General features: G+C 41.7%; 2 protein-coding genes and 1 non-coding gene across 3 annotated transcripts; 2 read left to right on the forward strand and 1 right to left on the reverse strand.

Annotated features, from left to right (window-relative positions):
- The first annotated feature begins 15,705 nt into the window (after window positions 1–15,705).
- On the forward strand, window positions 15,706–41,850 carry LOC126152747 (Down syndrome cell adhesion molecule-like protein Dscam2). The gene is made up of 7 exons (XM_049916026.1): window positions 15,706–15,857; window positions 23,022–23,176; window positions 31,441–31,458; window positions 33,693–33,791; window positions 38,596–38,787; window positions 39,080–39,155; window positions 41,742–41,850. Exons 1-7 carry the CDS (start codon window positions 15,706–15,708, stop codon window positions 41,848–41,850), a joined length of 801 nt encoding a protein of 266 aa, XP_049771983.1.
- Window positions 41,851–43,804: 1,954 nt separating this feature from the next.
- Window positions 43,805–51,767, reverse strand: LOC126152763 (uncharacterized). Its single transcript, XM_049916027.1, has 2 exons — window positions 50,513–51,767; window positions 43,805–43,848 (listed from the first exon to the last, which is right to left on the reverse strand). The coding sequence occupies exons 1-2, from the start codon at window positions 51,765–51,767 to the stop codon at window positions 43,805–43,807; spliced, it is 1,299 nt and encodes a 432-aa protein (XP_049771984.1).
- Window positions 51,768–60,803: 9,036 nt separating this feature from the next.
- Window positions 60,804–60,877, forward strand: Trnar-gcg (transfer RNA arginine (anticodon GCG)). Its single transcript has one exon. It is a non-coding gene; the product is annotated as a tRNA-Arg (tRNA).
- Window positions 60,878–72,089: the final 11,212 nt, after the last annotated feature.

Here is a 72,089-nt window from a genome sequence, read left to right on the forward strand (position 1 = left end):
TAGTGAGGCTTGTGTACATAGTTACAATACACCTGAAAAATTGGGTTTTATTCTTGTAAAGGTCACCCAATATGGACAAAAGCGTTAAACAGACCTTTCTCGTATCATTTTCTTACTGGATACTTAAAAGCCTTCCATATTTCTTTTCATATTTTAGTACATAGAAGCTGGTTTCATCGTATTGTGCGTCTGTACTGCATTTTTGAATCACATTGCAAATATATTGGTTCTAGTCTGCCTCATTTTTTCTTACATTTGCAATATTCCGTGGGGTAAATGAATCCATTTTTGTTCTTGTTTCTTGTGAAACAGAAGTTGGTTTCCTCGCATGATGTTCCGTGGATTCCAGTGTATTTGTTCTTGCTAAAGAATTCGTGCCTTTTATCTGCTGGATTTGAATACGTTTGTAAGTGTATTATGCATAGTCTACTTCATTCTGTTAGCATCCGTTATCCGTACTTTCTCGAATTTAAGAACCCCATGTTGGCAGTTATTGAAAGAATTACTAATCAACTTTTTGTTACGGAACGGGTATGGAATTCTGCTCTGATTGGTGTTACTTCATGCCACATAGTATGCTTTTCTTAGAGACTAGAGAATTCGTTCTAGCAGTTGCTAAAAATGCAACAGTAGCTATGTAAATGTGTTCACGCGTTATTAACAGATACTACCAAATATATATTGTAGAAAAAATCAATGAGGTAGAATAAGCTTTGCATTCCAGTGAAAATTCTAGAGTTTCCATTACGGAAGGGAACAAAAATAAAGTAGAATACCAGTAATATACTTAGATTGCTTTTAAATCGACAGACTAGCCGACGAACTATTAATTAGGAACAAATATACGTGAGTCTACAGAACAACATGCAACTAAACCAGCTTTTATTTTACATGTAATAAAAACAAATGTGGAATCATTTACGTCACTCAATGTAACGGGCATGAGGAAAAATCACACAGAATATGAACAACATACTTACAATTTAATTCAAAGACCGAAAAACACACAAGAACTCGTAGTCATCTGCAATGAAGCCAGCCTCTATGTCATGTCACGTGAGATGACACAGTTTTTGACGTGAACTAAAGCACTATTTTTTCCTCTTAATAAAACCCACAGAGTCGAAATTGCGATACTGGACTATAGAAATATACAGAGGGGTCCAAGAAAATGTATCCATTGTTTAAAAATCCATAACTGGCAAACTAATAGACGGAGTTGCCTCATCGTTGGTAATGTAATAGTTTGTACTTCCGAAAATCGCCACACAAGCGTTGTATTGCGTTGTTTTGTTTTGTCAGATGACAGTCGCCAGATAGTCAGTGTTTTGTTCTTAGTTGCACCTAGTTATTCGAGTAAACATGGCTGGCGCAAGGCTTACATTCGATGAAAGGAAGTCAGTTTTGAAGTGGTATTTTAAGTACGAAAACATTAATGAGGTTCAACGGCAATGGCGGAATGAGTATCAAACAGAGCCACCGACATGTTTAGCGATTCGTCGCATTCGAGACAAATTTGAAGCCGAAGACTGCGTTAAAAATGTACACAAACAACGATCTGGACGACCTGTAACAGTAACAAGTCCAAATAACTCCCGTCGTGAGTTACAACAATTCATTTGCTCACCACAGACGTCTGTGAGACAGTGTGCCCGTGAAACTGGAGTGAGTCGCTCAAGTGTTCGGCGAATTTTAAAGACAGCAAAGTGGAAGTGCTACATCCATCGATTGCTACACGCAATGAACGAGGACGACCCAGATCGTAGAATGGAGTACTGCGAGTGGTTTACTAACATGGTGCGCAACGACGAAGAGTTTGCAGAGATTATTGTGTGGTCTGATGAGGCACAATTCAAACTCAATGGTACAGCAAAACACCACAATTGCATCTACTGGGCCGCCGAAAATCCGAACGTCCATGTAGACAAAGCCGTGAATTTGCCAGGAGTAAATGTGTGTTGTGGGTTGTCTTACCGGGGCTTGATTGGACCATTCTTCTTTGACGGCACAGTTACCGGTGAGGCTTCAGACATCCATTTTACCTGACATCCGAGACTTGTATGGAGACGGAAGAGTTTACATTCAACAAGATGGTGCCCCAGCCCACTACCAAAATCGTGTTATGGCGTATCTCGACGAAAATCTACCAAGAAGATGGATAGGCCGTGGAGGTGCTGTGCAGTATCCACCACGTTCCCCAGACCTAACTCCTCTGGACTTTTCCCTCTGGGGAACACTAATGGAAGTCGTTTATCGACAAAAGCCACGCATATTGGATGAACTTCGAGAATCCATCGTACATTCATGTGCAAATATCCAACTGAACACGTTGCAGTCAGTAGTTCGTGCTGCAGTTCGGCGGCATCGTTTGTGTGTAGATGTTAATGGTGACCATTTAAAACACCAACAGTGGTATCTTTAAGTCCGACTTTAAGCTACACCTTCACCAAAAATGAGACAACTCCGTCAATTAGTTTGCAAGTTATGGACTTTTAAACAGTGGATACATTTTTGTGGACCTCTCTGTTTAATAAGAGAGTTAAAAGGCGACCGCGATTTCATTTACAAAATTTTACATGACTGTAACCGCGATTTCATTTACAAAATTTTACATGACTGTAACCCCCGCTACGAGAAGTTAATCAAAGTTTTTAATTGAGATTTTGGGAATATATTACTTCGCAAGGTAACAAAAACTTTTCCAGACTTGCACTTTACCATAGGACTTTGAGGGACACCGTTAAACCACAATTTGAAACTTTTATCTTGTAATCCTTGTATTTCACTAATCTATAATATAGATTTTCGTGCCGTATATTCCCGTATTCGAAGTGCACTGACAGGACACTAGGAGTCCTACTTCCGTTCACTGCTTCCGTACCGTAACATGGCACTGGGCTATTTGTATCTTGGTGGTCTATGGCTCCGCCGACCCAGCGGACATGTGGGAAGGTGTGGCGCATGATTTGCGGGAGCGGACACAGTAATTAATACCCGGTGCTCTTCTCGAAAAATTACATAGAGCCTGTTAAGACTGAATTCACTCTTTTAATTCAGAAATTTCTATGGATCCCTACTTTTCTGCCTAAAAGTTTCGAAGTCGTCCAGAGTGTGTATGGCACGTTCTTTTGGAGTCCTGTGCAACACTTTCGGGCTTCCAGTTACCTGACATGTGCTTCTGGGTTCAAGGATTTTTCTAATGCGCTACTGCTTGCATCATCGAAATGATAACACAACCGTCTCTCGCACTCCCTCCCGATTGTGCTATGTGAACTACCCCACAATGGTTACAGTTTGTTTTATACTCGTGAATCACTGTATTCGTCAGTTTTTTTCATAGTTTTGTGGCCGAACCTGTTTCCGAAGCTACCTAGTCTTAAGGGGCTCCGGAACGCCCTATACTTGCAATGTTAAAATAACGCTTATAAATTACATCTTTCCTCACAAAGTATTTGAGGTAGGAAGTTGAACTTTTTACAGATTATTTATTGGAATATGGGCTACAACTTAACACAGGGATTTTACAAAATTTTAGTTCAGTTATTAAAGATGATTCTTTTTTCAATTGTAATGAAAATTCACAACATTTTTTTGCAATTTTTTATTTATATATTCAAAAATATACAGTTTTTTGGAAAAAGGCTGTCTTAAATTATGCAGAAGGTACTGTGTAACATTTACTGAAAGTTTGAAACAAATATGTTTGGAAGATCCTTAGAAAACATGTAATTAGTATGAGAAAATAAAAGTTCTGGGAATCGAGCGTCAAAGATTGGATTAACTTTTTAGTGCATTCCAGGTCCATAGGATGGATTATCTTCATCCTCTGCAAACTCCTCCTCCAGCTTCCTCTTGTTCCTCCTCCTGTTTACTCTTGCTTGTATTTCTAGACTCTTTACAGCCCTGTCTGCAGCCCGAAGGCGTTCCTTGTCTAAAGCAAGCATCGCTCGTACCATGTTAGAATGTTATTATTTACAGTAATAACACATACCTTTGGCTTTCCAACATTTCTCCTTTTCTTAAAAGCCTTCAGAGGATTTCTAATAACTTTACTTTTACTCATTATTATACTTCAACAAAACAGAGACTCAAGAAACAGAATTAATTACGAATATTTTCGAGATAACGACAGAGTAAATAATCATGAAACAATCGAAAATCACACCAGCGATATATATTGAACCATCACAGGTTAGCCACAACACATACTTTATCTCACATCACTAAAATGAACCTGATGAACACGGACGTTAATAATAACACTATTTGACAGCAGTTTAACAGCGCCACAGTGGGTCACGCCCATGTAGAACACATTTCAAAAAAAATTTAAAAATAGTTGGAGTATTCGGAATTGAATATATTATATATCTATTAAAAGGTAATAGTCTGCAGATTCAGAAAACGCAAAAAAGTAAAAATTGAACTTTTCATGATTTTGAGCCTTTCCGGAGCCCCTTAAATGGTTTCCGTGGCTGCCGCAGCACCGGGACGAGTTCGAGGCGCCGGCGGGCCAGACGCACTACGGGCTGTCGCACCTGGCGCCGCTGCACCGCTACGAGATGAGGGTGACGGCCGCCACCGCGGCAGGGGAGGGCGCCCCCAGCCGGCCGGTCGTCCAGGCGCCCTCGGACCAGGTGAGCCGCGTCACGGAAAAAGGCTGCAGGGCGCAGCCGCACGGGAAGAATTTCACTGTGTCCTCTGCCCTGTCTTATATCTTCCTGTGTTGACTGTGATGCCAAGTATCAGATTTCATTTTCCACTAGGGTCATTAGGTCCATAATTTCTACTCAGCCACAACAGATATGACTGATGTTATACGAGATGCATTCAAGTTCTAAGGCCTCCAATTTTTTTCTCCGGACTGGAAAAAGATAGAAACATGCGCATTGTTTTAAAATGAGGCCACGTTCATTGTCAATACGTCCCAGAGATGGCAGCACCGTACGGCGATGGAATTTTACCGCCAGCGGCGAGAATGAGAACTGTTTTAAATACTTAAAATGGCGACGTTTTCCTTACTTGAACAGCGTGCAATTATTCGTTTTCTGAATTTGCGTGGTGTGAAACCAATTGAAATTCATCGACAGTTGACGGAGACATGTGGTGATGGAGTTATGGATGTGTCGAAAGTGCGATTGTGGGTGCAACAGTTTAATGAAGGCAGAACATCATGTGACAACAAACCAAAACAACCTTGGGCTTGCACAAGCCGGTCTGACGACATGATCGAGAAAGTGGACAGAATTGTTTTGGGGGATCGCCGAATGACTGTTGAACAGATCGCCTCCAGAGTTGGCATTTCTGTGGGTTCTGTGCACACAATCCTGCATGACGACCTGAAAATGCGAAAAGTGTCATCCAGGTGGGTGCCACGGATGCTGACGGATGACCACGTGGATGCCCGTGTGGCATGTTGCCAAGCAATGTTGACGCGCAATGACAGCATGAATGGGACTTTCTTTTCGTCGGTTGTGACAATGGATGAGACGTGGATGCCATTTTTCAATCCAGTCAGCTCAATGGAAGCACACAGATTCACTGCCACCAAAAAAATTTCGGGTAACCGCCAGTGCTGAAAAAATGATGGTGTCCATGTTCTGGGACAGCGAGGGCGTAATCCTTACCCATTGCGTTCCAAAGGGCACTACGGTAACAGGTGCATCCTACGAAAATGTTTTGAAGAACAAATTCCTTCCTGCACTGCAACAAAAACATCCGGGAAGGGCTGCGCGTGTGCTGTTTCACCAAGACAACGCACCCGCACATCGAGCTAACGTTACGCAACAGTTCCTTCGTGATAACAACTTTGAAGTGATTCCTCATGCTCCCTACTCATCTGACCTGGCTCCTAGTGACTTTTGGCTTTTTCCAACAATGAAAGACACTCTCCGTGGCCGCACATTCACCAGCCGTGCTGCTATTGCCTCAGCGATTTTCCAGTGGTCAAAACAGACTCCTAAAGAAGCCTTCGCCGCTGCCATGGAATCATGGCGTCAGCGTTGTGAAAAATGTGTACGTCTGCAGGGCGATTACGTCGAGAAGTAACGCCAGTTTCATCGATTGCGGGTGAGTAGTTAATTAGAAAAAATATCGGAGGCCTTAGAACTTGAATGCACCTCGTATATACAGTCGGGGATCTGCAGTGGAGTTTGCGGCTCTACCCTAAGTTGTCGTATGCCGAGTCGATTGAAATGGTATATCAACGACTTTGACCATTTTATCTCGATTACGTGTGACTAAGGCTATCTATAAACAGTGTGGTCCATTGATCGTGACCGGGCCAAATATCTCACGAAATAAGCGTGAAACGAAAAATCTAAGAACGAAACTTTTCTAGCTTGAAGGGGGAAACCAAATGGCTCTATGGTTGGCCCGCTAGACGACGGTGCCATAGGTCATACGGATATCAACTGCGTTTTTTAAAAATAGGAACCCCAATTTTTTGTTACATATTCGTGTAGTTCGTATGGAAATATGAATGTTTTAGTTGGACTTCGCTTTGTGATAGATGGCGCCGTAATAGTCACAAACATATGGCTCGCAAATTTAGACGAACAGTTGGTAACAGGCAGGCTTTCTAAATTAAAATACAGAGCGAATGTACGTTTGAACATTTTATTTTTGTTGTTCCAATGCAATACATGTACCTTTATGAACTTATCATTTCTGAGAACGCATGCTGTTACAGTGTGATTACTTGTAAATACCACATTAATGCAATAAATGCTCAAAATGATGTCCGGCAACCCCAATGCATTTGGCAGTACGTGTAACGACATTCCTCTCAACAGCGCGTAGTTCGCCTTCCGTAATGTTCGCACATGCATTGACAATGCGCTGTCGCATGTTGTCAGGCGTTGTCGGTGGATCACGATAGCAAATATCCTTCAACTTTCCCCACAGAAAGAAATCCGAGGACGTCAGATCCGGTAAACGTGCGGGCCGTGGTATGGTGCTTCTAAGACCAATCCACCTGTCATGAAATATGCTATTCAATAAGGCTTCAACCTCACGCGAGCTATATGACGGACATCCATCATGTTGGCAGTACATCGCCATTCTGTCTCGCAGTGAAACATCTTGTAGTCACATCGGTAGAACATTGCGTAGGATATCAGCATACATTGCACCATTTAGATTGCCATCGATAAAATGGGGGCCAATTATCCTTCCGTCCATAATGTCGCACCATACATTACCCCGCCAAGTTCGCTGATGTTCCACTTGTCGCAGCCATCGTGGATTTTTCGTTGTCCAGTTGTGCATATTTCGCCCGTTTACGTTACCACTGTTGGTGAACGACGCTTCTTCGCTAAATAGAACGCGTGCAAAAAATCTGTCATCGTACCGTAACTTCTCTTGTGCCCAGTGGCAGAAACTGTACATGACGTTACAAGTCGTCGCCATGCAATTCGTGTTGCATGGAAATATGGTACGGGTGCAATCAATGTTCATGTAGCATTCTCAATACCGACGTTTTTGAGATTCACGATTCTTGCGCAGTTTGTCTGCTACTGATGTGCGGATTACCCGCGACAGCAACTAAAACACCTACTTGGGCATCATCATTTGTTGCAGGTCGTGGTTGACGTTTCACATGTGGCTGAACACTTCCTGTTTGCTTAAATAACGTAACTATCCGGCGAACGGTCCGGACACTTGGATGATGTCGTCCAGGATACCGAGCAGAATTCATAGCACACGCCCGTTGGGCATTTTGATCACAAAAGCCATACATCAACACGATATCTACCTTTTCCGCAATTGCTAAACGGTCCATTTTAACACGGGTAATGTATCACGAAGCAAATACCGTCCGCACTGGCGGAATGTTACGCGATACCACGTACTTATACGTTTGTGTCTATTACAGCGCCATGTATCACAAAGTGAAAAAAGTGGTCCAACTGAAACATTCATATTTCTTTACGTACTACACGAATAGGTAATTAAAAATGGGGATTCCTATTTTAAAAAACGCAGTTGATATATGCTTGACCTATGGTAGTGCCATCTAGCGGGCCAACGATAGCGCCATCTGGTATCCCCCTTCAAGCTAGACAAGTTTCGTTCTCTGTAGTTTTTTCGTTTGACGCTTATTTCATGAGATATTTGGCCCGTCACGATCAATGGACCACCCTCTATATAAATTCAGCCAAACGCAAGTTAACATTGTGTTATGTTTTCATAACCGTGCCACTAACGACTCCCCATACGGAAATGTTTAGAATTCCACCGATATAGTTGAACTCCGTACAAAGATAAACATACAATATCGATATAAAGTAGACTTCTTGCAAAGGGATACATATATATTTAACATTTCATTACGAAATCACCTTTTTATTCAGTTTTTCTTTTTGGATGTTTATAGGAAACAATAAGTGTTATATTAATTACTTTAATGTTCTGTTGTATAGAGTTCTTCCATACTTCACGAAAGACGAGGTGTGTTAAGCATTCTGTTAAAGTATGAAAGAGTGTCGTAACCAGTACATATGTTTTTGAAATCTTTTGGGATAGGTCGCCCATCTAAATGAGCTCCAGTTTCGCGTAAGGCCCCCAGGTGGGGAATACATATTGGGACACAGGCACATTTTTCCACCGATATAAGACGACTTATAAGGCGTGAATATGGCCAAGGATAGACAGGTGGAGCAAATCACCTGAGCTACATACTCTGGAATATTTTGCCTGGGGTTTTTCGTGTGTAGCACAGCCATTGACACGATTCGAGCTCCTGAGTAGCGAACTGCCGTGTTATCAAGATTTACGAGATGATTGAGAGGTGTAAGAAGAAATTGAAAGCAGAGACGTTCATGGTATTTTATCGAATGTCAACCGCGACACGTGGAACATGCCATAAACCGATTCCTTAGAAACTTTGATCAGTGGAAAAGGGATCAAAATAAGCGAAAACTTTTCTCGGCTTATCCACAGATATTCGACCGTTTCTAAGAAAACGACTGTCAAAGTTTTTGAGATACTTCAAATGTCTTTTAGAGCTTGACTGTTTATATGAATCGCAGGCACAGAGTCTGGCGTTACGGCCTCTCACTCCTACGTCCTGTGTTCTAAACCCGATTATTGCTTTTTTCTTCATTTATCTATCCATGTTCGTAGAATGTTACTACAAGACTGATTCGTATCTAGTAACGGGATAAAAGGCCATTATATTAGTTGCAAAGCTACAGCTAGGTTTCACAGTAACTATCATTCATTTATTATATGCTATACGTGTGCCTTTTTAAATTCTCATATTCATTGTTAAATCAATTCTTGTATTAATTCTTCTTTTTTTTATTCTTCAGGAAGATCTGGCGGATTCCCTCGAATTGTACCGATCATAGAAACTTCCAAAATATAGAAGTTCCGAACACCACGAGCATCGTGTGAAGGCAGGTTTTCCACATGAAAATTTCTTCGTATGAAATTCACTTGGTTAAGAAACGTCATTAAACTTGCTGAAGATTTCACGTATTGCCAGTAACCACGCGGCAAACCATACACAACGGATGACTTAACCGAAAACTTTCACTTGCAATTGATTAGGAATCAAGATACTCTACTGGGATTTCACCTGAAACAATTTCAAACTATTTTTTAATTCATTTATTTATTTTTCTCTTTTCCAGTTTTAATATATTCGCCAAACATGTAACTAGTATACGAATGAGGAAAAACATTATTTCAGTATACATAGAAAACATTTGTGTAGTAAATTTCTGCAGACATGGGTAAATAAATGAAATATTAAAATAAAATAATAATTAGCTTTCGAACACAGGCTGCAAAATTGTAAGGTCACCGTGCCACCGCCCCAGTTGAGCTGCGTACTTGCTAAGAGGCATATTAAGTTGTTCGAAAATTTCGACCGTCTTTTTCTCAGAAAAAGGCCGAGTATCTACGGACAGGCTGACACACGTGTTCACTTATTTTGACCCCTTTTCCATTGAGCGAAGTTTTTGGGAAATTTGTTTACGGCACTTGCCGTGTTCTCCTTGTAAGCTAGGACATAGTGAACCAGTGGGCATTAAGTACCGTTTGAAAGGTTTTTGGAATAAAAACCCTCACCGATGGTAGCTGAAGATTTCCGGCATAAGAACTCGATCTTGTTCTGCCAACGGTCTTGTGAAACAGGTAGGAGTCGACGGAGGATCTGGAGACTTGCTTGCCATTGGGGTGGTAAACTGCCCCTCAAGTCCACAAGAATCAGCTATGATCAACGACATGAGGATGCAGAAGGCAAAGCAAACTACTGCAGTAAAGATACAGCAGGTCTATCCACAGGATATGTGGTCTATAGCTGAAGAGGTGAACTGATAATAATCTCTCCTCTAGCAAAATATTCATGATGACTCCCTAGTTCGGATCTCCCGGAGGAGGTTGCCAATGAGGTGGTGACCAAAAGGAAAAAATGGTTGAACTAATGAAAGGGTAACATTCCACTCGACATACCGTGGAATATAAGATGTCTGAATGTCATAGAAAAAATAGAAATAGGAAAAGAGGAATGCAAATGCTCAATCTAGATACACTTAAGGTCATAAACTGAAATAGAAAGAAGGCAAGGATTTCTGGTCAGACGAATATAGCATCTTATCAACAGCAGCGGATAATATCACATGAGTAGGATTCATTATGAATAGGAAAGTACGACAGAGGCTTAATTACTGACAACTGTTCAGTGATAGGGCTGTTCTCATCGGAATACCAGACGAACGCTGACAACAATAGCAAAGGCATTAAGAGATACATAAAGTATGTGGAGACAATGAACGGTTAATTCAGTATAAAAAAGAAGTGAGAATCTAATAACCACGGGGGATTGGAATGCGGAAGCGGGGGAAGGAGCTAAGAAAGAGTGGTAGTACGAATGAGAGAGCAGAAAGACTAACTGACTTCTGCAATAAACGTCAGCTAGTAATGGCGAATACTCTGTTCAAGAATCACAAGTAGAGGATGTACACTTGTGATAAGCCCAGAGACATGTGAAGATTCCAACAGGATTGCACTAAGCTTAGGTACCTCTTCCAAAGTCAGATATTAGATTGTAAGGCGTGCCCAGCAGCAGATGAAAGGGTAACATTCCACTAGACGTACCATGCAATATAAGATGTCTGAATGTTATAGAAAAAATAGAAAACAGGAAAAGAAGAATGCAAAGGCTCAATCTAGATACACTTAAGGTCATAAACTGAAATAGTGTGAAAGTAAGTGAAATACCGAAGTTCTTAGGAATGACAAGACGTTTTTGGAGTTTACGAAATATGTGGATACTGCGATAAGAAATACCACAGGACGGAGTTCAGTTGAAGAATATTGGACATCTATAAAAAGGGCACTCACAGATATTAGACGGACAGACGCAGGTAAAGGTAAGGTAATAATTCAATACATCGAAGAAAGAAGGAAGCACTAAAATGTTCAGGGAAAGACAGGAATGCAGGAATATAAATCACTTAGGAACGACATAAACCGGAATTTCAGGGAAGCCGAATGAAATGTTAGCTGGAGAAATATGAAGAAATCGTCGGAAAGCCTAACTGAGCATACAGAAAAGTTGAAACCATCTTCAGTGTAATTAAAAGAAAGGAACGGAAGCTCCACACCATTCCGATTACAGCAAGAGCAGATAAGCGGGAGAACTGAAACACAGTCAGTATAGTAGCTTATGCATGTAAGTTGCTGACAAGTATAATATACGGAAGAGTGAACAGTATACTTGAAGATTTGGTAGATTACGAACTGTTGGCTTTAGAAAGGTAAGGACACCAAAGAGGTATTTGGGACTTTGCGCTTGATAATGGTAGCAAGACTGAAGCAAAATAAAGGCATGTTCATAGGATTTATCGGTATGGAAAAAGAGTTCGACAATGTAAAAAATTGCAAGATGTTGGAAATTGTGACAGAAATAGTGGTAAGCAGTAGGGAAAGACGAAAATAAAAGAACTGTTCAACAGTGGATTTAAAACCCCGGCGTGAAAGCATGTCAGCGATAAGATTTGCTGATGACATTGCTATCCTCAAATGAGGGGAAGAAGAATTACAAGAGCTATGGAATAGGGTAAACAGTCTAATGAGTACAGAATATGGACTGACATTAAAAAGAAGTACAACTAAAGTGATGAGAAGTAGTAGGAATGTGAAAATCGAGAAACTTATCAAAACGAAGCAACGACATTAAAAATCGGACTAGCACAGGCAATTAGGGCATCCCAGCCAAAATTAGGCTAATAGTATGGAACATAGGCAATAATTTGGTGAAGAAATTGCGAGAATATGCATCTGGAGCAAACCGTGGTGAAGTAGCTAATCATGGGTTGTGGGAAAAGCGGAACAGAAGAAATTCGAAGTTTTTGAAATGTCGTTCTACTGAAAATGATGAGGAGGTTCTTTAGAAAAGCAGCGAAGAAACAAAATGTATGACAAACACTGACAAGGAGATGGGATAGCAATATAGGGCGTGAGTCAAGACGTCAGGGCAGAACTTCCTTGGTAATGAGGGAGCTTTAGGGGGTACAAACTGTGTGGGAAGACAGAGATTGGGATACATATAACAGATGATTGAGGATGTACGGTGTAAGCTCTGCTCTGACATGGAGAGATCGGCACAGGAGAGTAAATTGCTGCGGGTCGCTACAAATCGGTAGGAGGACTAACACATGACGAAAAAAGAGTGCATACTACACACGGAAATTTTCAGTTTTAAGTCAGTGGCAATTAAATCGCAAACGACGCGTTTGCAGGGATATGTTTACTGGGACTTTTTTCGTATCTGTTATCGTATATTTTCGCCATACTAAATAATTGCTAATTGTAATATCCTGTGTAGATATTTTAGAAAATAATTTAAGTTATTCTGTAATTTGCTGCCGCACTTGTCCCAGCGTTTTGGCATGGAAGGCGAAGACGAACACTAATAGCAGGCTAGATATTGTACCAGTAACCTGACAACCCCAGTTCTTTAAGGAATTGACGTTAAGTATGTAAAATCGTAATGGTTAAAGACGCAAAACTCTGATTAAGCTGGTTTTATTAATTGCGGTTTATTCAGCCTACCCAATTCAAAAAGTCAAAGCTTAGTCACATATGTTACCATATCTTCGTATTTTCTTTAGTTATTCTTTTAATTTTAGTAACATTTACAGGAAGAAAGCTTACAGACACTGATAAAGAAAAGTTAATTCATCATTTTCCTCAACGGTTATAACGTCATATTTCGAGAAATTTGTGTCATGTAATGACATAATTTAGGAGTATAGTTAGTACGTAGTAAAGAAGTAACAAATTAAAACGTCTTGTCTGATGCTGAAGTTTTATTCCATGAACGCCGAAATTGTAGGTAGTGATAACCTCTTTCTCCTTCTTCTTCTTATGCCAATGCAGGGCTCGGCCATGTAGTCTATTCCGGCCTCACCATCTCTTCCTCGACATTTCTACACTCCTTCTTCAAAAATGGTTCAAATGGCTCTGAGCACTATGGGACTTAACATCTGAGGTCATCAGTCCCCGAGAACATAGAACTACTTAAACCTAACCAACCTAAGGACATCACAGACATCCATCCCCGAGGCAGGATTGGAACCTGCGACCGTGGAAGCAGCGTGGTTCCGAACTGAAGCGCCTAGAACCGCTCGGCCACAACGGCCGGCACTCCTTCTTCCAACTGGATTGTATGCCTGACGAGATACACGCAATAGGGGCTCTTTGTAAGCCAACTTTCGTTGGATTAGTTTATCCGTTATTGGCTGTATCCCCACTTGTTTTCCTGTACCTTCGTTTCTTAATTTGTCTTCTCCTGTGCAGCTTTTTACTGGTCAATGAACTTAATTTATGATATTACAAATTAACTTAGATATTTTGATCTCATTTCCAACTATCTGCTCCATATGTCACAGCCTGGATACTGAAAATGGAACATCTATCTGTTCTGTTATGTTATTGATGATAATCTTGGGCCGGCCGGAGTGGCCGAGCGGTTCTAGACGCTATAGTCTGGAACCGCGCGACCGCTACGGTCGCCGGTTCGAATCCTGCCTCGTGAATGAATGTGAGTGATGTCCTCATGTTAGTTAGGTTTAAGTAGTCCTAAGTTCAAGGGGACTGATGACCTCAGCAGTTAAGTCCCATAGTGCTCAGAGCCATTTGAACCATTTGATAATCTTGGTCTTTATAGGTGTTTTCGTAAGAAGGCAATTGTTTTTGTTTCAGTTGTTAATAACTTTAGGTTTTAATTTAGGCTCATATTGTTTAATACACGTACCGTTAATTGTAGTTCGACTTCACTGCCCATCACGTCTACCTGGTCGTCGGGCACAAAAGCATTTTATTTATAGATTTGCCTGTTCCAACTGTTATACCTTGAGGTATTCTGTCACCCATCCACTCACCGACCAGATCGTCAATGTACACGTTGAACAGTGTTGGTAACATACTACATCCTTGCCTTACTCCCTGGTTTATCACTGTATATGGTGTCAGCTTCTTGCAGGACTTATTTTTATTGCATGTTTTTATATAAGTCTTGGCAGACTTTTGTCAGATGTCTGGTGTAACCTCTTTTCTCCATTACTGACCACAGATTTTTATGAATAATAAATGCTGGAGATGTTTCCTAACTAAATTTTTGTCCTGTTTGTACAATTAGTTTCAGTGTGATAACATCGTTGGCAGAGGATTTTCCTTCACGGAAGTCTGCTCACTGTTCTAACAAAATTGAATCAGAAAAGTGTTTCATCATTTTGCGAAAGGTTTCAGCAAACTAAAGTTTACAAACGGTTTGAAATTATGTGTGAAGTTTACTGGATGTCGCTAAGTGTTCTCATTCACAGATACAGGCTGAATATAACCTGGGTAATTTGCGCGCCATGAGTTACATTGTCTCGAAACGTCTACACACTTTGTAACTGTAATATGTGATCCACTGTATTCAACTTTTAACCCAGGAGTGTATCTGTTAATGAGTACACAATGACAGCATTTTAATTTTTGTTAAACTGGGTCTGTAAGTATATGAAGAAGTGACATAAAGACTTGTTGCATGTAGAAGAAAGAGGTAGGCAGCCTTCATCTGCGTCAGGATGACTAACCGTTCAGTTATACGGATAATTGTTCACAAAGTGTAAATGGGATTATGCGCTCACTTAGTGCCGAGATGCCCGCACGGTTGGCCGTGCGGTCTGACGCACGGCTTTCCGGGCGGGAAGGAGCGCCTGGTGCCCGGCACGAATCCGCCCGGCGGATTTGTGTCGAGGTCCGGTGAGCCGGCCAGTCTGTGGATGTTTTTAGGCGGTTTTCCATCTGCCTCGGCAAATGCGGGCTTGTTCCTCTTATACCGCCTCAGCTACACTATGTCAGTGATTGCTGCGCAAGCAAGTTCTCCATGTACGCGTACAGCACCATTACTCTACCACGCAAACATAGGGGTTACACTCGTCTGGTGTGAGACGTTCCCTGGGGGGGTCCACCGGGGGCCGATCCGCACAATAACCCTGGGTTCGGTGTTGGGCGGCGGAGAGGTGGACTGCGGTAGTCGTCGTGGGGTTGCGGACCACTGCGGCTGCGGACCACTGCGGAGCCTTTCCATCGTTTCTAGGTCCCCGGTTAACATGAGATAACATAACAACCTAGTGCCGAGATGTGATGTTACTATTGGTATCAGTTTGTGGTTAACAGCACTGTGACTAGCCTTTCCTCTCGATGTTCACTGTGTTGCGTGGCTGCTGTATTACGCAGGTGCCGGCGCGTGTCGCGTCCTTTGGTGGGGTGGTGCACGCGGCGCGCGGCTCCCGCCTCAGCCTGCCGTGCCTCACCGTCGGCAGACCTCGGCCCGCCATCGTCTGGACACACGGGTAAGACCGCTGGCACTCACTGACGAACGGTTGCCTAGATACTGTAACACTGGTGGCATATCTATTTCTGTAACTCGGCAGAACAAAGTACTAGTACTCAGTTTAGTGACGTACAGTCTGATCACGTAATACCATACTGGATACCCGACCACGGTAACAGGCCGCTTCCGGGATTCGGAGTGGCCTGGCGGCTCCGGGTCGAATTCAACCGGCGGATTAATAGGGGCCGGCATACCGCACAGCCTGGATACAGCCTTTAGGCGGTTACCCACACTGAACTAGGTAAATACTGGACTGGTTCCCATGACCCGCGTAAGGTACACTACTGGCCATTAAAATTGCTACTCCACGAAGATGACGTGCTACAGACGCGAAATTTAACCGTCTGGACACACGGGTAAGACCGCTGGCACTCACTGACGACCAGTTGCCTAGATACTGTAACACTGCTGGCATATCTGTTTCTGTAACTGAAGGGCTCGGCAGAAAAAAAGTACTAACACTCAGTTTAGTGATGTACAGTCTGATCACGTAATACCATACTGGATACCCGACCACGGTAATAGGCCGCTTCCGGGATTCGGAGTGGCCTGGCGGCCCCGGGTCGAATTCTACCGGCGGATTAATAGGGGCCGGCATACCGCACAGCCTGGATACAGCCCTTAGGCAGTTACCCACACTGAACTAGGTAAATACTGGACTGGTTCCCATGACCCGCGTAAGGTACACTACTGGCCATTAAAATTGCTACTCCACGAAGATGACGTGTTACAGACGCGAAATTTAACCGACAGGGAGAAGATGCTGTGATATGCAAATTATTAGCTTTTCACAGCATTCCACAACGTTGGCGCCCGTGGCGATACCTGCAACGTGCTGACGTGAGGAAAGTTTCCAACCGATTTCTCATACACAAACAGCAGTTGACCGGCGTTGCCTGGTGAAACTTTGTTGTGATGCCTCGTGTAAGGAGGAAAAATGCGTACCATCACGTTTTCGACTTTGATAAAGGTCGGATTGTAGCATATCGCGATTGCGGTTTATCGTATCGTGACATTGCTGTTCACGTTGGTCGAGACCAAATGACTGTTGGCAGAATATGGAATCGGTGGGTTCAGGAGGGTAATACGAAACGCCGTGATGGATCCCAACGGCCTCGTATCACTAGCAGTCGACATGACAGGCATCTTATCCACATGGCTGTAACGGATCGTGCAGCCACGTCTCGATCCCTGAGTTAACAGATGGGGACGTTTGCAAGACACAACCATCTGCACGAACAGTTCGACGACGTTTGCAGCAGCATGGGCTATCAGCTCGGAGACCATGGCTGCCGTTACCCTTGATGTTGCATCACAGACAGGAGCGCCAGCGATGGTGTACTCAACGACGGACCTGGGTGCACGAATGGCAAAACATTTTTTGGGATGAATCCAGGTTCTGTTTACAGCATCATGATGGTCGCATCCATGTTTGCCGACATCACGGTGAACGCAAATTGGAAGCGTGTATTCGTCATCGCCATACTGGTGTGTCAACCGGCGTGATGGGGTGCCATTGGTTACTCGTCTCGGTCACCTCTTGTTCACATTGACGGCACTTTGAACCGTGGACGTTACATTTCAGATGTGTTACGACCCGTGGCTCTACCCTTCTTTTCGGTGCCAGCGAAACCCTACATTTCAGCAGGATAATGCACGATCGCATGTTTCAGGTCCTCTATCGGCCTTTCTGGATACAGAAAATGTTCGACTGCTGCCCTGGCCAGCACATTCTCCAGATCTCTCACCAACTGAAAACGTCTAGTCAATTGTGGCCGAGCAACTGGCTCGTCACAATACGCCAGTCAATACTCTTGATGAACTGTGGTATCGTATTGAAGCTGCATGGGCAGGTGTACCTGTACACGCCATCCAAGCTCTGTTGGACTCAATGCCCAGGCGTATGAAGGCCGTTACTACGGCCAGAGGTGGTTGTTCTGGGTACTGATTTCTCAGGATCTATACTCCCAAATTGCATGAAAATGTAATCACGTGTCAGTTCTAGTATAATATATTTGTCCAATGAATACCCGTTTGTCATCTGCATTTCTTTTTGGTGTACCAATTTTAATGGCCAGTAGTGTATATGATACGTAAATTTTAATATCACCTGTTTGTGAAGTATGTTAGCGGCAAGAAACAATCAATGCCCTCTCTGCGCGATAACAATTGAGATACTATCGAAAACAGTGCTGCCAAAGCAGATTTACTATACACAGCCTTCCGAAATGCCTTCACAAGAGAAGACGAAGTAAATATTGCAGAATTCTAATCGAGAACAGGTGCCAACATAAGTAACGTAGAAGTAAATATTCTCGGAGTAGTGAAGCAACTCAAATCACTTAATAAAAGCAAGTCTTCTCGTTCAGACTGTCTACCAGTTAGGTTCCTTTCGGAGTATGCTGATGCATTAGCTCCATACTTGACAAACATATACAACCGTTCGCTCGACGAAAGTTTCGTCCTCAACGACTGGAAAGTTGCACAGGTCACACCAATATTCAAGAAATGTAGTAGGAGTAATCCACTAAATTACAGGCCCATATCATTAACGTCGATATGCAGCAGGATTTTAGAACATATGACGGGATTAAAGCCGAAGTGGTGTAAGTCACGTTTTAAAAAAAATTGACTTAAGTGCTGCAATACAATTTTGAAATATAGATCTGTTAAATGGAAGAATGGTGTAACTCACAGTTTAGTTCTTACCCCCATAGATGGCGTTAGCAGTTTCACTTGTGAATGAAACGACCGCTTTGTTTACAGGCATTGCGGTGCAAGTCTGGCTTAAGCCATTATACCTCTAAGTGCTTCTAAGGCGTGCTTTCGTACTGTGTAGTTTACGTGTTTTGGTGAAGATGGTTCCTCAATTTGATGAAGACACAAGTAGTGAACCCAGTATATTGCAAAATGCAGGATCTAGTGATGATTATGATCCTTCAGAGAATGAAATGTTTGGTCCTTCAGGTAAGTTTAACTTACGTAGTCTATCATTTGGCCAGTTACGTTAGTAACACATTATCATGCCTTTGAAGTTTAACAATGACTGGCCTATAAACGTAATTTCACTGAAAGTAATAGCAAACGTGGTGCGCGAGCTAAACGATGTACCATAATTTCTGCAAAAGAATTCGTAAAAATAATAACTGTCTTGATATACAACCTCAAAACGTCGTACCATAACATTCGAAAAATAATTATGCGTGTTTGTTTGGTTGCAGAGGAAGAAGTGGAAATAACACAACATGAATTACTAAATCGAAGTAGAAAGTGGACAAAAAGGGGGATTACGAAGCAGGAAAGAAAGAAAAAGAGAAATTTGGATCAGGCATATGAAACTAAGGAAGGGAGAAAGGTTCCTGAAACGACGTTCTCAAACATAAATTGTAACAGCTGATTAAAATGTATAGATCAGATATCAGAAGTGGCACGCAGAAGTTTATTCGAAACATTTTGGACTTTAGGTTCTTTGTCCTGTCAGAACTGAACGAGGAAGTGGGATACCCGTGAACAAAATCTCTGATGAAAGAATGGATATTGTCCGGAAGCATATTTCATCATTCCCCTCATACCAGTCTCATTATACAAGAGCTCAAAATCCAAACAGAAAATATTTATCCCCTGGCCTTAATATACGTCTTGTGTGTAACTTATACAGAGAATACTGCAAAGAGAAAAAATCTTACCTGTTAAAGAGCCCATTTATCGCAGATGTTTCAGTCATGATTTCAACTTGCACTTTCATGCTCCACGTAAAGATACCTGTGTGAAGTGTGACAAGTACAAAATACAGATGTCCACCTTAGAAGATGCAACAAAAAGAAATAACGTGGAAGTACAACACGAACTTCATCTTCGAAAGGCCGAGGCTGGTAGAACATCCATGAAATTAGATAAAGAAAAGTCACAGAAAGACAAATTGTATTATGCCTTCACTTTTGACTTGCAGAAAGCTCTACTATTCCCCAAACTAACCACTTCTGTGGCCTATTATAAAAGAAACATGTACTTATACAATCTTGGCTGTCGTGAGCTGTCAACTGATATTGGTTTAATGTACACATGGGATGAGACAATGGCCTCACGTGGGTCACAAGAAATAGGTTCTTGTGTTACAAAACATATTACTACAAGAGCTTCAGCTTCAAAACATGTTGTCATGTATAGTGACACTTGTACAGGACAAAATAGGAATTTGACATTTGCATTGTGTCTCATGAAATTGCTTCACACCAGTGTTAACATCGACATTATGGACCATAAATTTATGGTTAGTGGCCACTCCTATCTCCCTAATGATTCAGATTTTGGATCTACAGAATCCTATGCAAGAGGTAAAACAGTTTGTGACAAGTACAAAATACAGATGTCCACCTTAGAAGATGCAACAAAAAGAAATAACGTGGAAGTACAACACGAACTTCATCTTCGAAAGGCCGAGGCTGGTAGAACATCCATGAAATTAGATAAAGAAAAGTCACAGAAAGACAAATTGTATTATGCCTTCACTTTTGACTTGCAGAAAGCTCTACTATTCCCCAAACTAACCACTTCTGTGGCCTATTATAAAAGAAACATGTACTTATACAATCTTGGCTGTCGTGAGCTGTCAACTGATATTGGTTTAATGTACACATGGGATGAGACAATGGCCTCACGTGGGTCACAAGAAATAGGTTCTTGTGTTACAAAACATATTACTACAAGAGCTTCAGCTTCAAAACATGTTGTCATGTATAGTGACACTTGTACAGGACAAAATAGGAATTTGACATTTGCATTGTGTCTCATGAAATTGCTTCACACCAGTGTTAACATCGACATTATGGACCATAAATTTATGGTTAGTGGCCACTCCTATCTCCCTAATGATTCAGATTTTGGATCTACAGAATCCTATGCAAGAGGTAAAACAGTTTGTGTTCCTGCTGATGGGTGCCCCATAATCGCAAAATCAAGAAGAAAGAAAGCTTTTATTGTTACGCAAATGTCACGTGAAGACTTCAAGTCTATGAAGAATCTTGAACAAGCTATTACAAGGAGAAAACAAAATGTCGCTAAAAAACCAGTGTCGTGGCTTAATATGCAGTGGATTCGTTTACTGAAGAACGAAGCTTTTATGCTCTATTAAAAGGTGACTCTTAATGAGGATTTTCCATTCTCCGCTCTATGTCTAAAGCCAGCCAAACCAGGAAGGCCAGTTTCACTTGAAAGTATTGCTATGGAAAAACTGTACCACGGACCAAGACCTGTAACCAAGGAAAAGAAAAGGGACATGCTAGATCTTCTACCATACATTCCACCCATCAACCATGCTTACTTCCAGGGACTTACAACAGCTGAAGCAACAGTAGATGATGCAGGCCTGCTGGATGTTGTTGATACTGAACGTGACTGAACAATGTCATAGCTAAGAAAGGATATTTCGTTGTACTGCTCTTAGTTATTTCTGAAATATATCATTTGTCATTAAAATACCTTTCGGATTTATTTAAATTTACTGCAAATACAAGATTGGTTAAAGACAAAATGGGGTAAGTCATTTGGGCGCTTCAAAAGACACATAACTTTGTATTAAACCGTTTTCAATTATGAACACATTGAAACAATGACACCTTCCTGTGATGTAAAAGACAAAAAAGTGGTATTGATTTCTTGTGGAATTTATTATAATTCTTCACACAAAACCTTCTGTTTCTGAAAATGCATGAAACATGACTTACACCACTTTGGCTTTAACCCCCTCATATATTGTTTTCGAACATTATGGATTACCTCGAAGGAATCGGTCTATTGACAAACAGTCAACATGGGTTTAGAAAACATCGCTCCTGTGAAAGACAACTAGCTCTTTATTCACATGAAGTGCTGAGTGCTCTTGACAAGGGATTTCAGATCGATTCCGTATTCCTGCATTTCCGGAAGGCTTTTGACACTGTACCACACAAGCGGCTCGTAGTGAAATTGCGTGCTTATGGAATATCATCTCAGTTATGTGACTGGATTTGCGATTTACTGTCAAAGCGCCCACAGTTCGTAGTAATTGACGAAAAGTCATCGAGGAAAACAGAAGTGATTTCAGGCGTTCCCCAAGGTAGTGTTACAGGCCCCTTTGCTGTTCCTTATCTATGTAAACGATTTAGGAGACAATCTGAGCAGCCGTCTTCGGTTGTTTGCAGATGACGCTGTCGTTTATCGACTAATAAAGTCATCAGAAGATCGAAACAAAATGCAAAATGATTTAGAAAAAATACCTGAATAGTGCGAAAAGTGGCAGTTGAGCATAAATAACGAAATGTGTGAGGCCATCCACATGATTGCTAAAAGGAATCCGCTAAACTTCGGTTACGCGATAAATCAGTCAAATCTAAAGGCCTTATATTCAGCTATATACCTAGGAATTACAATTACGAACATGTTAAACTGGAAGGAACAGATATGTTGTGGGGAAGGCTAACGAAAGCCTGCGTTTTATTGGCAGGACACTTACAAAATTTAACAGACCTACTAAGGAGACTGCCTACACTATGCTTGTCCGCCCTCTTTTAGAATACTGCTGCGCGGTGTGGAATCCTTACCAGGTAGGACTAACGGAGTACATCTAAAAAGTTCAAAGAAGAGCAGGACGACTTGTATTATCGCGAAATATGGCAGAGAGTGTCACAGAAGTGATACAGGATTTGGGCTGGAAATCGTTAAAAGAAAGGCATTTTTCGTTGCGACGGAATCTTCTCACGAAATACCAATCACCAACTTTCTCCTCCGAATGCGAAAATATTTTGTTGACACCGACTTACGTAGGGCGGAACTATCACCACGATAAAATAAGGGAAATCAGAGCTCGTACGGAAAGATATAGGTGTTCATTCCTTCCGCGCGTTATACGAGATTGGAATAATACATAATTGTGAAGGTGGTTCGATGAACCCTCTGCCAGGCACTTAAATGCGATTTGTAGAGTATCCATGTAGATGTAGATGTAGATGTACTGTGGCAAAATAGACGCAACCTTGCAAAATTTCCGATTGTTGCTTTAATTTTGGACACCAGTGCATTTGTGCATGAGTTCAGCTCTTAAAAGACGAGAAGATGGGGAGGATACGCTGCTGTGTGTTCCCTGCAGGGAGCGGCCGGTGCAGGCGTCGCAGCGGCTCCACGTGGACGACGAGTGGACGCTGCGCATAGAGGGGGCGCAGCCGGCGGACGCCGGCAACTACTCGTGCCGCGCCGAGAACCGCCTGGGCAGCGACTCGCTGCTCTACACGGTCACCGTCCACGGTACGTGGCACGACCGCGCAGCTGGCCGTACGGCCCAAGCCGCTTGCAGTATTGGGACACTATACTCGTCACTTTCATTTTACTGTGAAGCCCGGGAGAACGACACGGCATTGCAACTTGCCGTTATCGTTACCTCTACATAAAATACACTCATGCTCATAAATTAAGGACAACTGCAGAAAGTGGTGCCACAAAACGTGGCACTACACAAAACTGGGACTAATAGCATAGGCAGGCAGGGAACACACACGACACAGATCTGTAAGTCCACGGTAGTGGTGATAAGTTGAGAAAACCGTCCCGAAACACATGTGCTACAAAATGCCACTGTTTCCTGCGCATGTACCCAACCACCAATATGGGATATGATCACCATGCACACGTACACAGGCCGCGCAACGGGTTGGCATATTCTGGATCAGGTGGTCGTAAACTGCTGGGGAATAGCCTCCAGTTCTTGCACCAGTGCCTGTCGGAGCTCCTGAAGTGACGTAGGGGTTTGAAGGCGTGCAGCGATACGTCGACCGAGAGGATCCCAGTCGTCCTCGATGGGGCTGGAAAACAAGCAGACCACTCCATTCGCCTGATATCTTCTGTTTCAAGGTACTCCATCTAACAACCCTACCACAACAATTGTTAAAAATTAATTATGATTGTAGTGTTGCTCACGCTGCTAAATATTGCATTTTCGGGCAGTAACAAAGTTATATTATGTGGCAGGTGTCATTAGAGCACAGTTCATAAAGTCATTTCTTGAAATAATGGATAAACTAGGCAGTCATCTTTTCGTGTTTCCCGCGCTGGTCTCGTTGTGAACTCATGGCTCAATCGTCGAAAATCTAGGTAGCGATGATTCCAAGCTCGGATGCAAAGAGGCCTAGGTGTTATTCAGCGATATTCAAAAGTTTTATAGATATGTTTCATAAACCATTCATGAAGATTAAACTTTTGCAAGTTAGGACAATGGTGATGTAAAAAGTAATCAGCACTCACAATTTAAGTTCGACTTATTTTTTATTATTTTTGTTGCAATATCACGTAACTCGTTCCAAAACATCACTTCACAATATAAAACATACTTGAAAATATCTTCCTCACTGTCAAAGATCACATTTCATAAACTGACTACAATTTGCGTCTTTCTAACATTACGACCAAAGCTTGACTCTCTAATAACCGCTTACGCGCACAAAAATCAGAGTTACAAGTACTTCAAAGATCATAGTGACAAAAGAAAGAATACACATAATATCATTGCAGTGTATACATATCGCTGTATCGACGTACCTCTACATCAATGAAATCAAATCTGAATGTTGTCACAGAAATATGTTAACTATTTTACAGAAACACTGTAGAATATTGGTGGTATCGAGAGGTTGAGGTGAGGTTACGTAATCCAAGTACCATTGCATCCTCCACGATGGCAGCTCGGTGGAACCGTGTGTTATCATCCGTCAGGAGGACGGTGGGACCCACAGCATCCCTGAAAAGGCGGACATACTGGTGCAAAATGATGGCCCGATACACCTGACCTGTTACAGTTCCTCTGTCGAAGACATGCAGGGGTGTACGTGCACCGATCATAATCCCACCCCATACCATCAAACCACGACCTCCATACAGGTCCCTTTCAAGGACATTAAGTGGTTGGCATCTGGTTCCTGGTTCACGACAGATGAAAACCTGGTGAGAATCACTGTTCAGACAATACCTGGACACTTCCGTGAACATAACCTGTGACCACTGTTCCAATGACCATGTACTGTGTTCTTGACACCAGGCTTTACGGACTCTCCTGTGACCAGGGGTCAGTGGAATGCACCTTGCAGGTGTCCGGGCGAGTAACCATGTCTGTTCAGTCGTCAGTAGACTGTGTGTCTGGAGACAACTGTTCCAGTGGCTGCGGTAAGGTGTTGAACAAGGCTACCTGCAGTACTCCGTGGCCGTCTCCGGGCACTGATGGTGAGATATCGGTCTTCTTGCGGTGTTGTACACTGTGGACGTTCCGTACTGTAGCGCTTTGACACGTTTCCTGTCTGCTGGAATCGTTGTCATATTCTTGAGATCACACTTTGTGGCACACGGGGGGCCCCGTGCTACGACTTGCTGTGTTTGACCAGCCTCCAGTCGTCCTAGTATTCTACCCCTCATAACGTCATCAGTATGTGTTCTTTGAGCCATTTTCAACACACACTCACCATTAGCACGTCTGGAAACGTCTGCACACTTACTCGCTGCACCGTACTCTGACATGCACCAACACACCTCTGTGTATGTGGACTGCTGCCAGCGCCACCGTGCGACGACCGCAGGTCAAATTCACCGCATGGTCATACACCAAGATGATTTAAACCCGCAAACCGCCCACCGGAGCGTTGTTTCACCATGTATCATCATTATCCTTAATTTATGAGCATGAGTGTATGTAGGGTGCATATAAATACAAGTATTCTTCTGCAGAAGTAGTAAAAGTAGTGTGTAAAATAGATAAGCCTATTAAGGTCAATGGATTCCTTACACTTACATTCTAATACATTTACTCCTTAATGGTTTCAGCTGACGATGAAAAGGCGGTTCCAGGTGATCTGTGCTCCACAGAATCACAATATAGTACTCAGAATTAATTTTCATGAGGGCTTTGTCTCCTTATCTAAGCTCAAGAATAGGAATATGTTCTCTTGTACGGCTTATTCAACAACCTCTCATCTGATATCAAGCAAGTGCTTAGCAATCCCAATCACTTCGAAGGAAAATTGAAAACCTACCTTATGAGGCAATCTTTCTGCAAACAATATCTGAATATCCACAGTAAAGAACTGAAACATTTTGTTACTTTAATTCTAGTTAGCAGTGTTCCTTGTAAATCTGTATTACATGTAGTTATGTACTGGAAACAGGAATCAGTATTTAAATACTCTGAATATCAATATAACCGAATAAATATAAAGTTACCGATAAGAGGCAAACACCAAGTATTGAGTATAGCTCCTTGGCAAGCACCTCTTTTCAGAATTGTAGATTCCTTCCTGATTTACTTAATTAAATGTACCGGGTACAGGTCTCAACAGCATTAAGTATTCATAAATAATGGTTTACACATACCACAAGGTTCTAAGATCTGATGGCACTCTTTTACATCTTGGCTCAGATCCCTATCCTTGATGGGATCGAGGGAATACGATGAATCAATGAATTAATGGTTAGCGTGTAAGTCTTGTCCTGGCCTTGTTTGTGACTTATAAACAACTAACATGATTGAGAATTATTGCCTGAAAAACACTTTAAGATTAACATTAGAGAAACTGAAACTTGCTTGCAGACTAAAACTGTATGTCGATATGGCACACAGGTTTAATCTGCCAGGATGTTTCATATCAGCGCAGACCCCATTGCAAGGCAAAAATTCATTCTGTAAATAGAGAAATTGCACTCCTTTTGCAGTTCATTAGGGCAAAGTATATCCAAATTAAGTACGTATATTTTCATCGCACAGATAGGTAGAGGTCATATCCTCTCCTCAGGGTTTCTAAAACATTACATCAACCGTATTTGGTTAGTATCATGGAAATGCGTCTCTGGGATATGGAAGGAATTGAAAAATTAGTTTTTATGAAATGATACAACTTTATTAAATATTGTGATATTACACTATTAATACACATTATATTGCAAACAAATACATCTATGTTAAGCAATTTTGTGAACGTACTCGTTATTGGAATAGAAGCTTAATTCAACATTAAATTCCCCTATGCTGCCCAGAAGACATTTACTTTTCTCTGACCCATATATTCGACACCTTGCTGTACATATCTTAAGCCCCTTTACTATTATTTCAGGTAGATTTGTGTTTTGTGTTGTATTTCGTGAAAAGAGATGACGACGAAGGCAAAAATAAATATATGAATTGTTAATAAGTAATCGTTAAAATTCCAAATTTTTTGTTATATGTCTCTGCATGATGTTACTTACACCTGATATAATTATTACGACACACTTTCCTGTTCTGAATATATTATACTTGTACATGGATGTTATCGCCTCCCTCTACAAAAGAAAATGAGTCTCAGCTCTTTACTGAATGAAGAGAAGCGGAGGAAACTAATTTATTCTGCCCTTCCGTCAGGAGTTACTCACCCCACCAAATTCGAAAAGTAACTTACTAGGCGATGTCGTAAAAGTGTCATACCAGGCGGAAGCCATTGAGTCCCTCTTGCCTGAAAAATTCGTCTGCGTTGCGGTGCTTACATTTCTTCAGTAAAGATAAAACTGCTCGTACTTTGCCCTACGACGAATGCATGTAATTAGTAAAAGAGGACGGGAGAGAGGCTAACTACTTGTCTTTCGCTATTGTTTGTATTGTTCTTTGAAGTTCATCAGAAACTGGAAATTAGTATCTCATAAAATGAGTCATGCAGACAACGGGCGAACGCATTTCAATGTGGTTATGAGACCTACAGTTGTTTAATGTTACAGGGAAATAGTTATTATGCCCGCCACTAGGCAGAACGGCATGGTGAGCCATAAAGTACAACGTAGCGCTGGTGTTCGTTGACGGAGACTGTACCGTGCGGATACACCCACAACGTTTTCCATACCGTACTGATTACATTTACCCATCAGGATGATATTACCTTTCAGCATGGAAGGAATCGGTCTGCCGGTGTTCCCCTTGTGAATAAACATACGTAACGTATTTGCAGTTTACAGTGCGAGTCAGAATTGATGAATGTGGCTAGAACATTTGAGTTGTCATTTTTCATTTACTTTATTGTAGTTTACAGGAATACATAACGCTATCTCTTATTCCTGAGTAATGCACAGGTAACCTGTTTTCCGTTTTCCTGTAATTGCCTGTCCTCGACAATCACACAGAGTTCCTTACATTGAAACTGAACTTATTCACCGATTCTACAGACATTGCACCTTGCTGACTAGTGCACAAGAGAAATTATTATTAAGACAGTGCGTTTGTTTCCCACATTTACAGTGAACGGAGATCACGGCCATCAGCTGCGGCGGGACATTAAGCGCAATCAGCGTCGACGAGCGCGAATGTGTACAGGACAGGGATTCGAACCAGGGACCTCCTGCTTATTAGGCAGGGACGCCAATCACTACGCCAACCAGGACACATCGGTAGCGCAACTGCACGGACTATATCGGTACGCCTCAAGGCCGATCCACGCTGCCATCGAGCGACAACTATCCGCCATCCCTGTCAATTATACCCCTGTTCGCTACTTAGAGGTTCCAACAGGAGGTCGGACGTATTTGTACATTTCCAAGGAAGAAAGTGGATCGGCCGTGGGGCATATAGATATTGTCCGTGCAGTGACGATAACGCTGTGTTCCGGATGGTGCAGTGATTACCGCATTTACCTAATAAGCAGGAGATACCTGGTTCGAATCCCCGTATGGTACACATTTTCGCTTGTCGCCGCTGATTCCGCTTAATGTCCCGCCGCAGTGACCCCACTTAGATTTACATAAAATACTTCACAGTTGCTGCATCTGCTTGGTATCTGTCCTTTCGAAGGAACAGACACCGTACATTAAGAAAAATAGTTTTCCAAATTATAGCTACTTTCATCTTCAGCTGAGAGGCAAAAAGTCTTAATCTTATACAACACGGAGTTGTGGAAAGAAAACACCTATGTTCAAGGTTGATATCCTACTTTATTCTCATTATGAAACCGGATGATGCTCGTGAAAGAACACTGCCACCACATCGAAAACTAGATTTGCTCGGCATAGTACTGGAGAGGTTGAGTATATGGTCCACATGCGGGAATAAGCTAATGTACTTTTCATATATTGTTCACATTTCATTAGCAGGTGAGATTATCTTTGCACATTTCCCGCAGCCTGCCTCAACATAGTACAGTAACACTGAAAAAGTTTGTACATTTAGGTTTCTTGAAGATAATATATTCGCGTTCACGTGAAGCATGTGGAAGTTTGCCACATTTCTTCTTCGGGAATGAACTAACGTATCCATACAGTCCTTGAACAACCTTAATAACCGTAGAATGCGAGGCACCCGCAGCGCTTATTGGTCCCAGTTGGACAGTCACCTACACCTCTAAGAGTTGTCGTCACATACTACTACGTTCTTATAAGGTAGGTCGCACCGAAAGAACGAAGCGTTAACTTCTTGTATTGTGGCCAGTAGTGAGCTAGATAACTGCCGTAATTATTCTTAAATCAAATTTATTCCTACTCAATAATTTATTCCTATTCAATACATTATGACGCTTCCGAGTTGACTCCCTCTCTTCCTTAACATTTCAACTTTGGTGTCCTAAGATACTGGTTTAATGCCTAGAGAAATGACTGCATGAATCAAAATTATAGTTTTTCAGCAACTGGTTACTGTCTCTAAACTTTCTACGTAACGTAGAATTTCTAATAATATTGTTGTAGAGGAACAAAACCTGCTTCAGTAAATTACAATACGCCATGTTCCAATCTGGTCGGTTCTGTCTTGTTGGAGATTTTCAAAAGAATTCTGGACTGCACAGTAACTGTGCTATAAAATTTGCGTGGCACTGAAATAACCTACACTAGTTTTTAATAGCTTCTGATGTCTACCTCGCGGGACTGAAAGCGAAAGCAATTTTCCAATCTCTACACATCCAAAAACATTATGCTAATTTGAAAGTGCCGTGCATAAGAATAATAGGTTATCTGCATTACAAATTAGTACCTCCTTCCTACCACTTAGGCTATTAGTTTCTCTTCAGCTGAAGTGTTCATTCTCTTGACGTCACTGTTTCATCTCTTCACAGTTAGACACGTTAGGCCAGTAGCCAGCATTCATGCATCATTTTATTAAAACTGCTTTTTTCTATTCTCTATTGGCATTTGCAGACTGCTAATTCACAGTTCTGTCACTTAAAAGACAAATTAGTAACCTTCTAACCCTTCACATCTCCCCTCAATTTTCATTCATAACATTAAATCCATTAAATACCATTTTCTCATTGTTAGTACTTTCACTAATTGTAGTATTTGTTTCTCTTCAGTATATTTCGAAGTTCTTTCTTTTGTAGCTTCTACATTATTTTACAGCTTTCTGCGTACTGTAACAAACAGATTTATGATAAACATATATCACACTTTCATTCTAGATATTGGAAAGTATCTGAAACAAAACATTTTTATGTGTATGTTTTGACTGCACCTTGTGATATCTCTAACTCAAGCTAAAACCATTCTACGGTAACGGTGTTGTCTCTTAAATGAATGAAATGTCATAACAATGCACCATTTTACTATTCATATTGTTGTTGTGCTGAATCATTTTCATCCTATTGGATTTACAGGTTTTAATAAATGTTGTTGAAGAAATACTCCTGCAAAACCATTCAACAGTTCAATATATGTGTTTCATGTGCAGCTGAATAAGAATGCTTCGTAGAATTGATATACTAAAAGCTAACTCATTTTCAGGTTCTGTTATTCTCAGATAATTCCTATTAAAGGGACTTAACCACCCTTACTTTCCATAATCTAAGTGGACGATTTACCTTCTTCCATTTTGTCATTTCGTATCATTTGCGATCTATTTTCAGCGAGATCTTATGAACTATAATGAGAAAGTGGTTCAACCACTTCTTAATCTGAATTCCAATTCTTAATCTGAATGGCAACTGAATTACAATTCCTTTAAATAAACTAGTAAACTTTGGTTAATTTCAGCTGCAAGCTCACATAAATGCCTACCAATAAATTTATCGTTAACACTTAGTGCTTCATTTTGGCATAAAATCCCTCCCGCATTCCTTTGCTGCAGTCTTTGGATAATTATGCAGTTCTTTATTTTCTAAATTGTTCCTTCATTCATCTCAGTCTCGATGTTTGCTTGGGTACTTCCATCTATATATTTTCGTTTTTAACTTTACCAGTGGCCTGCAAAGACGTTACCAATTGGTAACACAGTTATTGATTTTTCAGTACATCCTCACTAGCTCAAGTATACAGTAAATTAAATTTTTGGATAGTAGTCCATATTCCAGTTTATGCTGGTTTTACAAAATACTCATTTTATGCTGGAATATAAAAAAAATTAATTGCTTATATTTATCTCATTCACTCATTTATACGTCCATTTCATCGTCTGCTCAAGCATATGTCGTGGTACTGGTATTAGTTTTCGATAGTGCATATAATTACTGTTCGGCGTTCAAGAAACATGTAAAAATACGTAACTAAACGTTTTTATGAGAAACTTCTGTTTCTTTTCTTGCTTGCAACAGAGGTCAGGAACAAGGACAGTAAGTATACAGAGTTTTATGAAGGCGTGTCATCATATGTTTCCCTTATAGCTGTGTTTTTACACTATAGTCGCTTGTAAGAAATAGAGAACTAATTGGCTTCTGTAGTAGAAGAACGTCCGCATGCTGCATATTGGTAGAATTGTTGCAAATCGTTATACTACGGGAACCTGAGCTAAAGGGACAGCTTGCAGGTGCCTATTAGCTCGTAAATAGTATTTCATAAGTGCGCCTCGCTAAGAATCACAGACCGTAATAAGTGCGGTGTATTTACGTCTCCCTCCGGGAAAGGCATCGACGGGATATATGAAAACGCGGGAGGATTACTATCGACGTAATGTTGTAACTTTGATATGATATGAAATTTAAGTGTTGCTGGAGGTTGTTCCTTCTTAGAAGAACGATCATTTGTTATACTTAAGTATCTGAGGAAAAAGTCACAAGTATAGAAGTTGTAATCTCTTTACCTTCTAAGTATTGATGTGGATATTGATCGTAAAATAATTATTTTTGAAGACACTGCTTCCGGCTTCGATCTTTCGTGTAGAAGAAGAAGGTATAGCAGTATAATAGAGCATAGCATGCATTGTAGTGTAGCCTTCTAGAATGCGTGTTCCTGGCAAAAGAACTGCCGATACACTTCCAGGGCTGCATCAATTTGTTGGCCTTAAGTAGCGAAATATTTTAATCACAAAATCTCTGTGCTTCACTATAGATTAATTGAATACAGATGCACGAACCATACGTTGCATATCCTCGAACTCGATAGTTGTGTTCTGGAACGGTAGAAAGAAGTTTTAAGCGACAACTGTCTTGTAACGTTTTTAACGTAATATCACTAATAAACGTAAATCGGGGCACAGTTCACGATTCTGAAACAACGTCAGGATAAAATATTAACTTAGTTTTGTAATATCGCTACTTCTTCAAGGTCGAAAGAGCACATAATATGTGCACCACTGACCACATTGTCCGAAAAGAATCTGTAACGTTTTGGGTAATCAGCGGGTACACAAACAAGTTTTCTGGAGTGTCGGCTACAATAGCACAAATAATGCTCCTCCCACGTCATCGCTAGAGGAATTCCATCAGTGATTCACTGATCAAGCAGACCGCTCAAAAAGAAAATCACGGCCGGTATATCTACGTAACATCCTCTGAAACTAATTGGAAGCGATGAGATAAGTAAGAAGGCCTTTTGAAACTTACAGCTACACTCTCAAGTCTTAAAACAATTTCAGGAGAGAGAAAGAAACAAAGAGACAGACTATAATTCCACCCATCATCCACGAGTCATCTACACTTGTATTTCATGAATAAAAACAGTCTACAAAAATGAGAAAGTCTCAAAATTTGAAAAGGTTCATCTTCTGAATCTTTTCAGTCACGTCTTTTTTCCAATTGTTAATAATACCGTACTGTATATTTCAAGTAAATCTGCAACTTACACCATATACCAGCGACAACACTATCCTCTTTACTGTACATTCTTCTGAACTTCACACTGCTTGTGAGTTTCGTTTAAGCTTAGGCGGCAACACGGCTTTAGAAAAATTGGACACGGCTGCCTGTGATTGTTTTCACCGTAAGGATTCGCAGAGCTAGATTCTAAAGGCATTCCATACATGGAAACATGTTTCATTAGACTTTTACTTTGCGTAGCTGTTGTCATTTGGCTTTCGATGTATCAGTTTTCATTACCTTTCCTTGAAAATACGTCCACTTTTTCTGCTATAGACATCAATGTTTCCGCTTTTAAAATCAGATTCACGTAATTGTTATTTCTATCTTAAGTCAGAAAGTGAAAGATATCTGATACCAGGTCCTTACAAAAAGCCTGAGTTGAATAGTTACGAGTATTAGAGGGAGATCTTCATGATAACTGCAGTTGTACGAACCTCCACACATGTCATGTACATTTTTATTTGCTATTCATTCATGCTTTGCCACCCCCACCCGTCATATTCTCCGTGTACGCCGAATGTATCTTGCTTTGCCATAGGCTGTAAGTTACGTCACTATCTGTTCTAATATTTCAACTAATTTCTGTTTTCGCTTTTAATAATTGTTGTAGAATATACGACCATCTGCTTACGTCATAGTAGTTTTCTAGTGTGTACAGTAACACAGTTTTACACAAACGCAGCTAAGATTTGTATTCCTAGCTTTCGTATGTACTTAACTTGTAATTTGTGTAATTCACCTCTTTTTTAAGCTGTATCTCTCTGTAACAGTTCCCAGCACACCTGAAGATTTTCACGTGTCCTCCACGACTATATCTTCCATAACTCTTGCTTGGAGGCTACCAGAAGGGGGCAAGAAGCTCGCAGCAAGTAAGCAATATTTGTATTTTCCTCCAATCCTTTAAAATTACATCTGAAAGTACTAAATGCGGCGAACATTATTATTCTGTTATATTTATATTTTCCTTCATTATCAATCTGTTAATGGTAATGAATTATTTTTGTACAAAAAAACTATTCCATAAAGTGCTTAATATTTCTAAGAGAACTCCGTTGTCAAAAGGAAGGAAACGCAATGTTGTACAAAGCTGTTCAAAAGTACCCTCGGGGTGTGAGAAGATGACAGTGCAAAAGCTAGGAGACATATTAAGAGTGTACATTCATCAGTGGGTAGGGCACCTCTCCAATTTTGAAACTCACATTGCTGCTGGTCATGCGGCAGACGATAAGAAGTGCATACAATTCATTGTAGCCACCGACAGTAATTGCCTGTGATGGCGCTACAGTAGCCAACTTTGTAAAGCAATTCATTGGGATGCCGGTCTGCAGGGCGAATGAATTCGATGTGACAAGAGGCCGCGGATGCTTTGTCTGCATGTTCTGCCCCGCCTGCCCCATAGTGCAAATGCGCTACTGTGTGTGTTACAAGAGGAGACTCGGTGAGATGGTCTGTCGTGTGATAGGTGGTATTTTTCTGTATACCTCGTTATCTTTTACGCAGTTGTCCTTGGAGATACTTGTGAATAAACCTATATACTCTCTGTATTTAAAAATACAATAGAAGAAATAATTGATTAAATGAAAAACCTTTTTAACCTAAAGCTGTGACAATACATGTAAAATTTAAATCCAAAAATGTTGGAAGCATACAACAAAAATTTATACGTGAGTGCTTCACTAAACACTGACAATTTTAATACATTGCAAATAATATGAACTGTTGTGCTATTTTTTTTCAACGACAGCCACTCTCTACACTCCATACCGTTATCTATTGCATACACCCAACGTTCTTTGTTTTAAATTTTACAACAATTGTCGTGTCTATGAAACATTCACAGGCTCAAATTTCAGGATTATCTGCATGGGATTAGGAGTCTCAAAGGGTCTATAAGAAATTATTTCATTCTGTTTAGTCTATTTTAAGAATGTGCTACTCTAAACATTTTTATTTAAATAATTATTATATGCGGTTTAGTTTTGTGAGTGTGGAATTTTTCAACGGATTTCAAAGATTCCTCTGAGTTCACAACAGAGGCATGTGTAATTTCAGGTTTATTTCAGTTTATCTTCACCCGAGTCAACCAATACATTGCTTCCGTCTACGTATTCTCACGAAGAGGCTGTGAAGGTAAAAGCGGGAAAGAACTGAGCTCACTCTGAGTCTTACCAGCAGTTGTTTTTACTGAGAATCATTCGTGACTCGAACAGGAACAACAATGGTACACTAGTACCCTCCGCCACTCACATCAGACAAAAAAGCGAGTTAATATAGCATTGCCATCCAGTTATGAGCTACGTTGAAAGTTTCAAGTCTCTAATTAATTGAGATGTTCGTTGAGAATCAGCTGCAAAATTTGTACCAAGCAGAGAAACTTACCGAAATCAAAGTACCCTGCGCTACACATCAGACACAAAAGCAAGTTAATATTCTATTGTCATCCTGTTCTGAGCTATGCTGAAAGTTTCAAGGCTGTAGTACTTCATTAAGTTAGTTCAAAACCAGTTGCAAAATTTGTATCGAACACAAACAAGAAAGCGACTTAATAGAAACGTGTTTAAGTGAGATTCAATTGGAGTTATATTCAATTGGAGCTGATACAAGTACCTGCAAGTAACAGGTTGGCTATACTTTCACATATGAGATACAAAAAGCTCAGCCAAAAGAGTAGCAAGTAGTCCATCTCAGTTCCAGCATGCTGAACAGTGTCATATCTTAAATATCGTAAAATATATTTAGCAAAGAGTTTGGACAGTACAGGAGGTGATTACATGTTTCATCAAAACTGGGAAGAGAGCTACGAATCAGAATAGTGAAGATCTGGACCCTCAGGAAACAATACGTTTACGAAATTTCTACATTGTTTTCTTGAGATACATTAGGTACAGAGTGGAAACAGGAGACAGAATTACTTTGCTCACACCACATACAATGACATACAGTTAAAAACTCTTGGCGTGTTCCCGTAGTTAATCCAGTTTTAAAAAAAAAAAAAAGAATATCCATACCATTGAGAGAATACAGAATACGATTTGTAATCCATATCGCATTAATTTGTGATGGCACAAAACCAAACGGATGATGATGCCATTCTGAAGCTGAGTTCCCTTGCTTCTTATTCGCAGGGAAATGAAGGAAATATAAAATTCTCTTCAATCAGTCTGTATCAGAAATAGCAGGCTAGTAAAATCAAAAGAGAATAGTTTCCTTTAAAGTGGTATCCACAGCCACATCAGACTATGTTGCTGTGTTACTTTTCGAAGTAGTGCTATGAGCACATGCGCAGTTAAGATTGTGATAGCCGATATTACAACCGAAATTAAAAAAGATTATCGTTCTTATCTGTTAGAGAACCTCGACATTCGAGACGTAGATAGTTTACAGATTGTAGAAGTATAACTACCACAGTTAGGTAATTTCACGAAGCAACAACATGAAGCAGCAGTCATACGTCTTTCCATAAGTTTCTTGAAATAAAAGTTTTCACCCATCACACATTTCGTAGTCCGTCCATTTAGCCTTTCATTTTAAAACTCTTCTCGGTGTAATTGCTGCATTACTATTCTATGATACAGTTAACAAAGTGCATTTCATTGAACTTTGTGGGTATATTAGCAGTTCATATGTTTCACCTTCTTCCACAGTGAAAGTTCTTTGTCACACTCAGTTTGGCTGGAGAAGATGAAGTTTAAAGGAAGTTATGACGTGGATCAAGTAGTGATCATTCACATAAGCTGTTACGAGACGAAACATCAGGTTTCATTACATCAGGAAAGTTTAGTTCCTAAATGATAATTATGGAAAAATAATGTAATTATTGTACTTCAGTACAGAAGAAACGAACAAAAGATAAAAAATGGTAGTGTCGTAATGGCCTATCTGTATTATGCAAGATGTTCGCTAATCACAAATTTCATACAAAAAAAGTTGGAGTATTATCAGAGAAAGGAAGAAGGAGAGTTCAGAACCGCATATAGCAAAATGTGAGCCATGGTTACCTTCTTTTCTGAGAAGGATTTTAACTCATATTGAACAAAATCTGTACTTGATCTCTCGACTATCTCTCATACTGTGCTATTATAATGGGTCGTGAATATGTACTTTCTATTAATTCCTTCTATCAGCAGAGTGAGAAGTTCAGAAGTGGAAGAGAAATCAGGTAACGATGTTAGGTATCAACATCATTAAAGGAAGTTTTCAGATCTGCAAACTGGGAATGGAAGATAAAATACAAAATAATGGGAGATGTACGCACCACATACATATTTGTGATGACACACTACTTGCCTCTGATGCATGAAAACTTCAGCTACAAATCTAGGAACCGAACAGAGTACTTTTGAATATAAGGACATAAAACCAATCGTAATAGTAAGAAAATAATCCATACCTATTGTATTGAAAAGAAAATAGCACAAATTAATAATGAAGTTGTGCAACTTGTTGTAAAAGGTTTTGTTTCTTCAGCAGCTTTATACAACTATTAGATGGGGACCAAAAAGAAGTAAAGAGCAAATATGCTCTGCATAAATTTTTGTAACGTAAGAAAAGTTTTCAGAACCAAGCATACAATGTGTATGATATGGAAGGTTTAAAATATGTATTTCTTTCCATCTGTTAAGAAAGCCATTGAAGTTTTGAGAGATATACTGTCAAAAGCTTAGCTTTGGAAATTTACATTTTGTTAATTCCTAGGAGAGGAAGTATGACAAATAAGTGGCTCAGGATACAAATTTGACCTGAAGACGCAGTTACAATTGTAATGAAAAGGAAATGGAATTGGCTGACGCATGTAACAAAAGTTATACTGCTTTCTTAGATGTCTGAAACAGTCAAGTCCACGTTATAATAAGAGGGTGTGTTTGTGTGCACAATGATCTATTGAATCCAACACCTATTATTCTACACAGGACTGAAATGGTCATCAGCATTGAAAACCCAGTTCTAACAGAAAACAACACGCAAATAAGAGAGTTAAACAATACTCCTCCGCACTGTACAATTTGCTGTTATGACGGCAGAGGAAGTGAAAGAGTTAAAAACATACTGCCGAAACCTTTTTTTTTTGTAGTAGTCTCATTTTGTTCGTTTTCGTTCGTTGTATCTGCTCGGTGCGGACGTCGCAAGACACCCGTTTCAGTTCGTAGTTGATCCATTATTTCAGTTGGGATCGAACCAGGCACCTTTAGATCTTCAGTCTAACGCTCTCCCAACTGAGCTTTCAGTTCGTAGTTGATCCATTATTTCAGTTGGGATCGAACCAGGCACCTTTAGATCTTCAGTCTAACGCTCTCCCAACTGAGCTATTTAACACAGTGTTAGCTATCAGTTGCTAGCAGATACTATGGGTGAATGTTTTTTTTATGTATACCGATCTGAAAGTAGTACCCATTTGATAATTACAACAAGACGAAACAGCACATCTTAGAACCTGTATATTCTGAAGACTTTTATCCCTTTCCGTATTCTGTGTGTTTCTGTTTTATATTTCAACAAGTCCCGCGTATCTTTAACTGTTTAGTCTTTTCCTTCACTATATTACCAACTACCGTTTTTAATGATAGGCGAATGCATTATAGCAGATTGTAACTAGCTGTAAAACAATTTCAGTTGACTCTTCATGATTTACTAGTGTCACCATTATTCCGCCATAGCGTGATGGTAACATTTAAGTTACAGACTACTGCCTGCATTACAAAAGAGAGTTCGGCGAGTGGGAGAAGATAAAGATTCCTGGAACGGAGACGAGCTTCACGCTGGGGGGCCTGCAGTGCGGCGCCAAGTACCTGCTCTACCTGCAGGCAGAGGGCCGCCGCGGCGACAGCCACCCCACAGACACCATAGTGGCGCGCACCCAGGGCGCAGGTAAGCCACCACACAGACACCATAGGAGTCTACACCCACGGGGCAGGTAAGCCACCCCACAGACACAATAGGAATCTACACCTGGGGTGCAGGTAGGCCACCCCACAAACACCATAGGAGTCTACACCCAGGGTGCAGGTAAGGCACCCCACAGACACCATAGGAGTCTACACCCAGGGTGCAGGTAGGCCACCCCATAGGCACCATAGGAGTCTGCACACAGGGTGCAGGTAGGCTATCCCACAGACACCATAGGAGTCTGCTCCCAGTGTGCAGGTAATCCACCCCACAGGCACCATAGGAGTCTACACCAAGGGTGCAGGTGGGCCACCCCACAGACACCATAGGAGTCTGCACCCAGGGTGCAGGTAAGCCACCCCACAGACACCATAGGACACTACACCCTGGGTGCAGGTGGGCCACCCCACAGACACCATAGGAGTCTACACCCAGGGTGCAGGTAAGCCACCCCACAGACACAATAGGAATCTACACCTGGGGTGCAGGTAGGCCACCCCACAAACACCATAGGAGTCTACACCCAGGGTGCAGGTAAGCCACCCCACAGACACCATAGGAGTCTACACCCAGGGTGCAGGTAGGCTACCCCACAGAAACCATTGTGATGCACACCCAAGGCGCAGGCAAGCCTTGTGTATTACCTCAGTCTGTCTGGTGTGTGAGAAATTAGGCTGGTGCTTGGTATATTCTACGAAGACAGTGGCAGAGAATCTTTCACATCTTCTGTCTATGTCCAGTGCCAAATAATCCGGCTGTTGTCTACCCTACTACCAGCAACACTGAAGTGAGCACCACAATGGGTCACTGTTTCTACCTCTGACACTCGCTAGAAAAATGTATATAATCAGAAATCTGTCACTGTCACTTGTTAACTTCATAGTTGTAGTGTTTGCTTCATCCCATCCCTTAGAGTAGCTAAGTACATTCGCAATACCTAAACTAATGTGAAAATCGATGCTAAAAGTTTCACCAGCAGCGCATTGTGAACGCTACAGAGAGCTGCGGCAAAATGAAACTGTTGGGTATAATGTCATGTGGTGCACTTTCCCTTCACTGTAAGCTCAGCTACCACTCACATTCTTGTGTGCAGCCCAGAAAATCAACCATAAGGAAAAAAATATTCAGAAAAACCAAATTAAAACACTTTACCAGAGTCGTAAAACAATCTATTTACGTAAAAAATGTTTTCTTACTAATCTGCCTTGTGCAAAACACTTTTTCTTTTTATTCATCCAGACACGTTTCGTCATCTATATGTCATCTTATGCGAGTCACATTTATTCCTTTAAAGTACAATAGAAAATTACTAATCATATATTTATATGCCAAAGCAATGTAAAGTAATCATATAAGTATATGCCAAAGCAATGTAACATCTGCATTTCGTTTGGTTTATGTCGATTGCTCACCTGGAAGTTACATTGCCAGTAAAAATGCATTTTTACAGTGGGGTTTTCTTGCCCTTTTTTCCTCGTTTTGGCAGCATGTCATGTGCAAGACAGTCATAAAGAAAATTTCTACATTTTTGATGTACTTTTTTGTGGGTAGTGATCATGTATGTTAATATAGTTACATTTTCCGTCTTATTATGTATTTCTGGTGGACATCTCTTTCTACTGCTACTTAGAACACTGCTTTCATGCCGTTTTTCATTTAATTACACATTTTGCAGTGTCCTTCGCACGTATTTTCCAGAAAACGTGATTTGGGCAGATATTTAATAATATTTATACGCATGTAAGAAGTTAACAGAGAACCATTACCTTTACAGAATGGAAATACTTGAAAATCAGATTACTGGAGAAATAATGTACTCGAGATGAGCAATAGAGAGTGGTAAAATAAGATCTAATGTTTAGATCTGAAAAATATAAGCAAAATACGTGAAGTAGGGTTAAGTGTAAATTAATCTTGTTCAGAAGCATCTACAAATAAATGAGAGTAACCTATAAATTTACTGTGTTACAGAAATAAAAAAGAAGTAGAAGGGAAAGTTATATATAAGATTTGAAAATATCAGATAGGAACTATTTTCAGAATAAAATGGTAAATACTGTATGCTCTCGAGGCATAAAAAATAATAAATCGGGAACAACATGGACGGAAGAAAGGCAAAGACAAAATGGAGAGAAGGTAGAAGGTCCAAGGAACAAGTAAGAGTGAAGAAAGGATAGGAATGGAAGTTGTTAGGGAGATAAATAACAGTAATGGCAGGAATGATAATTAACAGGGCAATAATTACAATAAACACAGCACATAATAATAATAACAGAACAATCGAAGAAGCTATGGAACTACGAAATAACAAACAACTTTAACAGCCAAGAAAATCGAAGGACACGAAGTCCGGATCATACAGTAAGGGCTAAATTAAGCTTCCCATTCCAAACAGTGGCAGTTCTGCGAGCGTCTGAATCAACAAACACACTCAGAATTGTAAACTCAAGGATAAAATGGCTCTAAGCACTATGGGACTTAACATCTGAGGTCATCAGTCCCCAAAGCAAGGATACATGGAACAGTTCAGTTCTGGGAAGATCTCTACAAACAAAAACAAAAAACTGCAACACAAGTGCTGGGCGTTTCAACGACTTTGAGAAGAAATTGTCTTAGAACAGAATGCAAAAACTGGAGACAACTACTGCAACGATCAAAAAAAGAGTGAAGGAAGTCAAGAAGTGGCAACGATCAACTGTACGGCTTCCAGCTGAGATTGGGAAACAACTTGGAAAACATATTTAATAATGATTCAGCTTAACTAGCAAAATCTAAGATTACTGGCCACCACGTCCAAGCTGTTATAAGGCATTATGAACGACAGAAGCCAGGACATTGTAAAAGACGACGAGATAATAACATTATAACAATAAGGAAACAAGTGAAGAAGCAGGAGTACACAGGACCCGATCTCTTTCGACAAAATTTTTTTGCAGAACTGAAGATACCGGAAGTGCCAAGCAACCACCGGCACCAGTAGAAACACCAACAAATTCATTGAAATGTGATGGAGCGCTGAAAGACAGGACTATCTTTAAGAAATAAAGGATACGTACCAGTCAGCATCAAAGGAGACATTTTTAAGATGTCCTCATTGCGCCAACTACTGTTCATCATCGCCTAGATCGCACTGACAAGTATCTCACACAAAATAAACGTACGCAATCAAACAGAAAGAAATGCACATAACATATTACACCTACTGTGCATGGATGACGAGAAGCTGTACAGAATACTTAAAACTTAATTCCAGACTTTGACGAATGCAGTCCGAATCGTCAACAATGATATCAGCGTGAGGTTCAGCTGGGACAATTGTGCAATAATGGCAGTAAGGAAGAGCAAGATCTTAGAAAGTGAAGGCATCGAAAGTACAAATGTACTAGCCAGCAAAAAGTGCACGGACATAGCCAGATAATTTGAAAAATGAAACTGAGTTGGGTTAGTATCGTCAGATCAATCAATGCCTACGTTATACCTGCACTGCAGGCATCGTGAACCGGACCCAAGCAGCGCTGGACAGTAATAACAAGAAAACTCACGACAGTTCACGAAGCAATTCACCCTCGCAGCGACAATAGGCTGTACTTTCCCAGAAAAACATGCGATAGAGTACTCCTGCAAGTGAGAGAGAGGATGGAAGATCAGAAGCAAACATTGGCAGACTATATGAAAGATATCAAAGAATCTGTTCTCAGAGCTTCTCAACATATAGCATATCAGGAGTCAGTACTAGAAAGATGTTGCCGGCCGTTGTGCCCTAGCGATTCTAGCCGCTTCAGTTCGGAACCGCGCTGCTGTTGGGGTCGCAAGTTCTAATCTTGCCTCAAGCATGTGTATGTGTGATGTCCTTAGGTTAGTTAGGTTTAAGTAGTTCTAAGTCTAGGGGTCTGGTGACCTCAGATGTTAAGTCCCATAGTACCTAGAACCATTTTTTTTGTTGTTTTTTTTTTTGTTTTTGAAAGATGTCCTATGTTGGCCTGAAGCGCAGGCAATGGACATATCAAAGGTCTTGGCTTATCACGTAACCCTGCAGGATGGAACTGAAGTTGTGACTTTTACTGCACAGAAAGAAGCCACCAGTACTAAGGCCATGAAAGCGAGATATCAGCAGAAGATACAAATTGTAGACTTTGTAAATAAGGCGAAGAAACAATCGATCACATACTAAGCTGTTGCAAAAAAATCACTTGGACTGATTACAAGCAAAACAAAATGGTGTGAAACATCTGCTCCAATGCAACGGCTGACATCATTACCATTTGCCCGAGGTAAAGTTCTGATGGGAGGACAAGCTACAAAAAATTGTGATGAACGAACGTGGCACTTCAGACAAATTTGGAATACCATACACCAGATAACACAATTTTGCCGAAAAGTATAGTGTGGATCATTGATGTACAATTCCTGCCGATAGTATAATCAATGAGAAACATCTTACTATATAGGAGGACTTGAAACTCGAATTGTAGAGGCCCAGTGGTTATCAGTAATTTGGGAGCAGTGCCAAAAGTTATTATTAGCCATTTCGAAACCATTGAATTTAAGAATAAATCCAACCTACGAAAATCCATTTTACCGAAATCTGCATGAACTATCCAAAAAAAAACCTCTTTGTTCGCTTGCCATACACTTTCTGTTCCGAAATATTAGTACCAATTCAGAACATGCGCATAACTAGTTCCATTATATAGGTTAGCGCATGAGTTGTAGAGGATCTACACTCCTTCCTCTTCACTTAATCACAGAAATATTTTATTCCGTTATAGTCAACTATAATTGTGCAGCACACATAACAATACATCTACAATAAGTTACGCAGAATCTGAATTTTGAATGGCGACAACTAGCACAGGAATTCGTAATCACAGATTCTGCCAGTGTCAGCAAAAAACGCTACCAAAGGTATTAATACTTGGTTTGGTAAGAGATTATTCTAAACGCTGCATAAGCTGTAGTTTGCTGTGCAGGAAACTAAAAATGACTTTAATGCTGACTGTTAACTAACAACACAGACGACTACTTGGTAGTGGAAATACACTCCTGGAAATTGAAATAAGAACACCATGAATTCATTGTCCCAGGAAGGGGAAACTTTATTGACACATTCCTGGGGTCAGATACATCACATGATCACACTGACAGAACCACAGGCACATAGACACAGGCAACAGAGCATGCACAATGTCGGCACTAGTACAGTGTATATCCACCTTTCGCAGCAATGCAGGCTGCTATTCTCCCACGGAGACGATCGTAGAGATGCTGGATGTAGTCCTGTGGAACGGCTTGCCATGCCATTTCCACCTGGCGCCTCAGTTGGACCAGCGTTCGTGCTGGACGTGCAGACCGCGTGAGACGACGCTTCATCCAGTCCCAAACATGCTCAATGGGGGACAGATCCGGAGATCTTGCTGGCCAGGGTAATTGACTTACACATTCTAGAGCACGTTGGGTGGCACGGGATACATGCGGACGTGCATTGTCCTGTTGGAACAGCAAGTTCCCTTGCCGGTCTAGGAATGGTAGAACGATGGGTTCGATGACGGTTTGGATGTACCGTGCACTATTCAGTGTCCCCTCTACGATCACCAGTGGTGTACAGCCAGTGTAGGAGATCGCTCCCCACACCATGATGCCGGGTGTTGGCCCTGTGTGCCTCGGTCGTATGCAGTCCTGATTGTGGCGCTCACCTGCACGGCGCCAAACACGCATACGACCATCATTGGCACCAAGGCAGAAGCGACTCTCATCGCTGAAGACGACACGTCTCCATTCGTCCCTCCATTCACGCCTGTCGCGACACCACTGGAGGCGGGCTGCACGATGTTGGCGCGTGAGCGGAAGACGGCCTAACGGTGTGCGGGACCGTAGCCCAGCTTCATGGAGACGGTTGCGAATGGTCCTCGCCGATACCCCAGGAGCAACAGTGTCCCTAATTTGCTGGGAAGTGGCGGTGCAGTCCCCTACGGCACTGCGTAGGATCTTACGGTCTTGGCGTGCATCCGTGCGTCGCTGCGGTCCGGTCCCAGGTCGACGGGCACGTGCACCTTCCGCCGACCACTGGCGACAACATCGATGTACTGTGGAGACCTCACGCCCCAAGTGTTGAGCAATTCGGCGGTACGTCCATCCGGCCTCCCGCATGCCCACTATACGCCCTCGCTCAAAGTCCGTCAACTGCACATACGGTTCACGTGCACGCTGTCGCGGCATGCTACCAGCGTTAAAGACTGCGATGGAGCTCCGTATGCCACGGCAAACTGGCTGACACTGACGGCGGCGGTGCACAAATGCTGCGCAGCTAGCGCCATTCGACGGCCAACACCGCGGTTCCTGGTGTGTCCGCTGTGCCGTGCGTGTGATCATTGCTTGTACAGCCCTCTCGCAGTGTCCGGAGCAAGTATGATGGGTCTGACACACTAGTGTCAATGTGTTCTTTTTTCCATTTCCAGGAGTGTATATTCCGTTAGGAAGCTGTAATTTGTGTCGTCCAACAGTTATAAGCTGTAGTTTGCTGTGCAGGAAACTAAAAATGACTTTAATGCTGACTGTTAACTAACAACACAAACGACTACTTGGTAGTGGAAATATATTCCGTTAGGAAGCTGTAATTTGTGTCGTCCAACAGTTACAGGTCTACAGAGAACAGTTGACACTGAAATTTTATTGTCTGGATGTCGCTAATGATATATCATAGCACAGAGAACCAGCTTTGCACAGAAATGAATTGCTTGTGAGTTTCACAAGATCTCTTGCCGATTCTCGTATTTGTTTTAAGTTGCTAATGACCAATATTCCCGTACTTATTTTTTAAACCGGTAATACAGAAAGTATCTGTAGTTTTCCTAAGGTGGTTTCACAACTCTTCTCTTTTTCCTGAACTGATTTTTTTCTATGTTTCAAATTTTCGTTTTAACTGAGAATGTAATATCAAAAATCAATCCAATTTGCATTATTTGTATCAAGAGGTGGGAAACTTGTCTTTTCCGTGGCAGGCATTCATAATTATAAAATCTAAAGTGGAAATTTAATTCGAAAACTATCGCCGCAGATTCTTCTCAGATTGCGATCTATTATCTATGTTAGGTTGGTTACAACGAACTGATGAACGTCATGGAGTACTGTGTCTAGCACTGCACGTCCATATACAAATAACATGCTTGGGAAACGGTGCTCACAGCTTTGAAAACCATCCGAAACTTGTAGACACAATACGTGGTGGCCTATCTCCGAGGCAGTCAGGGACAACATCATCAGTGGCGGTGTACTTTCAGTGACGTATTTCGAAGGCATCTTGCATACGGGCGCGGAAAGGGATTGGAAGGCTAAACCAGTTTGGCAGTGTTCATAACGCAAGTTGCAGAAACGCTATCAAATAATTTACCTCCAATAACTAGAGACGTTAAAAGCCCAGTGCGGTTTCCCGTACTCGTTGAGACAAATGCTGGGCTGGTCCCCAATTTTCGCCGTAGAAAATACGGTACGCGAAGACTTAAAATACGTTCACATACGGAATAAAGAGGCATACACAACTTCCCTCCCATAGCTAAGCTCTATCTGCGGGCAACAGGAGTGGCAGACAACCGCAAAGTTAAATAAAACAAAGTTGGAGATCTTTAGAACAGGGAGACCAGTACTAAACTTTTTTTTTTTTTTTGAGTCATCAGGCTTGTGACTGGTCTGATGCGGCCAGCCTCGAATTCCTCTCCTGTGGCAACTTCTTCATCTCCGAGTAGCTCTTCGACGTACATCCTCAATTATCCAAGTGTCCAAGGAATAGAAAAGCAACTGGAATCACTCAACAGAGGAAAGTCCCCTGGACCTGGCGGGTTACCAATTCGATTCTACACAGAGTACGCGAAAGAGCTTGTCCCCCTTCTAGCAGCCGTGTACTGCGACGGAAAGTTCCAAATGATTGGAAAAGAGCACAGGTAGTTGCAGTTTTCAATAAGGGTCGTCGAGCAGATGCGCAAAACTATAGGCCTATATCTCTAACATCGATCTGATGTAGAATTTTAGAACATGTTTTTGGCTCGCGTATCATGTCATTTGTGGAAACCCAGAATCTACTCTGTAGGAATCAACATGGATTCCGGAAACAGCGATCGTGTGTGACCCAACTCGCTTTATTTGTTCATGAGACCCAGACAATATTAGATACAGGCTCCCAGGTAGATGCCATTTCCCTTGCCTTCCGGATGGCGTTCGATACAGTTCCGCACTGTCGCCTGATAAACAAAGTAAGAGCCTACGGAATATTAGACCAGCTGTGTGGCTGGATTGAAGACTTTTTGGCAAACAGAACACAGCATGTTGTTCTCAATGGAGAGACGTCTACAGACGTTAAAGTAACCTCTGGCATGCCACAGGGGAGTGTTATGGGACCATTGCTTTTCACAATATACGTATAAATGACCTAGTAGATAGTGTCGGGAGTTCCATGCGGCTTTTCACGGATGATGCTGTAGTGTACAGAGAAGTTGCAGCATTAGAAAATTGTAGCGAAATGCAGATAGATCTGCAGCGGATAGGCACCTGGTGCAGGGAGTGGCAATTGACCCTTAACATAGACAAATGTATTGTATTGCGAATACATAGAAATAAGGATCCTTTATTGTATGATTATATGATAGTGGAACAAACACTGGTAGCAGTTAATTCTGTAAAATATCTGGGAGTATGCGTGCGAAACTATTTGAAGAGGAATGATCATATAAAATTAATTGTTGGTAAGGCGGGTGCCATGTTGAGATTCATTGGGAGAGTCCTTAGAAAATGTAGGCCACTAACAAAGGAGGTGGCTTACAAAACATTCGTTCGTCCTATACTTGAGTATTGCTCATCAGTATGGGATCCGTACTAGGTAGGGTTGACAGAGGAGATAGAGAAGATCCAAAGAAGAGCGGCTCGTTTCGTCACAGGGTTATTTGGTAAGCGTGATAGCGTTACGGAGATGTTTAGCAAACTCAAGTGGCAGACTCTGCAAGAGAGGCGCTCTGCATCGCGGTGTAGCTTGCTGTCCAGGTTTCGAGAGGGTGCGTTTCTGGATGAGGTATTGAATACATTGCTTCCCCCTACTTATACCTCCCGAGGAGATCACGAATGTAAAATTAGAGAGATTCGAGCGTCCATGGAGGCTTTCCGGCAGTCGTTCTTCCCGCAAACCGTACGCGCGTGGAACAGGAAAGGGAGGTAATGACAGTGGCACGTAAAGTGCCCTCCGCCACACACCATTGGGTGGCTTGTCGAGTATAAATGTAGATGTAGATGTATTTGTTGCTGGATGTACCCCAATCTCGTTCCCTCTACAGTTTTTATTTTCTACAGCTCCCTTTAGTACCATGGTAGTCTGGCCTGAAGTCTTAACAGATATTCTACCATCGCGTCCTTTCCGTATTTCCCATATATTCTTTCCCTCGCCGGAAGTGCGGAGAGCATCCTCGTTCCTTACCGTATCAGTCACTCAATTTTCAACGTTCTTCTGTAGCACCCCATGTTAAATGCTTCTGTTCTCACCTGTTCCGGTTTTCCGACTGCCTTCGTCTCACTTTCATATAATGCTGTGTGCCAAAGGTACATTCTGAGACATTTCTTCTTCAAATTAAGACCTATGTTTGATACTAGTAGACTTCTCTTGGCCAGGAACGCATTTTTCGCCAGTACTAGTCTGCTTTTTTATATCCTCCCTGATCCGTCCGTTATGGATTATTTTGTTGCCTAGAGAGCAGAATTCCTTAACTTCATCTACATCGTGATCACCAATCCTGATCTTAAGTTTCTCGCTGTTCTCATTTCTACGACTTCTCATTACTATCCTCCTTCTTAAATTTACTCCCAATCCATGTGCTATAGCGATTAGACTGTTCATTCTATGCAGCAGATCCTGTAGGTCTTCTTCACTTTCTCTGACGGTAGCATTGCCACCAGCGAATTTTTACATTGATGTCCTTTCACCTTGAATTTTAATGCCAATCTTGAAACTTTATTTTTATTTCCTTAATTGCCTCTTCGACATATAGATTGAACAGCAGGGACGTAAGACTACATCCCTCTCTAACACTCTTTTTTATCTGTGCACCCCATTCTTTGTCCTCCACTCTTATTGTTTTTATTCTTGTGCTTATTGTTCATTGCCTGTCCTCACGTAGCTTACTTCTATTTTTCTCAGGATTTCTAACAGCTTGCACCAAATGACATCGTCGAAAGCTTTTCTCAGGTCAACAAATCCTATGAACGTGTCCTAACGCTAGTAAAGAGAAAGGTGAAGCACTGCTGCAGATGTTAGGACATAAATATCAGTTTCAGAAACGTATTACGTTAAGCAGGACTTTTAATTTAGTCGTCTTGCCAATAGTGAAACAGCTGTTCTTCAGCATAAACGAAGACAAAAACTAAAGGGCAAGAAATTTGAATAACCTGTTAGAATTTTCATTGACTTTGTTGCTGTAGAACTGAAACGTCCTCTTTGAAAAATTATACAAGACTATGCTTATAAACCTCTTACACTATTTGCTTTTCAAACAGCTGAGCAAAACTGAACGTACTCACACATTCACTAAAGTGACACACAATATTTTTAGCGCAACGCAATCTGACTATCAAAAATCCCTACATAAGAATGGCTCTGACAAACATTAAACTATACCTTTCACAAATCACTTACCTCACAAAAATCTTCGTTACTCAAGCTACTGCAATACAGCGAGCGCCACTACTGCCAGCTAAATAAAAGATTCAAACTACTGAAGGCACTAACTACTGATAGTCTTAGCAAATGAAAGATTCTAATAGAGAACAAACAATGTATTTACCTCAATATTCGTAATATATACAGCAGTTCATGACATTTTTCAAAACTCCGCCATCTCTCTCCCCACAACCACCACTGCTTGCGGCTCACCTCCAACTGCGCAACGCTACGCGCTGTTCACATCCAGCTCCCCAACAATGCAATGGCAGACAACAATGCAAACTAGCCACAGACTGCACACAGCACAGCCAGTGATTTTCATACAGAGCGCTACGTGGCATTACCAATATAAAAATCTAAACAGCCTTCTTACATAGCCCCCATGCTCCCCACAAAAATTTTTACAAATTGTTTTGGCCAGTGGCCAATAATGATTTGATAAAATTTTTCATAAATACAATAACACAGATATCAAATGCACACACTTATTGATACAATGTTGGTCAAAAGCTAAAAATTTCTCACAGTCCATAAAGACAGTCCTGATCATTCATCATAATAGTAATTACAGTTTTTTTCACAAAGTCTCATTAGTAAAAAAATTGCACACAGAAGTAGTGGATTTCCATGCAGTCTTGAAGAAGTAGTGGTGTCCTTCCAACGGAAAGACAGTGCTGACTCTTGACATGCTGACAGGTAATGGGCCACAACAGAGCAAACCCACAGCAGAGTCATTCGAAGTTCTGAAGAATATTGGTAGGTAGGTCATCACAGAGCAGACCCACTGGAGTCCTGGTAGAGATTGTGGTATTGGTGGGCAACCAGAGGTGTATACCCACTGCAGTCCTTGTAGAAATTGTGGACAGGCCCACTGTAGTCCTGGTAGAGATTGTGGTATTGGTGAGCCAGCAAAGGTGTAGACCCACTGTAGTCCTTGTAGAGACGGCCAGCAGCCATCTGCAGTTTCCTGGTTCATTTCAATCGTTTTTGTGGCACTATGTGCAGAATTCTTACGTCTTTTCCGCTCTTCAAACTGAGACTTAACTGTGGTGAAAAATTTATCAAAGTACTGTTTGACTGCCAAAAAAAGACATTCAGTTCTTTTCCTAGCATTTACTTCAAACTTTTTCCTTAACTCAGTAATTTCTTCTTCATATTTTTGCTTAAGAATATCAATTTCTTCTTGGAATTTGTCAGCATTGTTCATTAAAACAGTTTCATATCTGGCACTCGTATTATGTATTTCTGTTTCATATCTGGATTTTAAATTTTGTAATTCATCCTTGTATTTCAGGTCCAAATGTTGTATTTCTGTCTGTTGAGATGCACTTAGGTCCCTCACTAAGGTTTCAACCTTAGCCTCATAGTCCTTTTTTAATGTCTCCCGCTCATTAGAGTACTTTTTTCTTAATTCTTCTTTGATTGTTTGCAGTTGATTCTGATAGTCTGTGATATGCTTCTTTGCTACATCCAGCTCTAAATCTTCTTCTAGCTCCCTATAGTCTGGTTCGGCTACATAAGGATCACAAATATGGGTAAGTGTTGTAAGGTGAGATGCATGGTCTCCCCCACCGTTATAATACATGTCAGACACTAAGTCATTTTCTGATTCACAGCTACTATCAGACATTTTCCGACTGTGCTGGCTGACAATTTCTTCAGAGTAGTGCTTTTCAACTTCTGCAACTTTCTGCTCAAAGTACCGACGAAGTTCTTCAACTTCTTTAGTGTACTTTGCTTCAAGTTCCTGTCTCACATCATCTAAGGCTGAAATGTCTCCACACTTAATTCCAGCAATTAAGTCACGCAGTTTTGAGATTTCAACATCTCGTTCATGTGATAATAAGTCAACAGCAAGCCTGTGTGTATTTTGAAGTTCCAGCTTTTCTTTCTGTAAATTATCCAGTTCTTCTTTAAGTCGTCTGACTGTTTCACCATCTTCTGTCCATTTCTCTATATTTTTAAGCTCATTAACAATTTTACCACATGAGTTGCTGAGAGAAGAGCATAATTTGGTGATTCTTTCAACAGAAGTGGCCGAAATTTGGTCATAAAAATGTTTAAGTTCCTCCAGGATGAGCACTTTAGATTTTAATGAATTCTGAAGTGACTCTTGTATCGATGACAGATCAAAATTATCAGAGGTACCCATCTGAAAGAATTGTAAGGCACATTCTTCCTGCTTTTGTATCGCTTCAATTTCTTGAGAAATGTTGTTCATTTTTTCTTTATCATTCTCTCTCCAGCTATCTATTAACTTCTTAAGCATAACTGTATGACAGGCACATAAAATGTATTCCAACTGTTTCACAGCTTGTACTATGATGGATGATGGTTCAGAATTAAGTGTGAAAAAACTATTTGGAAGACTCAAACCAGGAGAAGGAAAATATTGAAGCATATCCACCATTTGAGATTCTAAATTTTTTTCATTCTGGCACTTATTTTTGAGCTCCTCTTCAGAACAGAACTGTTCTTGGAGAAAATGTTTTAGTTTCAATAATACATCTGCAAGAGCATCTCTGAATTTTCCACAGAGCAAATCAAGCTTTTCGGTCTTGTGTGGCTTGAGACCAATATGCTGAGAGGAAGGCATGGTAAAATTCTCCTTCACTGTGGCAATCGTGAATGACCGATCGCATTCTTACAGCTGGATCATTCTCTAAGTAGCCTCACATAAATTCTAACCTGTGCTCCAATGACCAGTTGGGAGGGAAACAATGAGAGAATTGATGGAGCCACGCTTGTGGATGAATGTCGTTGGCAGAATTCTTAAACGTTTTGAATTTACGTGTAGTAATGAACAGCTTATAATCAAAATCATCATGTCGGCGAGTCGCATGTCGGTCATTGTTACGTCGTTTCGGCGGTTCCATCTCAAAATTCGGTGTACCTTGCCAATTTCTTTCATAATTTCCGAAGTGCCCTGTGTTATTAATTTGTGGCTGTTGCGTATTTCTATGTCCCTCTTCCCGTATTGGAGCGCGAGTGTCCTCTGAAATACGTAATTCTTGCATTACCTGTGTCAGCTGATCTTGTACTTCCCGGATTTCTCTTTGATGTTGCGTATCAATTTGATTCAGATTTTGTTTCAGTTTCCTAATTTGTTCGCTATCTTCTGTGTCATTAAAGACTACCGGTTTTGCGTCATTCAGATTATCATCTACCTTCGTAGATAAATTATTTAGCTGATCCGAAAGTTCAACTACTATCTCTGATAATGTACTTATTTCCTCCATGTGTCTTCCTGAACCAATTTTCAGGGTATCTACTGTGTCCTTTAAATTTTCCTGAGTTTTTGCAAGTTGCATAACCGAATCGATAGATGCAACTGAGTCAATTTTAGCTTGCAAGGTCTCATGATTTTCATGAACAATAGTTTGCAGTTCTTTTATGGCTGCTTCGTGATTCTGTAATGCATTTTCATGACGCGAAAAAATAGGTTGGAAATGCTCACAAATTTGTGTTTTTACGTCATTACAGACTTTTTGACATTTCGATTCGATGTTATGTAACTCAGTAGTTAAATCTTCACGTGTTTGTTCAAGTGTGGTGTCTAACTTTTGAAGATTTTGTTCCATTGTGTCTAACTTTTTAAGATTTTGTTCCACTGTGTCTAACTTTTTAAGATTTTGTTCCACTGTGTCTAACTGTTGCTGTGTTTGTGTCTGGTATTGTTCCATTGTGTCTAACTTTTGAAGCTATTGCTGTGTTTGTCTCTGATGTTGTTCCATTGTGTCTAACTTTAGAAGAGTCTGTCCCATTTGTCTCTGATTTTGTTCCATTTGTTGCATTAATTCCAATAACAATGTATTAGTGTCTGGAATCTGTTTCTCTATGCTTTTTGGCAGTGCATTTTCACCGGCAACATTAACATTTTGACAAGCAGAAAATGTGTCTTGACTCATTTGAGAAAACGGCGAGGACCCAAAACCGAAGTCTACAGTATTTGCAGTATTGTGTTCTGTCATTTCGGATTCCTGAGGCGAGCTGTTGCCGACCGATCGATCGATAATGCTTCCCTGTTCACTACCTGTTTCACTGTCTACACCATTATTTGCCGCCCGCTCCATTTCCCTATGCACAGTTACCAAATTACTACTTCTAATGTCTGTTAATTCACTACCCAGTGGTGCTGATAAGCTACGCTCGTCGTCACTATTATTTCTCAGTTTACTTTGGAGCCGAGTGTTACGTTTTTCACGCGCCATTATCGTCACAATATTTCACACGATAACACAGAAAAGCACAATTTGAATAGCAAAAATAAGAGAACACATTAACATAGCACTGAAAATACTATGTATTTAATTGAAAGCGCAGCTGTGAAATACTTGGTGCAAATCTACATGCATGCCACAACTGTTTTACAGTACAACAATGAAAAACTACAACTACAAAGGAAATTCTCTCTATAATTACGCGCTAGCAATAAACAAAAGCTACACTAATTACACAAACTACAAGAAAAAATCAGAAGATTCCAGTGAGGTATCCTAGGCTAAGGGTCGACATATGAAACGTCCCCTTTGGAAAATTATACAAGACTGTGCTTATAAACCTCTTACACTATTTGCTTTTCAAACAGCTGAGCAAAACTGAACGTACTCACACATTCACTAAAGTGACACACAATATTTTTAGCGCAACGCAATCTGACTATCAAAAATCCCTACAAATGAATGGCTCTGACAAACATTAAACTATACCTTTCACAAATCACTTACCTCACAAAAATCTTCGTTACTCAAGCTACTGCAATACAGCGAGCGCCACTACTGCCAGCTAAATAAAAGATTCAAACTACTGAAGGCACTAACTACTGATAGTCTTAGCAAATGAAAGATTCTAATAGAGAACAAACAATGTATTTACCTCAATATTCATAATATATACAGCAGTTCATGACATTTTTCAAAACTCCGCCAGCAGTGGTGGATGTCTCTCCCCACATCCACCACTGCTGGCGGCTCACCTCCAACTGCGCAACGCTACGCGCTGTTCACATCCAGCTGCCCAACAATACAATGGCAGACAATAATGCAAACTAGCCACAGACTGCACACGGCACAGCCAGTGATTTTCATACAGAGCGCTACGTGGCATTACCAATATAAAAATCTAAACAGCCTTCTTACAGAACTACATAAAAGGAAACCATACGAGAACCAATGGCAGTGCTGTCATCTTGTATTATCTGTACATCACAGAGAGAAAAATTCTTAGAGATGTACTGGCGGTAACCAGTTTCGAAAGGCAGAGAAAACAGGCTTAGTTAGATGATGTCGAGACGGCATTCGTCGAACGAACTGAGATGCACTATCACTGGCACAGTGGAGATGAGTTAAGTCCCTCTAAGTTAGCCAGTTAGTGCACCAGTCAGTACACCGTGGCGTTGTTTTCAAATCACAAAAGTGCCATATAAAGTATCAACCCGCTTGCAGTTAATATGAGACAACTGATAAATGTTATTTGCTTTTATGAAGCCTTGGTACTACACCTGGCCTTGTTGTAATTACTACAAGCGAGTGCTGGTCGCAGTGGGTTTTGTGACGGTATTGTGTAAGCGAAGCGACTGATCACCACAGAAGAGGAGGTTTCCAGAGGGCACATGAACATATTCTATATTTTCACTCTTTCTTTCTCTCCTTCTCCTTCTCTCTCTCTCTCTCTCTGTCTCTCTTTCTCCTTTCTGTGTGTGTGTTTGTGTGTGTGTGTGTGTGTGTGTGTGTGTGTGTGTGTGTGTGGAGAGTGTATGTCGTCTGTTGTGGCAGTGTTAAGAGGTAACCCCTCGACTTTCGGTAAAGTTGACATGGTGATGCAAATTTCATGCGTCCGCTTCAGATCCCCCGTGCACAAAAGCTTCACCTGCCCTGGAATAAGTCCAGAACCAAATCATCTAGCCCACGCAGAGCATAGCTCCAGCTACTAAACTGTATCACCGACAGCTCAGCTCAGCGAGTTACCGCTGACATTCCTATTTTCTCACATCATTGCCACACTGAGAGGGCTCAGTGATAATATTAGCACAACTTTCTATTGAGTTCAAAGTTAATTTTATTAACTGTGTCAGACACAGGTTTGTTGTTCCTTGCGCTGCACAAGATCAGCGCATCCTTGTTGTACCGTTGAAACAAGTTTTTGTTTGCGACTGTAGTTTATTTACAGTGAAATCTACATTATTAGCCGTAGCAACTGTTCCGTCTTTGCATCGAATAGTGGGGACTCGTTTGTAATTGTATTGTTTTTCACTGCTTTTGTGTGACCAATACTCGTAACAGTGAAATGAAATTACCAACGTTTATTTGAACTGTGACAAACAGCAACTACAGCAGCTCTTCTGGTGACTCTTGATAACATTTGTATTTCGTTGGACACAAGGATTCGAGTCTCGAAAGACAGCACGCACATAGCTTTTAACGTCCCGTTGGCCTCAGAGTTATTTGAGACGGAGCATAGACTCGCAGTGAATGAGCATAGGAAATGTAACCAATAGCAGCCGTTTCAAAGAAACAAGCAAGAGTTTTTTACAGCAGTATGCTTTAGTGAAGCGACGCCAAAGGTAATTGCGTTTCCAACATCAGCTATTGAACGCCTCAACGTTGTCTTGGGAAACAATCACCCAGCACGGTTTAAACAGACTATTTAGTTCCACGCTCTCCATTTCCACGTCTGTACAAGCACCTGTTTATACGCGACTGCTGGATAACACGAGCCCTGCGGTTGGCCACGCAACTCTGTTAGCAATGTAAACGTTTGGTCACCCTGGGATTTCGCGGTAAACGTTCGATTAAGAGGTGATGGAGAAGGTGCGGTTTGATACCGAACATACCATCAAAGAAGTCGAAAAACCCAGTTCTTTGTGGGACATGCAACCTTTAGGATATAAACACTGAATGTATTAAAGAAGGAAGGGACTGCATATATTACTATGCGATTTTATTTTTTGAAATATACTTTCCATCTAGATCGCAAAATAAATTTGTTAGGTCTAGTGTTTGTTACATGTTTCAGCACATCCACATTTCTGATACAAACCCTTGAACACCAACATATAAATCGCAAAGTCAAGTAAGTGATCACCACCAACGTCATAAAGACGCTGATGATTATCATGCGTTTGACAATGAGCTTCAGATGTTAGCGTAAAAAAGGCTATCATCATAAGATGGCATGATTCTAAACATTTAATAAACAGAAAAGATAATTTTCAGAATTAATCTATAGTACCAAGCGATTAACCTCAAACTCGAGGGCCGGCCGATGTGGCCGTGCGGTTCTAGGCGCTTCAGTCTGGAACCGCGTGACCGCTACGGTCGCAGGTTCGAATCCTGCCTCGGGCATGGATGTGTGTGATGTCCTTAGGTTAGTTAGGTTTAAGTAGTTCTAAGTTCTAGGGGACTGATGACCTTAGAAGTTAAGTCCCATAGTGCTCAGAGCCATTTGAACCATTTGAACCTCAAACTCGATATCAGTTGCAGATTGCCTATCGTCTAGCAGATTCTAAGGGAAACAAAAGTTTCATTTCCAATATTTCTTGTAATTAATGATAGAATTTAAAAATTTTAAATGCTGCCATGATCTACTTATTACGAGGTATAATCTTATGTCAAAAGTTTAACACAATAAGGCACATATTACAGTTAGACACTGTGTCATGTGGCAGTGTAACTGACGCATGCAAATACAAGGAACCTGATCCTCTGCTATTTGAGAATGAGAAAACAGCTATTTCCAACGAGCTATACAAATAATTTCGGACCTTTACGAAACTTAAACTCACAGACACCCACCTCCTCCCCCCCCCTCTCATCACTCCCACCTCACCTACCCCCCACCCCCACTCAAAAATTACGAAAGAGAAACAATTAATCGGTGACTAAGTTTTCGTTGTTCATAAAGTCAAACTTCAGCATCACGCATGACGTTTTACTTTATTATTTCTTTACTACCGACTCTGTTTGCGATACAGTGTGTAGGCAGTATTCACACGTAACACTGAATGTACCTGCGCAATTATACCATTATATGACTTGCAGTTCGGGAGATATGACGTGATAAACGTTCAGGTACGTGATAAATTATCTTTTACTTAAAATAGAGGAAAAGTTACTCTGAGTATATTTATCCAGGGTTTCATAATGACATTACGGCGTGTAATGTGACTACACTATGCAGTAACACTAAAGTGACCGCATGCAAAAAGACTGAACCCCACCTTTCTCAGTGTGCTCGCTGCGAGGCGTGCAGGAATAGAGTCAGTGAGATTTCAGAAGATATGGACACGGACGTGGAGCCATGTTGATATCGGTGTGGCCGCCAGCTGCGCTACGTTTCTCGATTGAGGATCCATGTCGTGAACACCCACAGATTTCCACCGGATTTAAATCCTGGGAGACTGGTAGCCAGGGGAGTGCGGTGAACACATCCCGGTGCTCTTCCAATCACACACGTAAACTGTGGGCTGCGTGACACGTTGCATTGCCTGCTGTAAGGTGCCATAGTGCCGACGAAAAACAACCTGCAATTAGGAGTGGACACTGTCCCCATTAGTACATTCATAATTCATTTTGTCTTGATACCACCCAGAGAATGCCACGAAAACATTTCAGAAACCAATAAGCTCCCATTTGTCTTGCTCTCAGACATTTAACGCCGTACACGCAAACGTCCATCCGGCAGATGCAGCATAAAACCTGATTCATCTGGAAAGGACACCTGCCGTCACTCAGTGGACGCCAATTTGCTGTACTAAGTTTAAATCAGGGCGTATGATGGCCCGGTGCTCCTCCAACCATGCATGTACAGTGCCATCTGTGTGACACATTGCATTGTCCTGCTCGTAGATGCCTTCATGCCAAGAAAAAACAACTACATGTAGAAGTAGACATTGTCCCCATGAATAGATGCATACTTGTGTTGACTCATTGTGCCATCAAGAATGAGGAGATAATCCATACGATACCACAAAAGCATTCTCCAAACCGTAACGATCCCTTCTCTTTTGCTTACGTTCATTTCACGCAGTATACGCCAACGCTCATCTGTTCGAAGGAGGATGAAACATGATTCATCTGTAAGGGCCACCTGTCGCCACTCATTGGACGTCCTGTTGTAATTTTGGTGTGCAAATTCCATCCCTTGGCGCCAATAAACAGAAGTCAGCATGGATGCAATAAAATAGCACCTGCTGTGGAGGACCTTACGCAGCAACGTTCGCTGACCGGTCGTTGAGGAGACATTTTTGGCAGCCTCTCGTTCCTCTCAGCAGTCAGTTTCTCAACAGTTGGACGTCTATTCGCCCGTACATTCCTCCGTAGCCGTCGTTCACTCCCGTCATCTAAGGCCTGTGGCTCACAGTTGCCTCGACGTAGGTTTGTGATAGCGCCATTTTGCCATACTTTTTTTCGCGAGTCATCTGTCTTCTGACTGGTTTGATTCGGCCCGCCCCGAATTCCTGTCCTGTGCCAAAATCTTCTTCTCAGAATAGCACTTGAAAGCTACGTCTTCAGTTATTTGCTGTCTGTATTCCAGCCTCTGTCTTCCTCCAGATTTTACCCTCTACAGCTCCCTGTCTTACCATGAAAATTATTCCGTGATGTCGTAACAGATGTCCTATCATCCTGGCCGTTCTTCTTCTCAGTGTTTTCCTTGTATTCCTTTCCTCACCTATTCTGCGGAGAATCTCCTCATTGCTTGATTATCAATCTACTTAGTATTCAACATTTAGAATGCTGTGCTGGAAATTTACGTTCTCAGAAATGTCTTCCTCTAACGAAGACTTATGTTTGGTATTAGTAGACTTCTCTTGGCCAGGAATGCCCCTTTGTCAGTGGACATCTCCTTCATTAGTCCTCCTTCTCCGTCCGTTGTGGGTTATTTTTCTCCCTAGGTAGCAGAATTTCTTAACTTGCTCTGCTTCTTAATCACCAACCCTGATGTAAAGTTTCTCGCTGTCCACATTTCGCTACTTCTCATTGTATTTAATATCAATTGATATTCTGTACTCATGACACTGCCCATTCAGTTCAGCAGATCCTGTAATTCTTCTTCACTTTCACTTGGAGTAGAGATGTTATCAGCGAATATTATCATTAATCTAGTTTCACCTTGAATTTTAATTCCTCTCTTGAACTTTTCTTTAACTTATGTCATTGCTCCTTCGACTTATAGATTGAACAGTAGGGAAGAAAGACTTTATCTTTGTCTCACAACCATTTTAATCCGAGCACTTTGTTCTTGGTCTTCCCCTCTCATTTTTTTCCTCTTGCTCTTCTATATATTATATATTATCTCTCTCTCCCTACAGCTTAGCCCTATTTTTCTCAGAATTTCGATCAGGTTGCACAGTTTTACATTAAACTTCCTGGCAGATTAAAACTGTGTGCCCGACCGAGACTCGAACTCGGGACCTTTGCCTTTCGCGGGCACTTGCCCGCGAAAGGCAAAGGTCCCGAGTTCGAGTCTCGGTCGGGCACACAGTTTTAATCTGCCAGGAAGTTTCATATCAGCGCACACTCCGCTGCAGAGTGAAAATCTCATTCTGGAAACATCCCCCAGGCTATGGCTAAGCCATGTCTCCGCAATATCCTTTCTTTCAGGAGTGCTAGTTCTGCAAGGTTCGCAGGAGAGCTTCTGTAAAGTTTGGAAGGTAGGAGACGAGGTACTGCCAGAAGTAAAGCTGTGAGTACCGGGCGTGAGTCGTGCTTCGGTAGCTCAGTTGGTAGAGCACTTGCCCGCGAAGGCAAAGGTCCCGAGTTCGAGTCTCGGTCGGGCACACAGTTTTAATCTGCCAGGAAGTTTCATATCAGCGCACACTCCGCTGCAGAGTGAAAATCTCATTCTGGAAACATCCCCCACGCTGTGGCTAAGCCATGTCTCCGCAATATCCTTTCTTTCAGGAGTGCTAGTTCTGCAAGGTTCGCAGGAGAGCTTCTGTAAAGTTTGGAAGGTAGGAGACGAGGTACTGCCAGAAGTAAAGCTGTGAGTACCGGGAGTGAGTCGTGCTTCGGTAGCTCAGTTGGTAGAGCACTTGCCTGCGAAAGGCAAAGGTCCCGAGTTCGAGTCTCGGTCGGGCACACAGTTTTAATCTGCCAGGAAGTTTCATATCAGCGCACACTCCGCTGCAGAGTGAAAATCTCATTCTGGAAACATCCCCCAGGCTGTGGCTAAGCCATGTCTCCGCAATATCCTTTCTTTCAGGAGTGCTAGTTCTGCAAGGTTCGCAGGAGAGCTTCTGTAAAGTTTGGAAGGTAGGAGACGAGGTACTGGCAGAAGTAAAGCTGTGAGTACTGGGCGTGAGTCGTGCTTCGGTAGCTCAGTTGGTAGAGCACTTGCCTGCGAAGGCAAAGGTCCCGAGTTCGAGTCTCGGTCGGGCACACATTTTTAATCTGCCAGGAAGTTTCATATCAGCGCACACTCCGCTGCAGAGTGAAAATCTCATTCTGATTGTGTGATAGTTCTCGCACTTGTGAGGCCATGCAATCTTCGGAACTGTGCTGATGATTTTCGTCAAAAGTAAGATCGTATATCGCCAGTCTTATTCATTCTACACACCAACTTGAATTGTCGTTTTGTTTCCACTTTCCACAATGATTTTAGAAAATCTGATGAAATATCATGTATCCCCTCAGCCTTATACGATCTTAAGGCTTCCAAAGCTCTTTTAAATTCTGATCTAATACTGGATCCTCCGTCTTTTCTATATCGACTCCTGTTTCTTTTCTATGACGTCATTAGTGAAGTATTCCCCCTTTCCACCAATCTACTCTCTCCTCTGCATGTAATTTTGTAAGTCGCGCTGCACGCTTATTTTGACTTTTCTACGAGTATATTCTGAATCAGTCCTTCCAACAATTATTTCTTTCTTGATTTAATGACATTTCTGAAGTAGGCATTTGGCCTTAGCTTCCCTGCACTTCCTGTTTATTTCGTTCTTATGTGACTTGTATTTCTGTATTCCTGAATTTCTCTCAACAATTTTGTACTCCTTTCTTTCATAAATCAACTGAGGTGTTTAATCTGTTACCAATGGTTTCTTCACAGTCACCTTTTCTGTACGTATGTTTTTATTTCCAACTTCCGTGATTGCCCTTTCTAGCGATGTAACCGCGTTCTGAGTTATTCATTATCGCAGTGTCCATAGCTTCAGAGAACTTCAAATGTGTCTCTTCATTCCATAGTACTTCTGTATCCCACTTCTTTGCACATAGATTCTTTCTGGCTAGTCTCTAAAACTTTAGCCTTTTCTTCATCTCTACTAAATTGTAGTCAGATTCTATATCTGCCCCGGGTAAGCCTGATAATTCACTATCTAATTATGGAACCTGTGGATGATCATGGTATAATCTAACTTGAATCATGCAATATCACCTGTTCTTTCCCAAGCTTATCTTCTCCTCTTGTGATTCTTGAACAGACTATTCGCTATTACTGTCCGAAATTTAATGCAGAACAGAATCAGTCTTTCTCCTCTCTGATTCTTAGTACCAAGCTCATATTCGCCCGAAATCCTTCCCTCAGGTCCTTCCCCTGCAACTGCGTTCCAGTCACCCATGGCTGTTGGATTTTCATCTCCCTTTGCGTCCTCAATCACCTGCTGAGTATCGTCGTATATATACTCTCACTAACTCTTAATCTTCAGCTTGCGACGGAGGCATGTATGCCTGAACTATCGTTGTCGGTGTTGGTTTGCTGTCGATTCTGATGAGAACACCCCTATCACAGAACTATTCATTCTGCAACCGCGCGACCGCTACGGTCGCAGGTTGAAATCCTGCCTCGGGCATGGATGTTTGTGATGTCCTTAGGTTAGTTAGGTTTAAGTAGTTCTACGTTCTAGGGGAATGATGACCACAGATGTTAGGTCCCATAGTGCTCAGAGCCATTTGAACCATTTGAACAGAACTGTTCACAGTAACTCTCTCTCTCTCTCTCTCTGTCGTATCATCCAATTCTTAACAACGAATCCTACTTCCGTTATACCATTTTCTACTGCTGTAGATATTATCCTGTACTTATTTGTCCGGAATTCCTTGTCTTTTTTCATTTCGGTTCAATGTCCCCCAATATATCTAGACTGAGTCTCAGCATTTTCCTTTCCCGGATTTCTAGCTTCCCAGTCACGTTCAAGCTAGTGACATTCCACGCATCGGCTCGTAGCACGTTATCATTTCGTTGGTTATTCAATCTTTTTCTGATTGTCATCGCCCCTTTGCAGTCCACTCCCGGAGATCCCAATGGGGGACCAGTACAGAATCTTTTTCCAGTGGAGAGATAATCATGACACTTTCTCTATCACAGGTCACACGTGATGTGGATGCACATTACTTGTCTTTAATGCAATTGTTTGCATTGCCTTCTTCATCCTCAAGCAGTAGATCATTGCTGATTCTTCCGGCTTTAGGGATAGTTTCCCTCCCAAAGGCAAAGAGAGTGCCGTGGACCTCTGTCCTTTACTCCGCTCCCTTTGACTGAATGGCGGTGATTTCTCATGCCGGAAGTTCAAATGGTTCAAATGGCTCTGAGCACTATGGAACTTAACTTCTGAGGTCATAAGTCCCCTAGAACGTAGAACTACTTAAACCTAACTAACCTAAGGACATTACACACATCCATGCCCGAGGCAGGATTCGACAATTCGACCGCATGCCGGAAGTCTTCGTCCGCCATTGCTGACGATCTTTGTTTAAAGTTTACGTCCTGGTGGAGTTCCAAGATGTGAGCGAAGACGCTTTTATTACTAATCAAAGGCACTACTCCTTTTTTAGCCACAGATGACGGTTGTCTGCCACGTACGGCCTACTTTAACCACGTTACCACGCGAACCGTTTCCAGACTTCGCCTTATAGGAAATGCTTCCGCCCGTGGCCCCAAAGCCGACGATCACACCTTATAGATGTGTGATATATCACTGCTTTGCTGCGTTATCACTACGACTGCACTGTGTTCCGCGTTCCCCCGAAACGTTTTATATGCTATCCACAGACGGTGCCGCCACCTAACGTCTCTGAATGGTTATTCAACGTTGACGTCTAACATGAGCAGCGATCACATTAATGTGACTGGACCACGTATCAGCTCATTATACAACTCAGATTTCTAGAGCGTAATGTGTAATCACTATTTGCAACATTTCCATACGTAAAGCGGCAGTGAGCACCAAAACTACTAGAAAAACGATGGTAAAATTTCGTAGTTACAATGTACTGATCCCGTAACATATCCTGATTCAGAAATTGTGGTCATCGGTCGCACGGACGAACTTCGAATATGAGAATGTTTTTTAATGTTTTGCCAGAATTTATCAGTTCTCTGTTGTCATCACTGATCGACATACGAAGCGTGATCAGAAAGTAAAGGGAATTTTTGTTTTCCAAATGGATCTTTATTTATTCATAAACACAATCTTTGACCCCTTCGCCGGCCGTAGTGGCCGAGCGGTTCTAGGCGCTACAGTCTGGAACCGCGCGACCGCTACGGTCGCAGGTTAGAATCCTGCCTTGTGCATGGATGTGTGTGATGTTCTTAGGTTAGTTAGGTTTAACTAGTTCTAAGCTCTAGGGGACTGATGATCTCGTAAGTTAAGTCGCATAGTGCTCAGAGCCATTTGAACCATTTTTTGTTTTTGACCCCTTCAAAGTAATCTCCCTCATATGTAATAAGCTTGTGCCAGCGGCTTTATCACTCTTGGAAGTACTTCTCGAACTCGCTTTTCGTTATCGTGCTAAGCTCCTTTAGCGATTCTGTGTTTGTCAAATCAATGGTGGCAGAACGATGTCCTTTCATGGTTCTCTTCAGCTTCGGGAACAGAATTATATCGCAGGTGGTTATGTAAGGTGAAGACGGTGGCTGAGGCAACATAGCGTTTCTTTTTTTTTTCCAAAATGTCGGGAATAAACATTGAAAACACTGAGGAGGCTGCGGGATCAGTATCGTGATGCAATTTCAGCGAGTGGTTTTGTCTTAGTTCTGGTCGTTTTCTTCAGATTACTTCACGCAAAACGCTCTTATCTTTCTGGTAGTATTCCTTATTGACCGTGCGACCATGAAGCAGGAACTGCGAGAAAAACCTTCACGTGTGGTCGGACATGTCGAATTTTTTTCTATCTCGGCTGTTCAATCAGTTTCTATTGGGATGAATGTACGTTGGCTTCGAGGTCATACCCGCATATCCATATTTTGTCACCTGTTATAACTGTCTATAGAAGTTCTTGGTCGTTGTCGACTTCATTCAGCAATTCCTGAGCGATGTCTTTTGATCGAAATTCACTATTTTCGTAACACACTTTGCTGCTACACGTCATGTCCAAAAAAAAAAAAAAAAAATTGCTTGGCAGCCTCAGGATATGCAGACGTCATCAGTAGACTCACTGATGGTGGTTAGGCGATTATGCAGTACCATTTTTATTTCTTCCACCCAGTCGTCAGTAGCTGAGGTGCTAATGCGTCCAGAGCGATCGTTGCGTGCAACGTCTTCTCGACCCTCTTTTAAATGTGTGTATACCTAGTAAACTATTTTCTCACTCAAAGTAGAATCTCCAAAAGCCACGTTGAACGTTTGGAATTCGGTGCTGCAGTTTATTCCATTTCTAAAGCAAAATTTATTGCAAATTCTTTGATCCATCTCTTTCGAAGGTCAGGCTTTGTCGAACACTGGAAAACATGTATAACCTTTTCGACAGTAAACAACAAAATAAATATTCGAAACAGCTGAAAATGCCCACATACAGACGATTTTGTAACTTCACTAAAAAGGACTGTGAGGCTAATATGGATCTGGAAAAAAATGTTGTTTTTACAGAATGTAGATCAAGTCAGGAAACTTAGTAATTGACTACAATATCGAAATTGCTACAGACAAGGACAACTTAATAATAGAGAGGGGCTTATACTGGAAGACACATAAAACCAAGTAGTCCATTTGAGACGGAGTAGAAGACCTACGTTTCTGAATCGAATTTTGTAGAAGTTTTAGAAGAGCGGTTGGCTGCTCGAGAACAGCAACACAATTTGAAACCTGAATAACGCAGGCACATGGTTTCGCCTTTCAGTTCATAGATGATTACAGAAAATGCCTAGCGCTGGTTGTGTTACGAAGAGATCAAATTAATACCACATTTCGTACTCGTATGATGATGGAAATACCAAGAACAATGATGTGCATCCACGTTTAGTGGTTGCGCTGTTCGCAGCTTTACTACCAACTTCATAACGCCGGGGAACCTATTATTAATTTTATGTTTATGCTGTGGTGCTACTGCCTCTTATGTGCTACTCTGTAACAGAATACCTACTGCTCGATTCTGCTTGGAAAGAGGTCGGCAGAAAGTTCTTCATCACACATGTTGTGATACGAAGACTGGTGGAACACACACCCAGTCCGGACAGGTCGGTAACGACGGAGATCACTTTTTTTTTTTTTTTTTTGGTCATCAGTCTACTGATTGGTTTGATGCGGCCCGCCACGAATTCCTTTCCTGTACTAACCTCTTCATCTCAGAATAACACTTGCAACCTACGTCCTCAATTATTTGCTTGACGTATTCCAATCTCTGTCTTTCTCTACAGTTTATGCCCTTTACAGCTCCCTCTAGTACCATGGAAGTCATTCCCTCATTTCTTAGCAGATGTCCTATCATCCTGTCACTTCTCCTTATCAGTGTTTTCCACATATTCCTTTCCTCTCCGATTCTGCGTAGAACCTCCTCATTCCTTACCTTATCAGTCCACCTAATTTTCAACATTCGTCTATAGCACCACATCTCAAATACTTCGATTCTCTTCTCTTCCGGTTTTCCCACAGTCCATGTTTCACTACCATACAATGCTGTACTCCTGACGTACATTCTCAGAAATTTCTTCCTCAAATTAAGGCCGGTATTTGATATTAGTAGCCTTCTCTTGGCCAGAAATGCCTTTTTTGCCATAGCGGGTCTGCTTTTGATGTCCTCCTTGCTCCGTCCGTCATTGGTTATTTTACTGCCTAGCTAGCAGATTTCCTTAACTTCATTGACTTCGTGACTATCAATCCTGATGTTAAGTTTCTCGCTATTCTCATTTCTACGACTTCTCATTACCTTCGTCTTGCTCCGATTTACTCTCAAACCATACTGTGTACTCATTAGACTGTTCATTCCGTTGAGCAGATCATTTAATTCTTCTTCACTTTGACGCAGGATAGCAATGTCATCAGCGAATCTTATCATTGATATCCTTTCACCTTGTATTTTAATTCCACTCCTGAACCTTTCTTTTTATTTCCATCATTGCTTCCTCGATGTACAGATTGAAGAGTAGGGGCGAAAGGCTACAGCCTTGTCTTACACCCTTCTTAATACGAGCACTTCGTTCTTGATCGTCCACTCGTATTATTCCCTCTTGGTTGTTGTACATATTGTATATGACCCGTCTCTCCCTATAGCTTACCCCTACTTTTTTCAGAATCTCGAACAGCTTGCACCATTTTATATTGTCGAACGCTTTTTCCAGGTCGACAAATCCTATGAATGTGTCTTGATTTTTCTTTAGCCTTGCTTCCATTATTAGCCGTAACGTCAGAATCGCCTTTCTCGTCCCTTTACTTTTCCTAAAGCCAAACTGATCGTCACCTAGCACATTCTCAATTTTCTTTTCCATTCTTCTGTATATTATTCTTGTAAGCAGCTTCGATGCATGAGCTGTTAAGCTGATTGTGTGATAATTCTCGCACTTGTCAGCTCTTGCCGTCTTCGGAATTGTGTGGATGATGCATTTCCAAAAGTCAGATGGTATATCGCCAGACTCATATATTCTACACACCAACGTGAATAGTCGTTTTGTTGCCACTTCCCCCAATGATTTTAGAAATTCTGATGGAATGTTATCTATCCCTTGTGCCTTATTTGACCGTAAGTCCTCCAAAGCTCTTTTAAATTCCGATTCTAATACTGGATCCCCTATCTCTTCTAAATCGACTCCTGTTTCTTCTTCTATCACATCAGACAAATCTCCACCCTCATAGAGGCTTTCAATGTATTCTTTCCACCTATCTGCTCTCTCCTCTGCATTTAACAGTGGAATTCCCGTTGCACTCTTAATGTTACCAACGTTGCTTTTAATGTCACCAAAGGTTGTTTTGACTTTCCTGTATGCTGAGTCTGTCCTTCCGGCAATCATATCTTTTTCGATGTCTTCACATTTTTCCTGCAGCCATTTCGTCTTAGCTTCCCTGCACTTCCTATTTATTTCATTCCTCAGCGACTTGTATTTCTGTGTTCCTGATTTTCCCGGAACATGTTTGTACTTCCTCCTTTCACCAATCAACTGAAGTATTTCTTCTGTTACCCATGGTTTCTTCGCAGCTACCTTCTTTGTACCTATGTTTTCCTTCCCAACTTCTGTGATGGCCCTTTTTAGAGATGTCCATTCCTCTTCAACTGTACTGCCTACTGCGCTATTCCTTATTGCTGTATCTATAGCGTTAGAGAACTTCAAACGTATCTCGTCATTCCTTAGTACTTCCGTATGCCACTTCTTTGCATATTGATTCTTCTTGACTAATGTCTTGAACTTCAGCCTACTCTTCATCACTACTATATTGTGATATGAGTCTATATCTGCTCCTGGGTACGCCTTACAATCCAGTATCTGATTTCGGAATCTCTGTCTGACCATGATGTAATCTAATTGAAATCTTTCCGTATCTTCCGGCCTTTTCTAAGTATACCTCCTCCTCTTGTGATTGTTGAACAGGGTATTCGCTATTACTAGCTGAAACTTGTTACAGAACTCAATTAGTCTTTCTCCTCTTTCATTCCTTGTCCCAAGCCCATATTCTCCTGTAACCTTTTCTTCTACGCCTTCCCCTACATCTGCATTCCAGTCGCCCATGACTATTAGATTGTCGTCCCCCTTTACATACTGCATTACCCTTTCAATATCCTCATACACTTTCTCTATCTGTTCATCTTCAGCTTGCGACGTCGGCATGTATACCTGAACTACCGTTGTCGGTGTTGGTCTGCTGTCGATTCTGATTAGAACAACCCGGTCACTGAACTGTTCACAGTAACACACCCTCTGCCCTACCTTCCTATTCATAACGAATCCTACACCTGTTATACCATTTTCTGCTGCTGTTGATATTACCCGATACTCATCTGACCAGAAATCCTTGTCTTCCTTCCACTTCACTTCACTGACCCCTACTATATCTAGATTGAGCCTTTGCGTTTCCCTTTTCAGATTTTCTAGTTTCCCTACCACGTTCAAGCTTCTGACATTCCACGCCCCGACTCGTAGAACGTTATCCATTCGTAGATTATTCAATCTTTTTCTCATGGTATCCTCCCCCTTGGCAGTCCCCTCCTGGAGATCCGAATGGGGGACTATTCCGAAATCTTTTGCCAATGGAGAGATCATCATGACACTTCTTCAATTACAGGCCACATGTCCTGTGGATACACTTTACGTGTCTTTAATGCAGTGGTTTCCATTGCCTTCTGCATCCTCATGTCGTTGATCATTGCTGATTCTTCCGCCTTTAGGGTCAATTTCCCACCCCTAGGACAAGAGAGTGCCCTGAACCTCTATGTGCTCCTCCGCCCTCTTTGACAAGGCCGTTGGCAGAATGAGGCTGACTTCTTATGCCGGAAGTCTTCGGCCGCTAATGCTGATTATTTATCAAAATTTAGGCAGTGGCGGGGATAGAACACGAGACCGAAGACGTTTTGATTATCAATCAAATACGCTACCCCCTTTTTTTTTTCTACCAAAAGTGTCGGTCAGTGTATAATTGTGATGCTTTACATGGCGTTGGCACATAGGAGTGTAACGTGTGATAGCGCTGTATTTCGAAGAGTAGTGGTGAGTGCGCTATTACTGCCTATCTCGTTCGTAAACACGACGGTGCTACCACAGTGCTGAAGTCTTCGGTTAGCTTTGCCAACTAATAAGCATTCAAACCAAGTCATGTACACATGTGTGTGTGTGTGGGGGGGGGGGGGATGAGAGAGAGAGAGAGAGAGAGAGAGAGAGAGAGAGAGAGAGAGAGAAATGGTATATTGTTTAGTGGTGGTTGTAAGAAAAAGACTGAACGTGGTGCGTCTGCCATCTGGTGGCTACGACAATACTAGTTTTCTTCAAAGATATAATTTAAAATGCAAGTCACAGTTTTGTTTTTTATTCCAGACATGTTTCGCTACAGTTGCAGCATCAAAAAAAATCAAATGGCTCTGAGCACTATGGGACTTTTCGCTTTTTTTTTTTTTTTTCAAAACCATCGACTTCTAAAACGAAAACTCCTGACGGAAATATTGAATACAAAATAGCATAATCGGACAGTACATATTCTCGCTGACACTCGAAGTAAATTTTTATCCGCAAAAGTTACCTCCTGTCTGGAAATAAAATGTAAATTAAATAAAAGAAATAGAAATTTCTTCCAGCTTTTCTACAGGTCCAGACATTTTGTTTTCATTTATTTAATTTTTTTTATTTTAATTTTTTTTAATTTTTTTTGTATTTTTTTTAACAGTAAGGAACTGAAAACTAGTAAGTGCACTCGTTGGGTCGAGTTGGGGACGCACATAACTAAAACCATGCTAATAGTTGCAGAAAAAGGCATAAAGAAAGAGAGCAAAGTGCGGGGCGAAGGAAACCATGAAACAAAACTGAAGGGTGGAATCCTTACCACCATTAACCAGTGCTACATCTTGCACTGGATGGGAAAACAAAAACTGCGAAGACCTTTTCGCACCGGGGACAAAAAGAGGAAATGGGGCAAATACTGCTACAGAGTGTGAGGGTTCACAACGAACCTCTCCATCTGCTGTATCATCCAGGTATGACTTCTCGTAATGATGAAAGTAGATCCCACGTTGTACCGTGTAGTGTTCTATCATCGTCTTGTAATCTTAGCTTCTCTTACCCGTGATGTTCCAGCTACGTGGAGGGTCGTGGAACGCACTCCACAAAAAATTGGAAAAATATTGTCGATACTTTGGGTTACGGAGGATCTTGCAATGTCGTTCCTGCAAATAGGTCCAAAAGTCTAAAGTGTCCTTAGTGCCGTCTTGAAACAAATAATGCACTGCATGTCCACGAAGCCACGTCATAGCATTAGTTTTAGTGCGTGGGTAATACATCTCATCCGGGAATAGGATAGTCTTGGGGTCGATATGATTCGGCGTTACCCGAAGGAAGTATGCTGACATTTGCCTCACTAAGTGCCACACTGCCGTAGACTCGCCACAGCTAAGACGGTGTTCATCGTTGTCTTGAACGCCGCAGCTCGTGCACGTGGGTGAGTCGACCATGTGGATCGCATGTAGCCTTGATCTGGTCACCTGCTTACCGTTGACAGTGATATACCACATCGCCGTGACGTCAGTGTCCAGTGTTACGTGGTGAATTGTCCTCCACACTACTCGCCAGTTGACGTTGGGGTGCTTCCTCTCCACGACGTTATCGGGTCGTCCACGTTGCAGGACCCCATAAACCACCTTTGCCGTCGCCAGGTGAGTCGCTGGTAAGGCAAGCCGAACGTAACTGAGTTCGAGGTAAAAGACACCGATGTAGAAGAGCGAGGAGGGGACGTGGTGTATCGGCACAGGCGGCAACAGGGAGGGCGGTGCTAGTTCTTCTATTAACAAACTGGTCAAACTGTCCGGACGGCGGTGCCATAGTTTGACTAACGTGCTCACAAATAGGGCGACCGCTCTGTCATGAACGTGATAAAGGCCAAGCCCTCCCCGATCCGGGGGAAGGGTGAGAGTCTCATATTTGATCTTGAAAAGCATTCCTGAACTCACGAAGGACCCAAAAGCCGCAAGTATACGGCGAGCTAACATCACCGGTATAGGTAATATCTGGGCGATGTGCGGAATGCGTGACGCTAAATGTGTGTTAACATACTGGGTCCTTTGGACGATGTCCAGGGCTCGTAGGCGGTTGTTGGCAATTCCAGTCCGAACATTTCGTAAAAGCCGTCGAAAGTTGTGAGCAACGGTCCGTCGTATATCGTCTGTAAAATCAATGCCGAGACATTTCAAACTATCTTTTGCGACGTTGATACGACTACCAGTGGCCATGCCATATTTCTCTATCCAATTCAGTGCGCTAGCGGTGTCGTCCCCGTTGCGGATGACAATCACCAGGTCATCAGCGTACGCTTTACATCGGAAAGTGTGGCCTCGTAACGTCATACCCGTTAGTCGTTGGCGCAGGCCGCAGAGGAGAGGTTCCATGGCCACAGCGTAAAGTAAAGTGGAGAGAGGGCAGCCTTGGCGTATCGATCGAGAAATGGTGAGGGGCTGCGAAGGGCGGCCGTTGACGATCACCTTGGATGTCGCGCCACGGAGTAGTCGCATGACGACAGTGACGAATGGCTGTGGGTACCGCATATGTTGGAGGACCGCTTCCAAATAGTCGTGGTCCACTCGGTCGAAAGCTTGACTAAAATCGATTGCCGCCAGTGCACCCTTCAGACGACATGCCCTCGCCAGTGAGATCAAGTCACGATATTCACTGAGTGCTGTTTGAATATTATTGTCGCCTCCTAATGACGTTTGATCGGGTGAGATAACATTTCGTAAGGTCTGGCGTATCCGCG

This window comes from Schistocerca cancellata, chromosome 2 (genome assembly GCF_023864275.1).
Source record: "Schistocerca cancellata isolate TAMUIC-IGC-003103 chromosome 2, iqSchCanc2.1, whole genome shotgun sequence".
Classification (NCBI taxonomy): Eukaryota; Metazoa; Arthropoda; class Insecta; order Orthoptera; family Acrididae; genus Schistocerca; species Schistocerca cancellata.

Excerpts from the sequence above, each read along its gene's own strand:
- LOC126152747 (XM_049916026.1), top strand. The coding sequence starts at position 15,706 with ATGTTCACTGTGTTGCGTGGCTGCTGTATTACGCAGGTGCCGGCGCGT. Across the intron at positions 15,858-23,021 it reads GCCATCGTCTGGACACACGG|GGAGCGGCCGGTGCAGGCGT; the intron begins GTAAGACCGCTG and ends TGTTCCCTGCAG. Across the intron at positions 38,788-39,079 it reads GGCGCGCACCCAGGGCGCAG|GCACCATAGGAGTCTACACC; the intron begins GTAAGCCACCAC and ends TCCACCCCACAG.
- LOC126152763 (XM_049916027.1), bottom strand. The coding sequence starts at position 51,767 with ATGCTTAAGAAGTTAATAGATAGCTGGAGAGAGAATGATAAAGAAAAA. Across the intron at positions 43,849-50,512 it reads GTTTGAAGAGCGGAAAAGAC|GAGTGTATTTCCACTACCAA; the intron begins GTAAGAATTCTG and ends TTCAATTTCCAG.